Source organism: Miscanthus floridulus, chromosome 10, assembly GCF_019320115.1.
Source record: "Miscanthus floridulus cultivar M001 chromosome 10, ASM1932011v1, whole genome shotgun sequence".
Classification (NCBI taxonomy): domain Eukaryota; kingdom Viridiplantae; phylum Streptophyta; class Magnoliopsida; order Poales; family Poaceae; genus Miscanthus; species Miscanthus floridulus.
The window spans coordinates 78396780-78468868 of record NC_089589.1 but is presented as its reverse complement, the minus strand read 5'-3'; the positions used below and the strand labels follow the sequence as shown (position 1 = coordinate 78468868).

Genomic DNA, 72089 nt, shown 5'->3' with positions numbered 1-72089 from the left:
ACGAAGCGTACACCGTGCTTACTAGAAGGACAAAGATGGAAAGACAGCTTACGGAAGAAGACTTGGTTACGGAAAGGACGCACATGAGATCTTGGCCTAAACTACGTGTTCCATTGGGACGGCAACTTCGGAAGCAAAGAGAAAAAGATCTGCGCCAAATGATATACGTGCTATTAAAGTCCAATTGCCACACGAGCTAAGCGCCGAATTGGCCTCCCTTGTCGATGAAGAAATATTGTTTAATATATTTTGATCAGACCGGGTGTTTCTCGTGTGAATATGGAAAGCAAGAGAAGATACAAATTGGATTTTGTACGTCAAGGGAAAGCCTCCGAGGACCAAGAGATCAAAGATAAGTCAAGCGACTACCAGACCTATTCAGGAGATCAATTAAGAATAAATAAATAATATTTTAAGCAAAGTTTAGTCGGTTTAGAGGTAGACTCCAATTGGTACGCGACAAGGTCTAGCTAGCTTCGTGTATGTGTATATATACGAGTTCACGGCCATTGTAACGGATATACACACATCCAATTAATCAATACCAATTAGTTTTTTTTTTGGCGTTATGCCAACCCTTAGGAGTAGGAGTACTGTAGATCTCGGCGACTTATTCAACAAGCAGGGCTGCATCGGTCAGGCCGACCTCCGACTTGTCTATAAGTACCGTCATGGCTTATACTTTTGTTTGTAAGGCTGCATCGGTCCGGCCGACCTCTTGCGAGCTCTAGCATAAGCTAGTTATCGATCCTTATTTAGTTCAAGTACGGATGCAATGGTTAAGTTCGACCGTCATGGCTCGAATTAGACTAAGGTTAAGTTATCGGCTCTACCTAAGGGTGACATCCTTCAGGTAGATTCATTAAGTTACCAATCTTGCTGATGTTCTTATTATCATTAGTTTCAGCAATATCAACCTGCCCGATCGAGATCGATCTAGATCGGCCTCACACACTTTTAGTCCATCATTTATTTTGTCACATTGCGATGATTCTTACTTTAAATGACGGATTGTGTTTTATCGGTTGTTCTACTTTGATCTTAATCGTTCATAGTACGTGGTTAAAGCATGTCTGATCTTGAGAAGGTTTACTAGATAGTTGAATCTGGTCTATAGCTCGCTATTATGGCTGTAACGATCCGGTCGATCCCCACTGTTAGCACTTTAGATCGGAGTATGCTAGCTGGTAGATTTGCTTTCGACCAGGCATGACCTTGGCTATTTGCTATGCCTGCATCGGCTAAATAATCGATCGCTCATACTTTAACGCTTACGGTGTGTCTTCATGATTCTATTAAATATGAATAGATCTGTTTACTTTAAAGGTTTAATCTGTTATCTTTATTATAGCTACCATCGATCTGGTCGATCCCCACTGTTAAGGATGACGAGTTAGGTCTGATGAGTTTATAGACCTGTCCATATTAAATAGTCGACTGTTCACATGCTGTAATCCTTTTTCTACCTGAATCGGCTATTTCAGTCGATTCGCTTGTGCTTTCACACATATTACATATCTTTCAGAAAACCTCGTATAGATGGTTTTATGGATTCTTCGGCTTTAGTTTGTTATTATCATCATAATTGCATCGATCCGGTGGAACCTCACTGTTGATGGTAACAGATTAGATTCAGAGCGTTTGTAGATCCATTTGTACTAGACAGTCGATTTGTTCACATGTTATATCCTTTCTCGTTAAACTCATTGGCTCAATGCTTTATACTGGTAATATCCACCTAGCTGATGATTTTACTTATATCTAGGTGCATTGTACTTGTTATCATAAAATCAATCGCGACCCACGAACATCGCAGTCCTTAACAACCGATTTCTTCTCGTATCGGCTATTTAGTTGATTTTCCCGTTTGACTGCTCTCGAAGCGGCACACTTGGAACTGTCTGGACAAAACTAGCATGTTCTACCCTAAATTACTGATAAACTTTCTCTCCTTATTAATTGTAGGTCAAATTGACTGGCATGCCTTCGGGAATTCACAGGGTCGACTGGTCCTGTGTTGAAGCAAGCAGATCTCTAGCCTTGCTCCATCAAGCAGATCCTTCCAGCTTGCTGCGTGTCGACACTTTTCGTGCTGACACGCGTTCTGGCACACTCGGTGGGACACAATTGTTTAATTAGAAGTCGGATACTTTCTTTTTGGATATTCTATGGACCGAATTTTTCATCTACTACAAGAGGCCGATATTAGCATTTATTCGGCCATCGATTGAGACGCAACAAGTGATTTTATTAAGGCTGACATACATCAGTACATGCATGTTTCATTTGCCCAGTACTCAGCACGTCAACCAGACTTGGGTTCGTTCAGGCGGCATTAATTTGCTACCGCTAATTTGGCCTTAAGAATAAAGCAGACAATGAAGGTAAGTTATCTACTTCGGCTCTATTCATCCGTGATAGCATAAATCTACACGATGCAGCCGAGATGAGAAGCAAATTCAGAAGTCTCTCGGACAAAGTCAGAACTGTCTGCTCCTCAAGCCAACGAGGTCCTGGCCGCTCAGGAGGAATAAATATATATATATTGTTTACAAGACAGCCGACAGCCGATCAGTAAGGCCAGAGCCAATGGTAGAGATGAACCATGAGAAGAATAGCAGATCTGTTGCAAAATTATTCATGGGGTTCTAAAGCTGATAATGAACTAGAGAAGAAATGATTTCACGTATCGGCTCAGTTTTTTTGCATAACATCAGTTATTACGTAACCTTAGGAAACAAGCAAATTTGTTTTAAAAGGGCTTTGGAATTAAAAGCAGGAGCCGATATTGTAGAAAAATTTGGCCGATGTTGTTATTTTATTGTCAAATAAATAACCGATCGGTCCAACAGGCGGTTTCATCAGCTGGATTACGTGTCATCTGTGTGGTGCTATATACTAGCAACGTGTGCCAGGTTGTTGCTGTGCTGTTGCAAGCTTACAACAACACGTTGACACTCCAAGTGATAAAGATCAAGAAGGTCAAAAGCTGTTGCTGCTGTGCTCCACCGCTCAAAGAATTATTTGGCTAAGGGTACACTTAGGTAGCCGGATAGATAAAAGAAGTATATCATATGGAAGGTTATTGAGGTGCTGCGCATCGGCTATCGACTGTGAGTATTGAAAGGAGCTTAGTATATATTATCTGAGTATAGCTCAAAGCCGATGAATACAACATTGTACATCGGCTTTGAAAAATACAAGACCAGGACGGCTATATAAAGAGAGCCGATATATTGTTTGTTCAGGGAGATTCTGCAACTCTTGGTCCTTGAATAAATTTCTTAGCAAACGGCTTCAAGTTATTTCATCAGCTTGGCCTCCTTCAACTTCAACTATTGCTGTCCAGGACTTGCTTGGCTTGTAGCCGATTGGTCTCTCTCTGCTTGGAAATATCTTTATTGAATGACTTATCGGCTATTCTCTTATGGGTTTCAAGGACTTCAAATTGTTGACCTTCAATATAAAAATGAGTGTCCAGGAGCGGCACGTCATCAGGAAGATCAGATTAATAATAATTATCCTAATATATGGAGATCGGTTATTTTACACTAGCTTGCTATTCATGGATGCATGGGATGATTAATGAAATAATGAAGATAAAGACCAATCACTTCTCTTGAAATAGAATCGGTTATTAGTTCATGACCTTACTCTTCAAGCTAATGAAGTTTGCTGACAATCAGCAATAGCGTAAAGCCAGCGAGATATCGTTTTCTGGTACAGCAGTGGAATTTCAAAAATAATGAGGTGAAATCGATGTAGATCAACAAAGCCTATGACCGTCGCTGGTTCGGCTGGAGCCGATGGGATTGCCGGGGTCAAAATCAGTTTTCCTCCATGGGTTATTATCAGCTGTTCGACCAAGCATATTTTTCAATAAGAAGAAAATGTCATCATGGGAGGTTGCGTCCGAGATACGAAAGAAGTTGGCAACCTGATAGCCGATAAGAGACCATCGGCTATTTTATTATTGGCTCGAAAACCAGAAAGAGATGAGTCATCAACCAGGAAATTGGAATATATGGCATTGATGATCCGTTGATTAAAAAGAATATAAAGTATATTGTGGAAGTTGTTGAGACATCGACCTATGGAACAGCCGATGCAGTCAGCTATGCAAGAAATAAATTACACTGGTGGGAATACAGAAGTGGCCACCTGAAGACGCTCAGAAGAGGAATCGGCTATTGGCTCAGTTTCATCGGTTACTGTTGATAAAACGACCAAACCAGGCCTTAAGGCATCAAGCCGATGGGAAAATCACAAGGATACTCATAGGCTCACAAGGATAATCAAAGTTTCAGGCCGATGGGGCTTTTCATAGTTCTTTGCTTTCACATCCGGCAGAGAGCAGCAAACAGGCCAGACCAGAGTAATAAATATTATAATAATTTTGATTCGTGAAAATCGCCGACATATAGTAGAATCGGCTACTAACTTTGAATTTCAAGGCCTTACATACAAGAATTTTCGACCTGTGACAGCCGATTTCAGGAAGCATGCAAAGAGAAATATCAGACAAAGGAACTGATCATGTTTTTTGTTTCTCGAGGATCTGCCCTCTACTCCGCTATCAGCTATTGATATTGCATCCACTAACCCAAGTACATGTACAATACGTAGTTCTGCATGCAAGGATTTTCATGGGATGGAGAAAAATAAAAAATATGCTTCCATAAATTGTGATTTTTAGAGCTATAATCCTAATTTCAAAACAAAAGCCGATGATAAAGCATATTACATCGGCTAAAGACATCGGATCCTTTGTCACGATATGTCAGATACAAGGCAAGATCAAGGTGAAAGTCCCATACAAGGCGAAAGCAACCACCGCTGATGACTTCTTCTCCAGCATCCTGGCCAAGCCTGACGTCACCAACAACACGATCAGCTTGTCACAGGAATCAACACCAAAAAATCCTAGAGAGATGAACACGCTTGGCATCTCGATCTCCCACATCGACTACGTATCGGGGGGGTCTGAACCCGCCATGCACGCACCCGCGCGCCGCCGAGTTCATCTTCGTCCTCCATGGCACGCTCGGTGTCGGCTTTGTCATCATCACCAATAAGCTCATCTCCAAAATCATCGCACAGGGCGACGTTTTTGCTTTCCCGTAGGGCCTCGTGCAGTTTCAAAAGAACATGGGTTCCGAACCCGCCGCTGTCATCTCTATCTTCAACAGCTAGCTTCCTGGCACACAGTCCATCGCCATGATGTTCTTCGAGGCTACCCGTGAGCTGCCCAACGGCGTGCCCACCAAGGCAGTCCAAATCCCGGACAAGGAAATAGACAAGATCAAGGCCAAGCTCGCGTCCAAGAAGGACCGTTTATAATAAAGGCCACCTGTACAAAGAAAGATGTGAATTGCTGAACCATCGGCAAAGCCTAAACAGCCTGAAAAAATTCACACCAGAAGAAGAGGCAGGTACGTTCACCCCCATCGACTATCCGTTCGCTTCCATCTCCTCAAAGACCAAATATACAGAAATACACCTGGCTGGATGATAATGGTATGCCAGATTGCACAACACCGTATATCCAAGTATGTGGTGTATGACTACTTGTATACGTGCATTATTGGTTGAAAGATGGATTTGGTGACGTACGTCGAGGATACGGTCGAACACAGGGATGGACTTGTGACGACACCTGTCCGATGTCAGTATAAGATTTTAATTAATGAGTTAATACGTCAGGTTATATCTTGGATTCTTTCATCAGCTATTGTTTCTTGGTACGATAAATAGCTGATGGAGGTAATAAACAAAGGATACCCGATGGCCCGTGGAATATTCTAGTCCTCTACTGCCGGGGAAGCAATGCCAATGGCCGATGAAGCTAGCCCTTTATATGGTCATCACACTCTATTAACTGAAGGAAGCAAGATATATGAGGAGATCTTTGAGAAGTAGCTTATTATTTTTCTTAAGCTAGAAGAGCATTATGCACCAGCATCTTGTGAAGAGTGGAATCGGCTGTTAAAAAAGGAATTGGCCCTATATAATATTATATGTTTAAAAGCACGGCAACGGAGAATGAGTTACTGTCATGTATACGTATCAGGCCCGATGTACACACAGGCAGAAGCAGCCGGATTTGATTAGGATTTTTATACCGAATTCCCTTTTATAGAAGAGACCAGGCATCTGGCCTAAAGGCCCATGGTAACTATTTGGTCACTACCAAAAGTCGATTACATTTATTATTTCAAGAAGCTCGACGCCATTGACATTCTGGATAGCTTCCAGAAGGCCGAGTTCTGGTAAGCAGCCGCCGGGACAAGGTTGTTCGGCTCGGTAACTTCATCATTATCGTCGAGGATGCCATCATCGTTCGGGAGGTTGGCTCACCGGAACGAAGATAAATGGTGGCTGTCGGTGCCTTGCGTCCCGGATGACAGCCTTACTGAAAAAGCGCATAAGGACCTTCAGCAGAGGCGCGACTCCGCCAACAAGATCCACAAAGGCCGCTATCGCCCTCAGCAGCGATGTCCATAATGACATAGAGATGCCCGAGTCATTCATAGCCATGCTCCCCAAGAGTGGACAGACAAGCGTGGGAACTCGGTGTATCGCTTCACGCTAACAAGTTCTCGCTGGAATTCCTGCTTGGCATGCTCGACATCTCATCGGAATACGACGTGTCGGCGATGGCCAACCGGGTGGAGGCTGCCATACGCGTGCGGCGACGCAAAGCTAGCAGCAGCCACAACAAGCTGCCGTAGAGCAAGGTCAAGGAGCTCGCGGCCAACGATGACAACAAGAACGTGATGCTAGCAAACAGGGCCGAGAGCCTTTTCCTCTACATCAACTATATTTTCTTGTGGTGGTGGTGAACCCAAAGTAAACAAACGTTGAATTTCTCCATCGGCTCCTGGCTCATCGACTCTCAGTTTTCTTCTCAATGTGGGGTATAGCCGATGGAGAGCCAAGCGTGGACTATGACCGCACCGCCACGACACCCTTGTCGGTCGCAAAGAGCAGTTGGCAGAAGATCTGGAAACCGCCAACGAGATGCATGATCAGTGGCAGAGGACGGATTATATTTGAGTTTACTAGCAGTTAGCCAGAGATTTTCTTGATGTCGTTATGAAGTTGCACACCTTAACGAATAAGCCCAGCCAATTCTTCAGTTGATTTGTTGATGTGCTCAAGAAGCTGGGCGGGTAATGCCTCACTCTCATCAATGGTTTTCTTGATGCTCTGGGCTTGAAGCCGATTCTCGTCCCTTTGATGAATAAGATCTGGTAAGGATCTATCGATTGTCCGCCCATAGGCATCAATGACTTCAAGCTGATGGCCTTCAATGTACGAGGCTAGAATTAGCACAGCCACAAGGTCTGGAGCAAGCCGATCCCTTATCTGCAGAAATATGGATCTAATCGGTTTAACATCTTCTACCACGATTGGACGAAGAGTACAGACTTACTCAGGTAAGAGGAAAGGGAAGGAAAATAAAAGCCGGCGGCCAGAAATTCTAAACATACATAAAGATGAAAAATATTACTTCTGACCGGCTCAGCATGTGGAGAATAATTTGATGGCCCACTGAAGCCGATGATGCAAGAGGCAATGCAATCGGCTAAATAACATTTGGAGGAATCTTCATCCATTGGCTCCTTTGGAGTGATCCATGAAGCCAATGTAAATATAATAAAATGTTATTTGAGCCAGCTCAGAATTTAAAGCATGAAGTTATCAGTCTGCAAGTCTTGGATTGTCGCTCTACATATAATTAATGGCCGATAAGCAAGGAAGGAGCCAATGTCTATAAAATTTCAAGCAGAGGCACACATTGGCTCAGAGTGGAGGAGCATACATGCAGATATGAGGTACATGCATTTCTATGGTTGGCTCCTATATTCTTTATTCCTCGCTTTTCTAACTACTTGTGAACAAACTATCATAGAGAAAGTATGCTATCTAAGTAGTTGATGAATGAGATATGGTATGATGAAAGGAACCTTACTTCTTTTGCAAAGTACTTGAAAAATTTTATTACAAAAATTCAAAATCAATAGCTTGTCTCCTCGATGATGTTGAATTTCCTACCAAGGCTATATGTTATTATTAAAAACCTTCCACATAAGCTGCTTGTTTTGTGTTGAGTTTTGTCAAGACTCGGTGACCCTTGTTGAGAGATTTATCATGCTCCCAAGATCAAGATCACGTACACGCTACATATGTATGCTGCTTCTACACTAGAACTACGCAAAAACATGTTTTCATCCACCTCAAAATATTCTGCTCCTACACTAGGAGAAGACAAAAAAATATGTTTGCTAGGTTTTATCGGAATAAATGTTCCAAGTTCTTGACAATATTTCTCTGAAAAATTGTTGAAAAAAGAGACATGGGTTATGCAAAAATATAAAAGGAAAAGAAAAAGAGATGAGAACAAAGATAACCTATGTTCTCGCAAAAATATTCCACAAGAGAGAAATATATTTCAGAGAGCATAGTAGAATTAGGTTAGCCACTAAATATTCCACACATATGCACATCTTGATCCAAGATAATGACACATCTCTCCTTTGATCCGGGATTTGACTTTACGATACACAAGGTAAGTATGCTTGTCACACCCAATTTTAAGGATAAAATGGGGTGCAAAACCTTATGTGCGCCCAGAGATCATTCACACACATAAGCCGACAAATTATGAAAAGTATCATCACCAATGTTTATTACATCACGAATAAGACAGAGTTATTACATAAGTATAGCGGAAATAATAAAAAAATCTCTCGTGGAAGCTCCATTTCACAGGGACGTCGACTGGTTGACCACAAGTCTAGTAGTCCTCAGAAAAATCATCATACCCAAAGTCATCTGTTACCCATCCGGGATTTTTATCCAAATAAAGAAAATAAACAAGCGTAAGTACATGTCGTACTCAACAAGTGTAACACGGGGTTCATGAGGCTCAAAAAGGCTTGACACAGGTTTAACAGCGTTCGTCTTTTAGTTGTCACACTTTTAGCTTATGAGTAGCAACAAGTTATTTCCAATTCCCGATGCAGAACACATGATCAAATGTAAACATGAATAATGAATAGCTTAAACAGATATTACTTAGTGATCATCTATTCCATAAATGTTCCAAGGCCGCTCGTGACCGTGAGCACGACTGATATACCAGTTTTACACTCTGCAGAGGTTGTACACTTTCACTGTGAGTCGTGATACCCATATGTCCGGGTTAATTACTCCCAAAACACTTTCAAGGTGAGCAGGCCGGGATCACTATGAAGCCTTTCAAAGGTTCGTCTAACAAGTTAGGGCCATTAGATTCACTCGGCAAACAGATATAGAGCTCCCCTTCCCGATGGCACATTGACACGCAGCCTATACTCATAAGGATAGAGGCCGCCCTATACCCGATTCGGCAAGCCATTCTTACACCAATGAAGGTAACCACTAACGAGCTAGAAAAGGTCCTCATACTGAGCTAAATCCAGAGCCATGTAGCCCTCACAGCTGTACTGTAAGTCCCGGATGATCACTTACAGATAAGTCCTTAGAGAGAGGAATCTGAAGCATTTAGAAAGTAGCTAAACACTCCAGCCCCCTGTTTCCATGTTGCTAAAAAGTCATGTTTTAATGTTTATTGCATATACCATTAGTCAAGTTACAAGATCATGGTTTAATTGAGCACTAGCAAAGCTACCCAAATGCATAACCCATAGGTGACAAGGTAATAGTTCAATTCTAGGAAAATCCCTATCAAGATAACACATGCAACATGAATTTAAGGAATTAAAGTGAATAGGAAACAAGGATGATCCCATGCTATACTTGCCTTGAGCAAAGTAATCCTGCTGGTCCTGCTCGTTAAAGTCGTACCCTTGACCTCCCACGAACTGCTCACCGTCTATACTCGATAACCACAACAACATACAAGCATCCAGGAGCAATCATGCAAAGCAAACAAGGCAACAGATTAGAACAGTACACCAACAGCAAAGAGTCCAGATGAAAAGTTTGGAAAACGAATCTACGTCTCGCTATGAACACACAGACGCGAAGATCACGAAAATCGGATCTAAAACGGAAAAGTTATGATTTAAACAAGATTTCCTATAGGCAAATAATAGATTAGATCTAAGCTCAAATTACAAAAGTTGGAAACCTTCTTTATAGAAGCATGAACATGTAGATCACTTATTTATGAACCTAACGCAACTTGAACGGATCAAATCAGAGTTAAAACGGAGAAATTATGGCTAAAACAAGTTGAATGGCAAAACTATAAATAATTGAAAACGTATTTCAGTCCAACCGAACGAAAATACGCTTTCGAAAGAAAGAAACATAAACTGTGAAACGCGCAAAGGACCGCGGGATAACACCGAAGTAATTATAAGGACGTATTTGCAAAATCGGCAGCGAAAGGGTATCTCCGGTTTTGGGCCGTTGGATTAGATCCGAACGGCCTGGATCTGATCTGGCAAAAGAGAAAAAAAAAACACACGTCGGAACAGTGCCGGCGGCGGGCTTCCGACGGCGGCGCCATGGCCGGCCAAACGGAGCTCGCGGTTCTCGCTCCATAGTGCACGATTTGACGAAACAAAAGCTCCGGGCGAGAGAGAAGGGAAAGGGGATCTCACCCGAACCGGAATACGCGAGAGGAAGGCAGCGAAGGCGGCTTGGCGCTCGTTGGACTGCGGTGGTCGGCGGCGGCGCTCGAGCGAGACATGGCTACGGCTGCTTGAGCGAAAAACCGGGCGCCAGATGGGATAGGAGATAGAGGAGGGGTGCGGGCATTATTTATGGGGCCAGAATCCCTTGGGCGTCATGGCACCATGGGTCGTGGTAGCGCCGGACTCAACGACGACGCGGACGGGAGAGTTCGACCCGGCCACGGCGAGAGGAAGAAGGGCCAGACCAGTGGGTCCGGCTGGTCAGCGGCGGGGAAAGGCGCGCGCGGGCGTGGGCGCGTCCAAGCTGGGCCAGCGATTCGCTGGGCCGAGCGATGCAGCGCAGGAGGGAGTGGGCCGACGGCTTGCGGCTGGGCCAACGGCCTGCAAAGGAAGACCGAGCCAGCCTGGCTGGCACTGAGGGGAGCGCTGGGCTTCGGCCCGAGTGGAGGCAACGCAGCCCGCCAAGGGAATAAGTAGGCCAAGGGCGGCAGCAGGCCTACGGGCCGAAAGAGGAAGGAGAAAGAATTTACCCTTTTTTCTAATTTCTTTCCAAAGCAATTTTGAGGACAAAATTCAAATCAAGTTCAAATTTGAGTTCAAATCAAACCATTCCAAATATTTATATGCAGCAGCATGAATGTACATTCATTGTTGTTAACCTATATTAAATTTTAATTTGATAGACTTTATTATTCTTCCTAAATTTAAATGCTCACAAAAATGCTTAGTAAATCAATTTTTCCCTAGTTTCAATTGTTGTAAAAATTAGGGTGTTACAATTCTACCGCCCTTAAAATGAATCTCGTCCTCGAGATTCGGACGATGCTTACTCAAATAACTGTGGGTATGTCTTTCTCAGATCCTCTTCTCTTTCCCAAGTAGCCTCATCTTCTGTGTACCGATTCCACTGAACCTTACACATCTTTATAACTCGGCTCCTTGTAACTCTTTCTGCCATCTCCAAAATCCTTACCGGAAACTCCTCATATGTGAGATCCTCCTTAACTATAAGCTCTTCTAATGGTATCTGCTCCTCGAGTACACGTAAACACTTTTTAAGCTGTGACACATGGAACACATCATGTACACCTGACAAACTCTCAGGCAATTCCAACTGATAAGCTACCTCTCCACGTCTCTCTAAAATCTTGAAAGGTCCAATATACCTTGGGGCTAACTTCCCTTTCATGTTAAACCTTCTCACACTTCTCATAGGTGACACCTTCAAGTACACATAATCACCTACTTCGAAAACCAATTCCCTTCTTCTAGTGTCGGCATAGCTCTTTTGTCGAGACTGAGCCACTCTCAAGTTATCTCTGATCATCCTTACTTGCTCTTCTGCGTCTCTCAAGACATCTAGTCCAAACACTTGAGTTTCCCCTGTTTGGTTCCAAAACAACGGGGTTCTACACTTTTGTTCATACAAAGCTTCGAAAGGTGCCATATTGAGACTTTTTTTATAACTGTTGTTGTACGAGAACTCTGCATAAGGCAAACTCTTGTCCCAACTTGTACCATACTGCAACGCACAAGCTCTCAACATATCCTCTAATATCTGATTAATTCTCTCAGTTTGCCCATCTGTTTGAGGATGATATGCTGTACTAAAATTCAACTTGGTTCCCAATGAACTATGTACTTGCTGCCAAAAATGAGATGTAAATTGAGTACCTCGATCAGACACAATTTTCTTGGGAACTCCATGTAGACAAACTATTCTCTCCATATATAACGCAGCCAATTGGGGGCCAGTATAGGTAGTCTTGACCGGTATAAAGTGAGCAACTTTAGTTAACCGATCCACTATTACCCAGATTGAATCATAACCTCTCTGAGTACGTGGTAACCCAACTATAAAATCCATACCAACTTCTTCCCACTTCCACTCAGGTATCTTCATTAGTTGTAGCAATCCTGTAGGTCTTTGATGTTCAGCTTTGACTCTCTGACATGTATCACATAAAGCCACATATTCAGCAACATCTCTTTTGAGTCCGTACCACCAATACTTCTCTTTTAGATCCAAATACATCTTAGTACTTCTAGGATGAATAGAATAAGCAGACTCATGTGTCTCACGAAGAATTGCCTCACGTATAGCCTTGTTCTCAAGCACACATAGTCTTTTCCCAAACCACAGAGTTCCATTGTCATCCATACGGAAACCTGGTGCCTTACCAATCACTATGTTTTCCGCTATCTCTTTCAACTTCGCATCTTGTATCTGTCCTTTACGTATTTCTTGCTCTAATTTAGGCTCCAACACCAACTCTACTGCATTAGTGACAAAGCCTAAATTTAGTCGCTTAAACTCGGCACACAACTCACTTGACATCGATGTCACTTGCACCTCATTGGCATAACTCTTCCTACTAAGAGCATCAGCAACAACGTTAGCCTTTCCAGGATGATAATGTACCTCCAAATCATAATCTTTGATCAACTCTAGCCATCGACGTTGTCTCATATTCAAATCTGTCTGAGTGAAAATGTACTTCAGACTCTTGTGCTTAGTATAGATGTCACTCTTATGCCCAATAAGATAGTGCCTCCATATCTTCAAAGCATGAACCACTGCTGCTGACTCCAAGTCATGAGTAGGATAATTTAACTCATGCTTTCTCAACTGCCGAGATGCATAAGCCACTACTCTGCCTTCTTGCATAAGAACACATCCAAGTCCTTGACGAGATGCATCACAATAGATCGAAAAGCTCTTGTTCAGATCTGGCAAAACCAATACTGGGGCTGTAGTCAACCTCTTCTTCAACTCTTCGAAGTTAGCCTGGCACTTCTCGGACCACGCAAACTTAGCATTTTTCTCCAACAAGGCTATCATTGGCTTGGCAAGCTTAGAGAAACCTTCAATGAACCTTCTGTAGTATCCAGCTAATCCCAAGAAACTACGAATCTGTCCCACATCTGTTGGTGGCTTCCAATTCAATACATCTTTCACCTTACCTGGATCTACTGCAATTCCACCATTAGAGACAACATGGCCAAGGAAAGAAACTTCCTTCAACCAAAATTCACACTTGCTTCGCTTAGCATACAACTTGTGTTCTCTGAGCTTCTGCAAGACCAACCTCAGATGTTCAGCATGCTCTTCTTCTGTTTTGGAGAATATCAATATATCATCGATGAACACCACCACAAACTTATCCAAAAACTCCATGAACACCTTGTTCATCATGTACATAAAGTAGGCAGGTGCATTGGTCAAACCAAATGACATAACAATGTACTCATACAAACCATACCTCGTAGTAAAAGCTGTCTTGGGTATGTCTATGGCACGAATCCTCAATTGATGGTAGCCAGAACGAAGATCAATCTTAGAGAAAACACAAGCACCTCTCAACTGATCAAACAAGTCATCAATTCTAGGCAACGGATACTTGTTCTTGATAGTAACCTCATTGAGTGACCGATAATCAACACACATCCTCTGAGTACCATCCTTCTTATCAACAAATATAACCGGTGCTCCCCAAGGTGACGAGCTAGGACGAATAAAACCTTTCTCCTATAACTCCTTAATTTGTTTCTTAAGTTCTTCTAATTCTTTAACCCCCATTCTATATGGACGTTTAGCTATAGGTGCAGTTCCAGGTAATAATTCAATAATAAACTCAATATCACGGTTAGGTGGCATACCTGGCAAATCATCGGGGAACACATCTGGAAATTCATCCACCACTGGGTCCTCCTTGTTGTCGCTATCATCAAGCTGGTTCACTGTGGCGGTCGGCTGTGCTTGTATTACAACATTAACACTGATTCTTTCTCCACTGGGTGCGGTCACAACAACTACCTTCTCTTTACACTGGATCACTGCTTGTTGTTGCTTCATCCAGTCCATACCCAAAATCACATCTATACCAGATGCTCTCAACACAATAGGGCTCACTTTAAACTCTACCCCCCTTAAGGATAGACTAGTCGGAAGACAACGATATGAAGCTTGCATACTTCCACTCGGTGAGTTTACTAATATGGGATTTTGCATGGCACATAATGGTACGCTATGGTTTCTAACAAATGCTTGTGATATGAATGAATGCGAAGCTCCAGAATCGAAAAGAACAGTAGCGAGGGTTGAGTTGACATTGAATGTACCGAGCATGACTTCTGGTTCTACAAGCGCCGTCTCTGTAGACACATGGTTCACCTCTCCCGTGTTGGGTGCTGGCTTCTGATAACTGTTCTGCCTTTAAGGGGTTTGCTGATTGGGCTTCTCAGGGCAATTATAAGACAGGTGACCTTCTTTGCCACAATGGAAGCACTTGCTGGGGGTGCTAGGGGCACTAGTCTTCATAGGAGTGTTGTTGGGCGCTCCCTGTCGTGGTGTCTGCTGACCACTCTGTTGCTGAGGACGTTGATTGGTATTCTGCTACTGGTTCTGGTTGCGCTGAGGATACTGACCACGATTCCACTGACTGGGTGGTCCCTGGAACCTCTGCTGAAAGCCTTGCTGAGGGTTGGTACGTGGACGAGTATTACTCCCAGAGGCCGGTCCCTGAAGCCTCCTCTTCTTGGCCTCCATCTCCTTGCGCTTGTTGTCAATAACAATAGCGCGATTCACCAGTGTCTGAAAATTGGGGTAGGTATTGGACATAAGCTGGAGCTGCAGACCATCATACAAACCTTTGAGAAAGCGGCGTTGCTTGTCAGCATCATCAGCCACTTCATTTGGAGCATAACGTGATAACTGAGCAAACTTGTCGCGGTACTCGGCGACGGACATGGATCCCTGCTTCAGAGCTCTGAACTCCTCCTGCTTGAGCTCTATCAGTCCCTCTGGTATGTGATAAGATCTGAAATTCTCCTTGAACTCCTGCTAGGTGACAGGAGGAGCGTTGGCGGGACGTCCATACTCGAATGACTCCCACCAGTCCTGAGCTTCTCCCTGGAGCTATCCTGAAGCGTACAACACTTTCTACTGATTATCACATTGTGCTATGTTGAGCTGCCTCTCCACTGCACGAAGCCAATCATCTACTTCCAGTGGATCAGTGGCACGAGAGAACACCGGGGGACGACCCTTCAAGATTTCACCACGCTTATCACGTGGTGCTCCACCACCCTGTTGGTTCTGCTGATTCTGCACCAACGTTTGCATGAGCTGCGTCTGTACTGCCAAGAGTTGTTCAATAGTCGGTGGTGGTGGTGGTCGATATGGGGGAACACCTCCACGACCTCGGCCTCTTCATCTCCCAGACATCTGTTATCAAATATTCAAAATTTATGAATTTCCAAGTTAGAATACTTTCTGAAAACTTCCTGGACGAATCTCAACATCAGCAGCTCTGTAAAACAGTCATATCTCGAGTTCCAGAATTCCAAATAAGGCATACTTTATATGGTTGGAAAGCTTAAGAAATTATCTACAACTCGTATTAAGACCATATTCCCACATTCTGCCGTTAGGTTACTCAAAAATAGGATACAACCGAAACTGTTTCTAGACTCCAGACTGCGCAGAAACTTTAACTTGAGACAGAGATATCTCGCGAACCAGATCAGCTATGGGGGTGATTCCAGAGGCATTGAAAGATGCTTAAGTCTAGTTGTTCCCATAAAAATTTCATAATCTTTGGTCATGTAAATTTTGATTGGCATTAAGATAAAGGCAGACTGCTCCGAAAAACAGATTCCGAGAGAACAAGACGTAACATCCCCAACTATTCATTAATTGACCCAACCTTTAATATTCTTAACTATGGAACTTGCGGACATGCCCACAAAATTCCAGCACACATTACAAAGATCCAACTCACACATAAACATAATAACAAATCAACTGAACACACCAATGTTCACACCGCACTAATAGACTCGACTAGACTCAACTTACTCGTTCTACTATCGTGTTATTACATAAAGAGGGACTCCAACATCTATGGGCGATACTTATGGGGAAGCTCCTCATACATCTTTGTCAAATTGAGGCACACCCTTTGTTCGTCTATCACCTGCTGGTGCCTCTTGATAGCTTCCTGCTGCGCCTTCAATTGATTCTCCAATCGGCGAATCTTTGACACAGACTCATAACCAAAGTGTACCATCGCTTCGGTGGTTGGATCCGTGCCCTGCGGGTCCATCATCGCCCATCCCAATTCTAGGTGTTGATGAGGAAGGAATCGATATTGATCATCCTTCATGTCCTCGAATCGGCGACAATGGAGGCCTATGCAAGCTTCAGCGGCTGCATCTTCTATGCCGTCCTCCATGATAGCACGGTGACCATGGTGTGCATAGTTTGAATCCAGCTGATACGCGCCTTTCTGCTCATCCTTGATGGTGATGCACACCCTAATCTTCCAGTAGGTGTCTTCAAGAGGGTGCGTATGCTCTTCGCAGGCGTATTCTATAGCTGCATCCCAGTCGCTGTAGTAGGTCTGGAGCAGGCTCATAAGTCGGTGATGTGAAACGGAGGATTCACACCCCAGCTTATACCACACCTTTATTGTCCACCCCAATGGCATGATCGGCTCATCCTCTTCAACAATGTCTTCCTCTTCATTTTCGGACAAGTCGACGACCTCGACTTCTTGAAGTTCCTCCTGAACGGGCTCAGGCATAGATACTGGTGTTGGCGGATCGAATTCCTGTTCCTAGGGTTCTTCCTCCTCAGGCTCCATGGACAAACCTTGAGGCGGGTAGTACCCCCAATGCTGATGCGGGCAGTCTTGTGGGCACGAGGCATCTACAGAATTAGATTTAGTTAGATTAGGTTAGAAGCAATAATTTTCATAATAGAATACGACAAAAGAAGCATGAAACTTTAGCAAATACCAAGGGTGAGATAGAAAGCATGAAATGAGTGAAGCAAAAGAAGCTAAAACGACCATTGCTAGCTAGGATTGCGTCCTAGAGTCAACACGGCTCTGATACCAATCTGTCACATCCAATTTTAAGGATAAAATAGGGTGCAAAACCTTATGTGCGCCTAGAGATCAGTCACACACATAAGCCGACAAATTATGAAAAGTATCATCACCAATGTTTATTACATCACGAATAAGACAGAGTTATTACATAAGTATAGCGGAAATAATACAAAGATCTCTCGCGAAAGCTCCATTTCACAGGGACGTTGACTAGTTGACCACAAGTCTAGTAGTCCTCAGGAAAATCATCATACCCAAAGTCATATGTTACCCATCTGGGATTTTTATCCAAATAAAGAAAATAAACAAGCGTAAGTACATGTCATACTCAACAAGTGTAACACGGGGTTCATGAGGCTCAAAAAGGCTTGACACAGGTTTAACAGCGTTCGTCTTTTAGTTGTCACACTTTTAGCTTATGAGTAGCAACAAGTTATTTCCAATTCCCGATGCAAAACACATGATCAAATGTAAACATGAATAATGAATAGCTTAAACAGATATTACTTAGTGATCATCTATTCCATAAATGTTCCAAGGTCGCTCGTGACCGTGAGCACGGCTGATATACCAGTTTTAAACTCTGCTGAGGTTGTACACTTTCACTGTGAGTCGTGATACCCATATGCCTGGGTTAATTACTCCCAAAACACTTCTAAGGTGAGCAGGCAGGGATCACTATGAAGGCTTTCAAAGGTTCGTCTAACAAGTTAGGGCCATTAGATTCACTCGGCAAACAGATATAGAGCCCCCCTTCCCGATGGCACATTGACACGTAGCCTATACTCATAAGGATAGAGGCCGCCCTATACCCGATTCGGCAAGCCATTCTTACGCCAATGAAGGTAACCACTAACGAGCTAGAAAAGGTCCTCATACTGAGCTAAAGCCAGAGCCATGTGGCCCTCACAGCTGTACTGTAAGTCCCGGATGATCACTTACAGATAAGTCCTTAGGGAGAGGAATCTGAAGCATTTAGAAAGTAGCTAAACACTCCAGCCCCCTGTTTCCATGTTGCTAAAAAGTCATGTTTTAATGTTTATTGCATATACCATTAGTCAAGTTACAAAATCATGGTTTAATTGAGCACTAGCAAAGCTACCCAAATGCATAACCCATAGGTGACAAGGTAATAGTTCAATTCTAGGAAAATCCCTATCAAGATGACACATGCAACATGAATTTAAGGAATTAAAGTGAATAGGAAACAAGGATGATCTCATGCTATACTTGCCTTGAGCAAAGTACTCCTGCTGGTCCTGCTCGTTAAAGTCGTACCCTTGACCTCCCACGAACTGCTCACCGTCTATACTCGATAACCACAACAACATACAAGCATCCAGGAGCAATCATTCAAAGCAAACAAGGCTACAGATTAGAACAGTACACCAACGGCAAAGAGTCGAGATGAAAAGTTTGGAAAACGAATCTACGTCTCGCTACGAACACACAGACGCGAAGATCACGAAAATCGGATCTAAAACGGAAAAGTTATGATTTAAACAAGATTTCCTATAGGCAAATAATAGATTAGATCTAAGCTCGAATTATAAAAGTTGGAAACCTTCTTTATAGAAGCATGAACATGTAGATCACTTATTTATGAACCTAACGCAACTTGAACGGATCAAATCAGAGTTAAAACGGAGAAATTATGGCTAAAACAAGTTGAATGGCAAAACTATAAATAATTGAAAACGTATTTCAGTCCAACCGAACGAAAATACGCTTTCGAAAGAAAGAAACATAAACTGTGAAACGCGCAAAGGACCGCGGGTTAACACCGAAGTAATTATAAGGACGTATTTGCAAAATCGGCAGCGAAAGGGTATCTCCGGTTTTGGGCCGTTGGAGTAGATCCGAACGGCCTGGATCTGATCTGGCAAAAGAGAAAAAAAACACACGTCGGAACAGTGCCGGCGGCAGGCTTTCGACGGCAGCGCCATGGCCGGCCAAACGGAGCTCACGGTTCTCGCTCCATAGCGCACGATTTGACGAAACAAAAGCTCCGGGCAAGAGAGAAGGGAAAGGGGATCTCGCCCGAACCGGAATACGCGAGAGGAAGGCAGCGAAGGCGGCTTGGCGCTCGGTGGACTGCGGTGGTCGGCGGCGGCGCTCGAGCGAGATGCGGCTGCGGCTGCTTGAGCAAAAAAATGGGCGCCAGGTGGGATAGGAGATAGAGGAGGGGTGCGGGTGCTATTTATTGGGCCAGAATCCCTTGGGCGTCACGGCACCACGGGTCGTGGCAGCGCCGGACTCAACGACGACGTGGACGGGAGAGTTCGACCCGGCCACGGCGAGAGGAAGAAGGGCCTGACCAGTGGGTCCGGCTGGTCAGCGGCGGGGAAAGGCGCGCACGGGCGTGGGCGCGTCCAAGCTGGGCCAGCGATTCGCTGGGCCGAGCGATGCAGCGCAGGAGGGACTGGGCCGACGGCTTGCCGCTGGGCCGACGGCCTGCAAAGGAAGACCGAGCCGGCCTAGCTGGCGCTGAGGGGAGCGCTGGGCTTCGGCCCGAGTGGAGGCAACATAGCCCGCCAAGGGAATAAGCAGGCCAAGGGCGGCAGCAGGCCTACGGGCCGAAAGAGGAAGGAGAAAGAATTTACCCTTTTTTCTGATTTCTTTCCAAAGCAATTTTGAAGACAAAATTCAAATCAAGTTCAAATTTGAGTTCAAATCAAACCATTCCAAAAATTAATATGCAGCAGCATGAATGCACATTCATTGTTGTTAACCTATATTAAATTTTAATTTGATAGACTTTATTATTCTTCCTAAATTTAAATGCTCACAAAAATGCTTAGTAAATCAATTTTTCCCTAGTTTCAATTGTTGTAAAATTTAGGGTGTTACAATGCTACATACTTTGTCCCTACCCAAACTCCACATAAGCTTTTTAGAAGTAGAGTAAATAGAGGCGAAACAATATCTTGGTGAGGAACTATGCACATTGAGCGATCTGAGAGAATCATTTGGGGAGCAAAGCTATATTTTAATTTAAAAATCTTTTAAAAACCGAAGTTTTCTGAGCAAGAGAAGTGAGGATGATTGGATTCTAATCTATTCCATTCTTCAACCTCCCAAGATGGCGTGATAGACACTTCAAAGTTCACATGTATAGGTGAGGCTTGGAATAAGGTAATATTGCTACCAGTGAATTCTTCAGCTCCTTACTAGTGATTTGATAGCTGATTATAGTTATAAACTCGGGGACTAACTCTTAATCGGCTAAAGTAGATGAACAGTCAACCCAAGTAAGTCATGAAAGCCACGTATTGCAATCAGATGTCGCTGACTCAAGAAAGGAGATTATTGGATCAAAATAGTTCGAAGCATGAAAATTCATACTCCAAACTAGAGGGCCTGTTGACACCAAAATTTGATAAACTTACCCTGAAAAATAAGAGATCGGCTGATTTCCTAAATAAGGGATATTTCGTGGTCGAAGATAGTTGATCCGTGGCAGAACGCAGCTTTGGCACACGCACAGTATGAATTCGGAAATCAGATGCGATTGCCAATGCCCAAGAAAGAAATAAATTATTATTTTGGTTGGATGTTGTCACGTATGCACAAGGCATAGTTCAGATAATAGTTAATGTATATTTGCATTCATGCAAGGCACAACATCCCTAAGCATGTTGATTTGGACTTTACGAAGCGTACGCCGTGCTTACTAGAAGGACAAAGATGGAAAGACAGCTTACGGAAGAAGACTTGGTTACGGAAATGACGCACATGAGATCTTGGCCTGAACTACATGTTCCATTGGGATGGCAAGTTCGGAAGCAAAGAGAAAAAGATCTGCGCCAAATGATATACGTGCTATTAAAGTCCAATTGCGACACGAGCTAAGCGCCGAATTGGCCTCCCTTGTCGATGAAGAAATATTGTTTAATATATTTGGATCAGACCAGGTGTTTCTCATGTGAATATGGAAAGCAAGAGAAGATGCAAATTGGATTTTGTACGTCAAGGGAAAGCCTCTGAGGACCAAGAGATCAAAGATAAGTCAAGCGACTACCAGACCTATTCGGGTGATCAATTAGGAATAAATAAATAATATTTTAAGCAAAGTTTAGTCGGTTTACAGGTAGACTCCAATTGGTACACGACAAGGTCTAGCTGGCTCATGTATGTGTATATATACGAGTTCACAGCCATTGTAATGGACAAACACACGTCCAATCAATCAATACCAATTACTTTTTTTTGCTTTACGCCATCCCTTATGAAAGGTCCTTATGTGGTTTTGGTAATTGAGTGACAACCTAGGTGGACTAATTATGTTTATGTGAGATACACAGATGATTAGTCCACAGGTACATGTGTTTGAGCAACATATGCCATGAAGGTGAAAATGGCTCGGAGATGTTGCAAAGCTCACATATGTGATGATGAAGGAGCTCATTGCAAATGAGACATGACATTGAGTCATGTGATCAAGGTGGAGAAGATTTTAACATAACTTGGCTTGATGGACCGGTTGCAAGCGTGAAGGGCAAGTTGGAGGCTTTTGAGCGATGGACCACGTGGCGGTGAAGCTTAAGCAAGACTTGGCGTCGATGGACGAAGGCAACGGTGAAAAGTAAGTTTAGTCAAGATCGATGAACCAATATGATCACGTGATGATATGAAGTGGATCATATCATTATTGATCGTGTTGGTGCATGTGTTGCATCAACTTTGGAGAAGAAGGAATGGAATGCGCAAGGCAAAGGTATAACCTAGGGCATTTCATTTCACCGGTCATAGGTGTGTAGAGAAGTTTATGACCGGGTTTAGGATAGATGGCCGTACTATCAAGAGGGGCAAACTTGTTTGCATATCGGTCATCTAGTGCCACTCGAGTGATCTAACTTTGCATCGTCGCTAGGATTGAGTGGCATGGCAAGTTGAGTGGCTAATTGGAAAATAATTGTGAAAATGCTAACACACATACACATGGTGGTGTTGGCACATTTGCAAAGGAGAAGAAGTTGGAGTTGATGTGGATCAACTCGGTGAAGGAACAGAGGCATGGGTTTGAAACTCCACCGGCGCCCTATACAGAAAAGACAGGGTCTCACAGGAGTGGACCGGACGCTGGTCATGTGGTGACCGGACGCTGGGGTCCTGCGTCCGGTCAGTGGCAGCAGAGAGCACGCAGGCATCGGTCTTCGACCGGACGCTGGCGCTGAAAGTGACCGGACGCTAGCAAGGTGCGTTCGATCAGGCTGACGTACGGTGACGTAGGCGATGCAGAGAAGTTAGAGAAGGACCGGACGCTGATGATGTGTCCGATCGTGACCAACCGGACGCGTCCGGTCACGACTGGAACCTTACTGGAAACGATCAGACATAGGGGTCCTGTGTCCGGTCACTTTGAGCAGCTGCGTCCGGTCATCACTTGACCATTGAGATCAAGCGACTAAGGTTGAACGGAGGCGACACATGGTGAGCATCCATTGACCGGACGTTGAGGTCCTACGTCCGGTCAATCTGACCGGTGCGTCCGGTCAACCCAAAAAACGCCTAGTGAAGGGGTAACGGCTAGTTTAGCCCGTGGGGCTATAAATAGAAGGTGGTCACGGCCATGGCTGGTGCTGAGCACCTCGGGGGACTTTGTGTCCACGCTTGAGAGTGCTTGGGAGCCCTCCATCTCACATATGCTTGATAGTGATCATCCGATTGTTTGAGAGAGCGATTCTAGTGCGATTGCATCGTGAGGTTGCATCGAGTGGCACTAGGTGATCGAGTTGCAAGTCGGTGGTGCTTGTTACTCTTGGAGGTTGCCACCTCCTAGATGGCTTGGTGGTGGTCTCCGTCAAAGCCCGCAAGAAGCTTGTGCGGTGCTCCGGAGAAGAGCTTTGTGAGGGGCATTGTGCTTGCCCCGCGGGAGCCGCGAAGAGCAACTCTAGTTGAGCGTGTCATTGAGCTACCCTCACTTTTGGGGTAGGTTCTTGCGGTGCTCGACGTGCGGGCTTGGCGGGTGATGCCAATTAGCCGCCGAACCACCAAGTGAGTGGTCAATACAACAGGGACGTAGCGTGTTGGCAAGCACGTGAACCTCGGGAGAAAATCACCGTGTCAACCTTGTTCTTCCCATTGGTTTGCAATCCCTTTACACAAGCTTGTGATTACTTTTATATACATTGTGCTTGTGTAGTTGCTCTTGTAATTAGTTAGCTTGTGTAGCACACTAGTTACCTTCTTACTTGTGTAGCATAGAAGTAGCTCCCTTGCATGACTAATTTGGTTTGTGTAACCTTGTTAGTCACATTGCTTAGTTTGTGTAGCTAAGTATTTGCGCTCTCTAATTTGGCATTGGTTGTCTTGTTATTGAGCATTGCTAGTGAGCTTAGTTGGCTTTGTGCTTTTGCTTACTAGCATGTGTAGGAGCTCCCCGTTGCTTAAAGTACTAGTGGCATAGGTTTATGTGACCTTGCTTCTAGAATTGATTAGGTGAGCTCTAGCTAGCCCGGCACCTTTGTTGCTTAATTAGGATCTTTGCAAGGTGCTAAAGAACATAGATAGAGGGGTGTAGTCTTGGCTAGACCGATAGTTTTAATTCCGCACTTGTTTAGGTTAGCTGACGCGATTAAGTTTTAGAAACGACTATTCACCCCCCTCTAGTCGCCATCTCGACCTTACACCTTAGGAGTAGGAGTACTGTAGATCTCAATGAGCTCTTCAACAAGCAGGGCTGCATTGGTCCGGCCGACATCCGGATTGTCTGTAAGTACCGTCATGGCTTATACTTCTATTTTTAAGGCTGCATCGGTCCGGCCGACCTCTTGCGAGCTCTAGCATCAGCTAGTTATCGATCCTTATCTAGTTCAGTACGGATACATCGGTTAGGTTAGACCTCCACTACTCGAATTAGACTAAGGTCAAGTTATCAGCTCTACCTAAGGGTGACATCCTTCAGGTAGATTCATTAAGTTACCGATCTTGCGGATGTTCTTATTGTCATTAGTTTCAGCAATATCAACCTGCCCGATCGAGATCAATCTAGATCGGCATCACACCCTTTTAGTCCATCATTTATTCTGTCACATTGCGATGATTCTTATTTTAAATGACGGATTATGTTTTATCGGTTGTTCTATTTCGATCTTAATCGTTCATAGTACGTGGTTAAAGCATGTCTGATCTTGAGAAGGTTTACTAGCTAGTTGAATCTGGTCTATAGCTCGCTATTATGGCTGTAACGATCCGGTCGATCCCCACTGTTAGCACTTTAGATCGGAGTATGCTAGCTGGTAGATTTGCTTTCGACCAGGCATGACCTTGGCTGTTTGCTATGCCTGCATTGGCTAAATAGCCGATCGCTCATACTTTAATGCTTACGGTGTGTCTTCATAATTCTGTTAAATGTGAATAGATTTGTTTACTTTAAAGGTTTAATCTGTTATCTTTATTATGGCTGCCATCGATCCGGTCAAACCCCACTGTTAAGGATGACGGGTTAGATCTGATGAGTTTATAGACCTATCCATGTTAAATAGTCGATTGTTCACATGCTGTAATCCTTTTTATACCTGAATCGGCTATTTCAGCCGATTCGCTTGTGCTTTCACACATATAGCATGTCTTTTAGAAAACCTGTCAACGTATAGATGGTTTTATGGATTCTTCAGCTTTAGTTTGTTATTATCATCATAGCTGCATCGGTCCCATCAAACCTCACTATTGATGGAATAGATTAGATTCAGAGCGTTTGTAGATCCATTTATACTAGACAGTCGATTTGTTCGCATGTTATATCCTTTCTCGTTAAACTCATCGGCTCAATGCTTTACACTAGTAATATCCACCTAGCTGATGATTTTACTTATATCTTGGTGCATTGTATATGTTATTATAAAATCAATCACGACCCATGAACATCGCAGTCCTTAACCGCCGATTTCTTCTCGTATCGGCTATTTAGTCGATTTTCTCGTTTGGCTGCTCCCAAAGCGGCACACTTTGAACTGTCTGGGCAAAATAGCATGTTCCACCTTAAATTACTGATAAACTTTCTCTCCTTGTCAATTGCAGGTCAAATTGACTGGCACACCTTTGGGAATTTGCATGGTCAACTGGTCCTGCGTTGAAGTCAAGTGGATCTCCAGCCTTGCTCCATCAAGCAGATCCTTCTGGCTTGCTTCGTGTTGACATTTTTCATGTTGACAGTAGATTTCGAAGAAGCTGAATGGCAGTTCAAGTACGATGTTGCTCGTGCTTCCAGCTCGCATCGCCACCCACGTCGTGATGATGATCGCCGCAAAGAATGGCGTTATGAAGATCGCGACAGGTGTTACGATGATCATGAACGCCGGCATAATGATTGGTCAGAGGGATCGAGGATTGCACAGCCACGTCGCCACTGACCAGAAAACTTCATCAACAACATAGAGCAGCCACGCGCTAAGCACAATTTTAATGCTACGTACGAAAAGCTCCTTGAAGGTCCATGCCCAATTCACAAGAATGGCAAGCACACCATGCGGCAATGCTATGGCATGGCCAAAGCTTTCCACGATGAATAGCAGAAATGGCAGACGCGCAAGAAAGACGAGTCTAATGGCGGCAAGGAGGAGGAGCATCCTAAGGATGCACGACCAGCTTTCCAAGATGCCAACAAGATGGTCGCCATAGTCTTCGGAGGATGCGCCGCCTCCGAGTGCAAATGGCAGCAGAAGCTCACCGGTCGGCAGGTCATGTCGATCACCAAGTACAACACGGTCACCGATCCCAAATATCTAGACTGGTCAGAGCATCCTATCACATTTAGTAGGGCCGACCAGTGGGTAGATATCCCATACCCTTGGCGTTTTCCACTCATGCAGGATCCAACCATCGGCAACATGTGGTTCAAGAAGGTCCTTATCGATAGTGGGAGTGCCCTCAATATACTCTTCGTTGGAGCCCTAACTGAGTTAGGCCTCACAAAGGATGATCTTGTCCCTGTTGATTCTCCATTTTGGGGTATTGTACCTAGCAGAGCATCCCAACCTTTGGGGCAGGTCACCTTGCTAGTCTAGTTTGGCAGCGTCGACCACTTCCATACTGAGTACGTGAATTTCTTTGTGGCAGACTTTGACACCGCCTACCACGCCATTCTTTGCCAACCAGCTCTCGCCAAGTTCATGGTCGTGCCTCATTATGTCTATCTGGTGTTGAAGATTCCAACAGAGCATGGCGTCCTCACCCTGTGCGCCAACGTTTCCACCGCCTACGAATACGAAAGAGAAGGACTTGCCATCGCCGAAACAATGGACCTCTCGGCTAGAATGGAGGCTTGCATTGCCGATTCTAAGAAGGTCCATAGATATAAAAGCTGTGACCCGACCAGTGTCATATAGGCTCTGTGATCAAGACAGCGTCGACACTCCTAATTCATGGCGCATTGAATGACTTAGGTGTTTCTGTCCTTGAGACATTCTACTAAAGATATGTACCTTTTTATGTATTTCAATAATAATTATATCTGTGATGTTTTCTCCATTTGTTTTCCTTAATTTTTCTCAAATTACTTATTTCTCCATGCTAAACATCTTTAAGATGATGTATACTATCGCCATTCAAATCGGACTGCGCCCTCGCCTCGGTCGAACACGCTCAAGGGCTTTGCCTCCCCGCGCGAATTGACTCCGCTAGGCTCCGATTACGCCCATTTTCCTACGACTCTATGTAGCCGCCATGCTGCCGAGCCGCCATGCCGCCATGCTGCTGAACCACCGTGCGGCCAAGCCGCCATGCTGCCGAGCCGCCATGCCGTCGAGCCGCCAAAGCCGCCCGAGCCACCAAGCGAGCTGCTAAGCGAGCCGCCTCAGTCGTAAGCACTCTCCATGTTCTCTAAATTTCACCATGGTATAGCGCTAAGCACTCTCCATGGTCTCTATATTTCGTCATGGTCTCCATATTTCGCCACGGTCTCCAAATTTCACCATGGTCTCCATATTTCGCCACGGTATCCAAATTTTGCCATGGTCTCTATATTTCACCACGGTCTCCAATGTTCTCCATGTTCTCCAATGTTTGTCATAGTATAGTGCTAAGCACTCTCCAAAATTTACTCCAATGTCCAGTGCTAAGCATGGGGATTTTATTCTTTTTACAAATATGAACAAACTCCAAATAAACATAAACTGATCTATAGGATATAAAACTCACCGATATATCGCTCCTGATAAACTCCGCTCGGATTTCTTCATCACTGCATTCATATATTATGTTATCCGTCCTACTTATTTGTATTGCAGGATTATCGTGTAGATGGTCGCACCACCTGGCCTTCGTATTTCTCCGCCAATCAACTGGTCGGACCGCTAGGTTCATGACCTTCGTCGCCGACCAGTTGGTCGGACTATTTGGCGTTCACATCTACTCGACGTCACTTTGCCGTTGACCAATTGTTTGGGCTGCTCGGCGCTAGATTCTTCGCCAACCAACTGGTTAGATTGTCCGTCCCTTCATCGTCAGTGATGCTAGGGGCCCGCCTGCTAGGCTAGGGACTCTTTGATGTTCGGTTTCTTCATATAAGCATCGCCAGCTAAGTTGGAGACTCCCCGGGCGATCGAATTTTACTACCCAGTGCTAAGCATGGGGACTTCGTCCCTCACACTTAATTCTTTGATCCTGCTACAAGATGTTTCTCTAACTTATAGTAGGCTCAGGGACTAAGTGTGTACACTTCACCCTACGGTGAATGTACTGTTATTCCTTCTTACTGGTTTTTAGCTAAGCTGGGGGCTAGCTGTGTGCTCAGCTACGCTGGGAGTTGATTATCCTGATTTAGTGATTGTTGTAATTCTTTGATCCTGACACCAGATGGTGATCATCTGACTTCGCCAACGAAGCCTAAGTGTGTACACTTCAGCTAAGGTCGATGTCTCCAACAAGCTATGCCGCTGCTTTCTCTGCAGATCAACTGGTCGGACCGCTAGGTTCATGACCTTCATCGCCAACCAGCCGGTCGGACTGTTCGACACTCACTTCTACTTGACGCTCATTTCATCGCCGACCAGTTGGTTGGGTTGATCGGTGTTCGTTTCTTTGCCAACCAACTAGTTGGATTGTTTATCGCTTCATCCCTAGCTAAGCCAGGGATTCCCTTGGTGGCCGGGTCTTGATACACACATATCAGATGACGTCGCAAGCTTTTAGATTTATTTTCTTTGATCCTACTACAAGATTCATTCTTCATCTTACAGCAGGCTCGAGGACTAAGTGGCTACAGTTCACCTAGCGGTGAATGTAGTGCTCTTTTCTTGATTTACCCTCCTTATTTGATTAAGTCATGGATGATTGCTCACAAACGGAGTCTAAGTGGCTACACTTCGCCTAAGGTGGAGAATTTTTAAATTTTTATATTGGGCCCCTTACATCCTTCTGGCAAGCCTTACTTGGCTAAGTCCGAGATTGGATCACCAGTTAAACTGGTCGGCTTCAACTTTTACCACTCAGATCACCGGTTAAACTGATCGGCTTCATGTCAAACTGCTCGGACTTGCTCAAGACAGCGTTGCTCAGTGGATACAAGGCGCTCGGGGACTAGCTATGGGGGTATAACCCTAGATACCCACGACAATGGACATGGGCCGCAGTACCAGGGGTGGTCCAGCCCATAAGAAGAAGGCGTGTGATGCAAGACACTGATCGCCATGCATCACATGGTTTTAGGAAGGAATCTTGAAGATAGAGAATGATTTGTTCGGATATGATAGATATCGTATTCCTTGTAAATAATTACTATATAACCAAAGAGATCTAGACCTAAACCGACTTATAACCCTACCCCCTAAACTATATAAGGCGGGTAGGGACCCCCTCGAATTCATCTCATATTCAATACAATCCAATAAAGACAAAGGATGTAGGGTATTACGTCGATCAGATGGCCCTACCCTGTCTAAATCGCTATCTCTGCTCATTGTGTCACCATCCGGTTCCTATTACGTGTACCTCCACCGATCATCTACTACCGTGGATATACTCCTCGGTAGACGGCCGACAAGATTTTGTCGACACATGGGTGGCGTTCTAGTCTGCGGATTGATAGTCACTAGAGTGTGTGGCTCCCTTTTTTATTTGGCTGTGTGCTTCTGTCAAGTAGAGGCCGGAAGTTTTATTTTCAAGACTTTGCAACTCGATGTAATGCGTTTGAAAATTTAATAAAATCTTCCTTTATAAAAAAAATGACAACCTACGAGTAGTAGTTATTACTCCGAACAGAACTTCTGGTTTCAGGTCGTCCTTCATCAAATTCCACATAGCCAAACTATCAAATAAATACAACACATTACAAGGTTGAGAAAAGCTTGAAGACACGTCTGTGGTAGACCATACTGCACCTGCAAAACAATCTTGCTATTACAAATTAGAGGCCCAACGGAGACACCAGATTAATAATCACCAGACGCGATAGAAAAAAGATAAATCCTACAAACTCTCACAATAATCAGAAATATCTGTCTTTTAATTTACTAAACTCTAATCATTATCACTGATAATAGCTATTGGATCTATTGTAATTTATAGAATAATTACTTATCTTTGCCATTATGAAAATACATAAAGTAACCCCCTAATTTTGCATCCAAATTACCCACCTCTATAGTTATGAAAGATAATTCAAAATAACCCCCAAAATTTATATATAAATTATCCACAGTTGTCATTATGAAAAATAATTCAAACCTTCTAAATTTGCATCTAAGTTACCTACTTTACCTTTATGAAACATAATTCAAAATAACCCCCTCACATTGCATCTAAATTACCCATCTTTGCTATTATGAAAGATTATTTAAAATAACCGTCTAACTTTGTATCTAAATTACCCACATCTTGAATCAAAAAAATAAATTACCCACATTTGTCACTATAAAAGGTAATTTGAAATACACCATAATGATTTTATTGATTACACACCATCGTAATCATGGAAGATAATGCAAAATAACAACCTAAATTTACATTCAATATACCCATATATGTGGTTATGAAAGATATAAAGTATTACCTTTATATTGCATCCACCTCAGCCATTATAAAAAATAAACAAAATTTTTCTCAAATCTAAATACTAATATATGCTATTAAAAAACAAATTGATATCCATAAAGTTAGAGACATATATATTTCTAAATTATAAACATCTACAACCATGAAATTAAATAGCAATAATGCTATGCTTCATCATGTATGCCAAGTAAAGATATATACATTAGGATAAATATTTATTTTAATATCCTATGAAGCATGGAAAAATGTTTAATTGACAAAGCAGATAGCAATAACATAACACTGCCAATTCACTTTAAATTATATTACTACTACAGGATAATTAATTTAATAAGTTGTTATTTTAAATAAGTTTATATATTTTAATAGAAACATTATGTCATATTAGTATTGGTAATTTAATTTTAAGCACTCTAAGAATATAGAACAACATTACACACATATAATCCTGTGATATAACAAATTCAATAATTTTAGTACTAGGATTCAATGGAAGTTTCAACTTAATTAACATGTGGAAAACAATACTACTAGGACCCTAGCTCTTTTTAATAAAAAAGTCAATTTTGAATAAAAGATGAAAAACAGTAGAGTTTCTACTTAACAGGTGAAAAAAAATTACACAACTGGATTAAAAGTCGAAGGCTAAACTATGACTCATAAAGTCACGTAAAGGGATGTAAATAGAGTCCATACATCTTGGTACTAGGTTTCAACTAAATACATATAACGCTAGGAAAAAGATAAGTTCTAGAAATTCTAACTAGAGGTTCCTAATGGAGCCTCCATGTTAATCCTCACAAGATACGATAGGAAAATAAAAGATATATACTAGAAATTCTCACAAAAATCTAAAACATTTAACCATCAATTCGGTATAACATAATCACCATTGATAATAATAACTATTGGAGCTCTTCTATTTTCTAAATAATTACCCTCCATTGCTATTGCGTAAAACAACATAAAGTAATATATGACTCTAAATTTAAACTACCCACATATGCATGAAGAAACATGATCTCAAGTACACCTATATTTGCATTTAGTTACACATGTACTCTTATTGTGATAGATAATTTGCATAACCCAATTTTCATCTTATTATTTGAAAAATTAAATATCCTATCAAATCTGCATCTAAGAATTATCAACATCTTCTATTAAAAACCTCGGATGGAGAAACTATCAAAACAAAAATTGTAGATCTCAAAGAGTTATGCAACTTTGTAGTTGACAACTTTTCATTTGAAATCATCTATCCAAGTGTGGGGGTATGGCCCCCGGTATCCACAAGACAAGACATGGGCTGCACCATCAGAGGTGGCCCAGCCCATAAGATCAAGGCATGCACGGTGCTGCTCGGCGTGCACCGCAAGTTATTGTATAGTGCCGAATAGGATACTTTTCTTGTAACCCTTCCCCTCCAGAGTATATAAGGAGAGGCAGGGGGTCCCCTAGTGGACAGATCGATACATCTCAATGCAATACATCAGAACACATGATGTAGGTATTATGTCATACTGACGGCCGAACCTATCTAAATCTTGTGTCTTGGTGCTTGTATTACCATCTCGCTCCTGATCTCGCTCACCTCTACGACAAATCTACCATCGTGGGATACCCCTCGGTGAACTGCCAAGCATCTTTTGTCAACAATTGGTGCGCCAGGTAGGGGTGTGCGCTTGATCCATGGCGAGCCAGATGGACCTCAAATCAACAGCATGTTCTCGTCATCAATCTTGTGGAGATCCATACCGGTCCACGACGACAATTCATCGCTGGCTACATCAGCCCCCGCGACAACAAATCCGATCTCGGAACCACCTCCGAGGTCGCCTTCACCAACAACTCACCACCCGTCAGGTGCTCGCTGTCAACGCCGACCAGATAATGCCGTACGCGGTCGACCAGACGTTCTGTCTAAAGCTAAGTCACGCTTTAATATTCTTCTAAATATTCTCCAATCTCCGTATAACGCCATAATGATTCTCCGAACTGTTTTATCCATGTTTGCTCTCCAAACGATTTTCTGAACACCCAAACAGTCATGTTGATGCTCGGACGCCTTCAGAGACGGACCTATCTCCGGCTCTTCCCTACTCATGCACGAGCGTCTGCCCTCTGCGTTATGGGTGGTCGACAGCGGTTCCTTGGTGACAACTATTCCTCCTACACGTGCACGGGCTCCGCGCTCGACGTTATGGACTATGGGCTAGCTAGGGCTGAAGACTCAGCTACACACTAACTGGTCGGGCGGTTTATATTAAATACAATTACATCTTCATACCAACTGATCGCCGAGCTACATATGCTATTTCATCGCCATTGCTGATTTTTCTTTGGAGTTCATATATTTTTACATCATGTACTATCCGTTCTACATATTTGTATTGCAGGATCATCGTCTAGGTGATTGGATCACCTGGTGCTCAGAGTTCTCCACTGATTAACAGGTCAAACCGCTTGGTTCATGGACTCTGTCGCTGATCAGTTGATCGGACTGTTCGTCAGTCGCTTCTACTCAATGCTCACTTCGCCGCCGACCAGTTGACCAGACTGTTCGTCGCTTGTGCTTCATCGCCAGCTACATCGGTTACTCCTTGGAGCTCGGATTCATCGTGCTCGAGGACTAAGTGGGCGCACTTCATCGCACGGATATTGTCAGCTACGCCGGGGACTCCTCGGTGCTCGGACATCGCCAGCGACGCTAGGGACTCCTCGATGCTTAGACATCGCTAGCAATGCCGGGGACTCCTCGCTCCTCGGTGCTCGGTCATCGCTAGCGACGCTGGGGACTCCTCGCTCCTTGATGCTCGGACATCTCCAGCGATGCTGAGGACTCCTCGCTCCTCGGTGCTCAGACATCGCCCGCGACATCGGGACTCCTCGCTCCTCGGTGCTCGAACATCGCCAGCGACGCTGAGGACTCCTCGGTCCTCGGTGCTCAGTCATCGCCAGTGATGCCGGGGACTCCTCACTCCTCGGTGCTCGGACATCGCCAGCGACGCCAGTGACTCCTTGCTCCTCGATGCTCAGACATCGCCCGTGACGTCGGGACTCCTCGCTCCTCGGTGCTCGGTCATCGCCAGCGACGCCGGGGATTCCTCGCTCCTGGGTGCTCAGTCATCGCCAGCGATGCCGGGGACTCCTCACTCCTTGCTGCTCGGACATCGCCAGCGACGCCGGGGACTCCTTGCTCCTCGGTGCTCGAACATTGCCAGCGACACCAGGGACTCCTCGCTTTTCGATGCTCGGACATCACCAGCGACGTCAGGGACTCCTCGCTCTTCGACGCTCGGACATCGCTAGCGACGCCGGGACTCCTTGGGGCTCCCTTGGTGGTCGTATCTTGCTACGTCTCATTGGTGTGCTATCAAGCTGCTCCATGTTGTTTGGATCAGGGTGCTGATCTTCGGTAGCACGTCTGGGGTCTTGATGCGCGCATGTCGGATGACGTCGGCAAAGCTTTTAGACTTCTTTTTTTGACCCTGCTACAAGATTCATTCTTCATCTTCCTGCAGACTCGGGGACTAAGTGGGCACATTTCACCTTGCAGTGAATATGCTTGTTCTCATCTCGAGGCTACGCCCGGGGACTGGCTGCCTGCTCGGCTGGCCTTCTACTTTCTGACCCTGGCACCACATGACTATGTCACCTACTGTTAGGCTCAGGGACTAGCTGTGGGGGTATGGACCCTGGTATCCACAAGACAAGACATGGGCAGCACCATCAGAGGTGGCCCAGCCCACAAGATCAAGGCGTGCACGGTGCTGCTCGGCGAGCACCGCAAGTTATTGTATAGTACCAAATATGATACTTTCCTTGTAACCCTGCCCCTCCAGAGTATATAAGGAGAGGCAGGGGTCCCCTAGTGGACAGATCGATACATCTCAATGTAATACATCATAACACATGATGTAGGTATTACGTCATACTGACGGCCGAACCTGTCTAAATCTTGTGACTTGGTGCTTGTATTACCATCTCGCTCCTGATCTCGCTCACCTCTATGACAAATCTACCAACGTGGGATACCCCTCGATGGACTGCCGATCATCTTTTGTCGACACCAAGGAAAATTACTTTTAACTTTCTCACACTTAAAATTCAAATTTTTCAACGACCTCAGATGGAGAAATGATCAAAACTAAAGTTGTAGATCTTGAAAAGTTATACAACTTTGTAGTGCACATCTTTTTCATTTGAATTCGTTTAGGGTCTGAAATACTTATTTCAAAATCGGATAAAGATAAAACGCGAGAAAGGTGGAGCGGATAGGAGAGATAAGCGCAAGCCCCAGCGGCCGTGAATCACTCATTTTTCGCATAAAAATCACTTGACTTGTAACTGCCTGGTGGCGTCTTGTGAAGATATGTAGAGGTGGCTCAAAATATGCCTCTACAATCGGATGATTTCTGGAGGCGGAAGAACAGAGGCATTCCAGCCACCTCTACAAATCCAGTATGTAGTAGAGGTATCCATCATGCTCGGAAGATGGTTACGGCATTTCCTATTAGGAGCGGGTATTATTTGTATAACCATTGGTTTCATACCTAGGCCAGCTTACCCGTGCGAGTTATACTACAAGGACGACTTCCCAAGATTTGGTTGCTGTGGTTTATCTACAATTGACACATATGGTCAAGGAATGTTTTTTCTAGGGATATAGGTGGTGATCTAGTCTACTAATTGATTAATATTAGTGTGCCTGCGTTTATTTAAAATTTGTAGGTTGTGTGCATCATAATATGCAGAGGACGAGAGTGCTTTCAAGATGATTTTATCAAGTCGGTGTAATAAACTTAAAAGATAATAGATACTTTCTTATCGAGAAAAAGGTGCTAAAGCAGAAGGACCATTGTACTATACATATGCAAAATCATATAAGAAGGAATAGCGCCTCCTCTTGCATGAAATATATGGCCGAAAATTTTAAATTTTTTAAAACACTTCATTAGCCGTTTATGCTACTAAACCACTTCTGGAAATCAATTTCCAAAGGCAACTGCTTTACATAAACCGCCTGCGAAAATGCATTTACACTAGCGATTTCTTAAACTAACTGCCTCTAGAAATAAATTTACACTAGTGGTTGGCTTAGGTTAACTACCCGCGTAAATCATTTTACAGTGGCGGTTGGCTTAAGCTACACTGGTAGAGAACCGAGCTTTACTCCCGGTGGGGAACCCCCTCTAGTCCCGGTTCCCCACCCGGGAGCAAGCATCCGGGACTAAAGGGGGGGTCCTTTAGTCCCGGGTCAGGAACCGGGACTAAAGGAGGACCTTTAGTCCCGGTGGGTAACACTAACCGGGACTAAAGGTGCCTCCTGACATGCCACGATGGCCGGCACCTTTAGTCCCGGTTGGTAATACGAACCGGGACTAAAGGTTTTTTTCTTTTTTCTTTTCTTTTCATTTTTTTGTTTTCTTTTCAAAATAGGTTTTCGAAGTCGTATTGTACGCTGCTAATTATACATTTATACGCGCATATAGTATGTTTCGGTTCAAGCACAATGAACGTATTAAATCACACAATTCAAGCATAGAAATATATATATATATATATATATATATATATATATATATATATATATATATATATATATATATATATATATATATATATATATATATATGCATGCATGCATCATATATATATTTACATGCATGCATGCATATGTGTATTTTACATTATATTATTTCATGTGCATATATTACAAAAGATTGCATTATAGTTGTTGTGACATAACAAGTTTCCTCTCATCCTCTAGCTTGGCTTCAATGGCAGTGTTGGGTCGAAGTAGAACTCGCCCTTGGAATCGATGACCTGCTCATTAAAAAATCCGGCTATAGACTCTTGAATTGCTTTGATTTGGTCTTGCCGTATGACCTTTTTCTCCAACCATCGAGTCTACAGGTTTGAATTAAAGGAAAATAAATTAATATATGTACATATATATATATAAAGACATAGTAACACAATCAATAATAATAATTAAATAAATATATAGTGTATTTTTAACGTACTTTGAGTCTCTCTGTAGGAGTTCTTTGGGAGAGCACCTTGATAAACTTGCAAACATAGTAACCACAGTAGTTGTTCCCCTGTTCCTGCCTCAGACACCACTTTACGAGAAAAAGATTTGTCATCCAATCTGGTGATCCGGTGAAAGCTATATGTTTAATTAATAAAGATGATGCGATTCAGGGGACTTACTTTCAAAGGGATTACATTCAGTGGCGCTTTGCATTTTTCCATGTGTTGCTTCTCAATAAAGGTTTTCCAAACACTGCCCAATAAAAAATTTGCCACGTCATCAGATATAGTTAATCATCATGTTTGTGTGTATATATAGTTGCTAGAGATCCCGAAATTACCTCTGGATAATATCTATCATATCTTGGTAGTCTTGTTGTGGTTTTCTCATCGAGTCATAGATTATCAAGTGACTTTTCACCAGATCGATGTCCATCAATATCCAGTGATTGCTGCATGTGTTTATAGGATATAACGCATAACACTCATTAATTAACTAGAATCAACATATGAGCCATTAAGGCTATGATCGACATGATTAACACTCACTTGAAGTTATAGGGAAAGAGTATATCCTTCTTGTGGCGTTGGTTCACTAAGAAGTTCATGAGGTTACTCTCTGACTCAGACTTCCAATTAGTCTTTGGAGTAATTGGGTCTTTGAATACTATATGGGGATCAACAAAACCAATTTCATTGCAGCCTTCCTTTCTGAGCTCTGTCATTGTAAATCTGCATATATATAGTACTTGTTAGGATAATTTATATGCATATACACACATATGATGAGTTTAATAATAGATCGAAAGAATTATTACTTACAGGCAATAGCAGCTAATGATAACTTTGTCCAGAGAGGTCAGGTGGCATAGTTGATGAAATTCTGCAAAGTCAACATACATAACATCATCGCCACGGAACCAATGTTCGTCTCTAATTCTGACACCAACGCAGAAGTCTCCACTGGTAGACGCCTGCATGTACCACTTGTTTAGCAGGTACATTTGCGTCCCCAGATCAGATAAGGCTTGAGGGTTGTATAGACTCTGGCCTAGTACAAATTTTTTCTTCCAAATATCAACCTCCGCCGCACTCTCAATGTTTCCATCACCAAACATCTGGTAAAGGTCGAGACCAGTCTCATCAAGAAATTCACCAAGGTGATCCAAATCGACATCCGGAGGTATGTTTGCCTGATGCATTAATCCTAAATTCGAACCATATTCATTACCAACAACTAGCGGGGGGATTGATTGGTGCGCTTGTTGTCCGAGTTGGGCAACTCCTTTCCCTGCCCGCTTCTTTTTCTGTGCCGCCTCAATTGACTTGGTGAGAGTGCGGTCATAGTCTGATAACGTTGATTTGGACGGCTTACGAGATTCCCGCTGTTGTTGCTGGTAAGAAGTCACCTTTTTTCTTAGAATATCCGGAGCTATGAAGAAGTACGGTTTCTCCGGGTTTCTCCTTGCTTCTTGATTCATTTTAAGTTTGTCATAGAATCTAGACATGTCTTTTTTATATGCATCAGTTCCTTCTTCCTTCTCTTCAGATATTATTTTGGGAATAGCCCTTGGTTTCACGGTGGCTTTCTTTGCAGGCGGGGACTGGTTCTTCGTTTGAGGGGCTGGCCTCTTGCTAGGCTTCTTGGTAGGCGGGGGCGGGGGAGGCGTTGGAGACCTCCTTGGAGGTGTTGGCAGCGGCGTTGGAGACCTCCTTGGAGGTGGCGGCTGTGGCGTTGGAGACCTCCTTGGAGATGGTGTGGATGCAGCCTCGTCTTCCAACACAATGTCATCGTACAGAGCACTATGATGATCTGGCGATTGAACAATTGGATTTAGGTTGGGGGAGGATCTGCTACAAAAAAAGGAATGACATATTATTATGAGCAGATTGTTAATTATTTAAGCCAATACAAATTAATGATGTAGTGTTTTCATCCGCACGTACCTATGGTGAGGTAGTTCAGGAGGAGGTGGAGCCGACATCCCTGGAATGATGATGTAGCGCTTGCGCCATAGAATGAATGTCTTCTCCGCTTCTCCTAGAGTCTTCTCGCCATCACCTCCAGGAATGTCAAGAGGCAAATCACTAAAACCTTTTTCAGCTTTATCTACCGAGATGGTAGCATATCCTTCTTGGATTATATTCCCATGAATCCTTGGTGTCTTGGTTCGGTCGATAGGATTAACAAGACCGATAGCCACCTTGATTGTGGAATTCTCCTTCGGAATGTGTAGCTCACACGTTGTACAAGGTTCAGTGACGTCATCCACAGGGAAGCGCAGTCCTGTGTCCCCTTGATTTGGTATCTCCGTGGAAGCGCAGCTGCTTTTCAACTGAACAGATTGGCTAATGTTGATTCCTGGCTCTGATGCCTGCTTGCTTGCACTCACTGCTATTTGCACTTGCCTTTTGATTTCCTCCTGCATTCTCGCTTCAAGGTTTTTTTCCCGCTCCTGTGCTTCACGCACCGCTTCCTCCAACCTCTGGAGCCGCTGTGCCTCTTCTTCCTTCTTTCTCTGGCGACTTCTGTAGGAAGGTCTGTCCTGAGGGAATCCATGCTCCCATGAGACACTTCCTTTGCCTCTAGTTCGGCCACCATGTTCAATAGTCCCGATGGCGTATGTCAGCTCATCCTTCTCTCTGTTGGGCCTGAACGCACCACTAGCAGTAGCTCTCTGAGCATAAAACAATCTTTCTGCTGCTTCTTGCAGTCTTGCGCCATAAACGCACTTCCCTGTCTCCTGGTCTAGTGTTCCCCCATGACCGAAAAACCAATTCTTTGCACGTTCTCCCCACTCGAGTGATTCTGGTCTGATACCCTTGGCAAGAAGGTCTGCTTCCATTTTGTTCCACTTCTTAATGGCAGTCGGGTAGCCACCTGATCCCAAGGTATGGTGGTATGTCTTCTGTTGGGCATTACGTTGGTTCTTTATCACCCGACTCACACCCTCTTCCGAAGTCTTGTACTGTACAAACTCATCCCAATAGGGCCTCTGCTTTGAGATCGGGCCTGGGACAGTAAAATCTGGTGCTATGTTCTTCTTGACATACGTCGTGTATAGGTGTTTCTTCCAAGTCTGAAACTAGGTGGCCATCTTCTTCATTGCCCAATCCCTAACTCGCTCCTTCAATTCATCACCATCTATTATATCATCATAACCATCTGTTTGGAGCGTGAAATGTACCAAGACATCATTCCAAATTAACGCCTTGTCACGATCGGAGACAAAACTGATATGAGGAGCATTGGTCTTCTTCTTCCATTCAAGGGTACTAATCGGGAGCCGGTCCCGTACAAGGTAACCACAGTGGTGCACAAATTTCATTTTATTCGGCCCCCCCGGTTCTCCTGTATCCACATTGAACTCCGAGATGATGAAGCGACCCTCCAATGGCTTTTTGGGACCTCGAACATTTTTACTCTTCGTTGTAGTTGTTGATGTCGATCCAGAGGGCTACAAAACATAAACATTATTTTTAATGTCATGAGCACACATAAGACATATGATAATATATATAGCTAATAATAAAAAATATATACTTGGCCAATATGTTGTTGCTAATTTTGTTCAAGAGCTAAGTACTGACTCCCGTCATCTGCATCCTCTTGCACGTTATTTTTAGCACCATCATCGCCGGCAACTTGAGTGCCAGTGTTGATCAAATTCATCATCAACTCCTCCTCATCCATATTTCTCGGGTCGGCCATCTAGCTTCAAAAAACAAAACCAATATATAGTACGTCAAATCTTTGCTTATTACATGCGTAAAATCTACAAACAATATGCATTATTAAATCTTGCCCCTCGGTCACGGACGCAATTCGCCACACTAGGACGAACTACGTCGGTACTAGGGTGAATTAGGGCACGAGAAAGGGCGGTGTGACAAGAGTGGCGGTGCTCCACTCCGCCGTATATATGTCTGTACACATGGGTGAACGAGGGCGGCGGTGCTCCGCCATATACGTAGAAACGCATGGACGAAATGCATATGAATACAAATGACGTATATATACGTGTCGGCGCGGTGGCCGGTGTGCTGACGACGATGACGTGAGGCGGGCCGGCGTGCTGACGACGACGACGACGTGAGGCGGGCCGGGGCGGTGTCGGTGCGTGATGTTGTGATCCTATGTACCATGTGAACCATGTAGTCATTCATCATATGAGAAAATTCTATGTTAATAATGTAAGTATAAGTCATTATGAAATGTAAGTATATGTGTCTTATTGCTCATATAACCATTACTATTTCCGAAATGATAAGAATTTATTTTCTTCTTCTACAGGCGATCTCTGATGCTATGATATAAAGTTTGAAGATAGTCTTCCCGGAAAAAAATATGTAATGCTCATATTACTTTAGCAACATTAATATATTATATCTGTATATTCAAAGTTCACAAATGAAGAAACATTGAAGTTTTCCTTCATTTGTCTGTAGCCATGCATGCAAGTCCAACCAAAACTGCTAACATCATCACATGTGATATTTTTGATAAACTAAAAAACGCTTAGTTTACAAACTGGGTATCAAAATTGAGTTCCTATTTGACCATTATATATCCTACAACAAATCCTTCAAAAAAAAAGACCCTACATGAATATATTTGGATAAAATTTCGTTAACAAACATTGATCTATGAAGATAGAAAAAATTCTTCTATTGAAACTGCATCTTGGAATAATGGCATATCATATAGTGATGAATATATGGCGGTTGATGGGCTGGATCATTTTCAGCTTTAGTGACAACGACAATGGTTGCCATCCTGAGGAGTTTGTAACGAAAGTTCATTAGCGGATGGTTCGTAGCGTTGTTTCCAAATAATATATAGCGTGTTTATTATACAAGCCATGGATTTACATCGATCTAATTAATTTCTAAAGTAATTTCATTGGTGGTCCTTAATTATACTTGTCATGAGTTCAGGTCCCAGTGATCTTAAAATGTATTTTTGTACCATAAAATGCAGTTTTTGACACTCTAATTAAACTTGCTAATTTATCCATATAATATCCAAATATTCAAAACTTGCCTTAAGATATGTTTTTATTTAAAATCATTTAGAGTTCCAAATATTCATTTTTAGTTCCTAGATTTTGTGATTCAAAATTTGGAATTTTCAATCGACCTCGAGCGTTGACATGGCTTACACCAAAGTTGTAGTTTTCGACGTGATCTATAACTCGGCAGTGGAGGGCTCGGACGAATGTACAAAGAGATCGACGAATATATCACCTCGATCAAGCTCGGCAGTGTGGAGGGCCTCGGGCGCGGTGGGGCAACGCGCGGTGGAGGGCCTCGGGCGCGGAGGAGGGCGCGGTGGAGGGCCACGGGCGCGCGCGGAGGAGGGGCACGGGCGCGCGCGGTGGAGGCCGCACGAGGAAGAAGACGGCGGCGCCGGTGTCATGGAAGGCGAACGGACGCGGCGCGAGGAAGAAGAGGGCGGCGGTGTTCGACGAGGAAGAAGACGAGCGGATCGATCTGCGCCAGACGCTGGAGGTTATATATCAGAGAGAATTACTCCCGGTGCCAGCCACCAACCGGGAGTAAAAACCCTTTACTCCCGGTGCGTGTTACCAACCGGGAGTAAAGGTATACCTTTACTCCCGGTTGGTAACACGCACCCGGAGTAAAGGGTTTTTTTTGGCGGGCCACGAAACTGCAGCCCACCTTTACTCCCGGGTGGGCTTCCCACCCGGGAGTAAAGGTGGCCTGCAGTTTCGTTTCCCGCCTGTTTTAAGCAATAGTCTTGTTAAATACAATAGAAATGCAATAGTTTTTGTTAAATACATAGTAAATTAAATAAAAGGCATAAAATTATTTTGTTAAAAATATGAATTTTCTTTTTGTTTATTGCACATAGGAAAAATCGATAACCTAACTTTTTTTATTTTTTGTTAGAATTATAAAACATAATGTAACTAATATTTATTATTTCATTAATGCAAAAATGTAGTGTTTAATTAAAATTATTAAAACTATTGGTTTTGGACAGGAAATTTGTTTTCACATCATTTTAACGTTAATATTTTAATTTTTCATCACTCAGTATCCTAATTTACCTTTTTGAGAGAGAAATCCCACCAAATCAAACATTGATTTAATTTGAAACATGACATAATAAACATCTGAATTCACAATTATTACATAATATCTCAAACACACACTATATTAAATCACTATATCATCAAGTGGGCACAGCAGTGAACTTCTTCTTTACGTATGTCCCTTGGTTATGATCGCTTCGTAACCATGGAGTGTCCTCATCATTTACCAAGATGCTAGGGTCTTTGTTCACTTTGAAGGGCGGAATTCGGTCATCCTTTTCATATTCTTCTAACATGTCCGACTTGTCCTCAATTCCCACGATGACTCTTTTCCCTGAAAGAACTATGTGGCGCTTTGGCTCTTTGGTTGAGTCATTATCGTTTTTCCCTCTTTTTGGTTTGGTAGACATATCATTGACATAGAACACCTGATTCACATCCTTGGCAAGGACGAATGGTTCGTCTTTGTACCCAATATTACTAAGGTCTACTGTTGTCATTCCATACTCGTTGTCTACTGTTACCCCGCCTCCGGTCACCTTGACCCATTGGCACTTGAACAATGGGATCTTCAAAGTAGGTGCATATTCTAGTTCCCATATTTCATCTATGCGTCCATAATATGTCTGCTTATTCCCATTCGGGTCTGTGGCATCTATGCAGGACACCACTGTTTTGGTTGGTACTCCTTTTATCTTGGGCTACTGTGTAGAATATGTTCTCATTTATCTCGTACCCTTTGTATGTGACGATATGCCATGATGGTTGCATAGCCAATAAATATAGTTGCTCATGGATGCTCTCATCACCTTGACATTTTTTTCGCAACCAACCGCCGAAAGTTTCCATGTGCTTATGCGTAATCCAAGCTTCAATCTTCCCTGAAAACTCGGATCGTAAGAGATCCTTGTGTGTCTCAATATACGGATCTACCAAAGAGGAGTTCTGTAGAACTGTGTAGTGCGCTTTATTGAAATAATCATCATCCATACCAATATATGTTTTCCTCCCTAGTGTCCCCTTTCCGCTTAGTCTCCCCTCATGTCTCGATTCAGGAACACCAATCGAGTCAAGGTCGGGAATAAAGTCAACACAGAACTCAATGACCTCTTCTGTTCCATAGCCCTTGGCGATGCTTCCTTCTGGGCGAGCACGGTTGTGAACATATTTCTTCAGGACTCCCATGAATCTCTCTAAGGGGAACATGTTGTGTAGGAACACAGGACCGAGAGTGAAAATCTCCTTGACTAGGTGAACTAGGAGGTGTGTCATAATATCAAAGAAGGAAGGAGGGAACACTAACTCAAAGCTGACGAGACATTGAACCACATCATTCTGTAGTTTAGCTAGATCAGTTGGATCAATTGCCTTCTGAGAAATTGCATTGAGGAATGCACATAGCTTCACAGTGGCTAGACGTACATTTGGAGGTAGAATTCCTCTTAATGCAACTGGAAGTAATTGCGTCATGAGAACGTGACAGTCATGGGACTTTAAGTTACAGAATTTCTTCTCTGGCACATTTATAATACCCTTTATATTCGAGGAGAATCCAGATGGTACCTTGATGTTGTTTAAGCATTCAAACATGATTTCCTTCTCCTCTTTGCTTAGAGTGTAGCTAGCAGGACGTAAGTAATGGCGTCCATCATCTGTCTTCTCTGGATGCAGGTTGTCTCTTTCTCTCAAACAACGCAGGTCCTGTCGTGCTTCAAATGTGTCCTTAGGCTTTCCATACACACCCATAAAGCCTAGCAGGTTCACACAAAGATTCTTCGTCAGGTGCATCACGTCGATCGAGCTACGGACCTCCAGGACTTGCCAATAGGGTAGGTCCCAAAATATGGACTTTTTCTTCCACATGGGTGCGTGACCGTTAGCGTCTTTCGGAATAGGTTGGCTTCCATGTCCTTTTCCAAAGACGACTTTCACATCATTGACCATATCAAGTACATCCTCACCGGTTCGGTTGCGAGGCTTGGTCAGGTGGTCTGCCTTCCCTTTAAAATGCTTGCCTTTCTTTCTTACGGGGTGATTTGCAGGAAGAAATCGACGATGGCCAAGGTACACGACCTTTCGACATTTTTTCAAGAATACACCTCTAATATCACCGAAGCAGTGTGTGCATGCATTAATATCCCTTGTTTGACTGTCCTGAAAGATTACTTAGAGCAGGCCAATCATTGATTGTTACGAACAACAATGCTCGCAGATCAAAGTGTTCCTGTTTGTACTCATCCCACACACGTACACCTTCTTTATTCCACAAAATGAGAAGTTCGTCAATAAGTGGTCTCAGGTACACATCGATGTCATTGCCAGGTTGCTTCGGGCCTTGGATGAGCACAGGCATCATAATGAACTTCCGCTTCATGCATAACCAAGGAGGAATGTTGTAGATACTTAGAGTAACAGGCCAAGTGCTATGACTACTGTTCTGCTCTCCAAAAGGATTGATACCATCTGTACTTAAAGCAAACCTTAAGTTTCTTGCGTCATTTGCAAACTCCGGGAATTCTCTGTCGATTGCTCTCCACTGGGACCCATCAGCAGGGTGTCTCAACATATTGTCTACCTTACGGTCTTCTTTGTGCCATCGTAACAATTTTGCATGTTCTTTGTTTCTGAACAGACGTTTCAAGCGTGGTATTATAGGAGCATACCACATAACCTTGGCTGGGATTTTCTTACGCGGACGTTCGCCCTCAACATCACCAGGGTCATCTCGCCTGATCTTATACCGCGACGCATGGCATACCGGGCATGCATCCAATTTCTCGTACTCTTTGCCACGGTATAGGATGCAGTCATTAGGACATGCATGTATCTTCTCTATTTCTAGCCCCATAGGACAGACAACTTGTTTTGCTTCGTAGGTAGTGGCGGGCAATTCATTGTACTTCGGAAGCATCTTCTTTTAGATTTTTAGTAACTCTCCAAATCCCTTGTCAGATACACCATTCTTTGCCTTCCATTGCAGCAATTCTAGTGTGGTTCCCAACTTTTTTTGCCCTGCATCACAAGTTGGGTACAACAATTTCTTGTGATCTTCTAGCATCCGCTCGAATTTGATCTTCTCCTTTTCACTTTCACATTCTCTTTGTGCATCACGAATGACCTGACAAAGATCATCAGCCGGCTCATCTTCTGCGGCTACCTCTTCTTCAGCTTCTCCCATTGCAGTATCATTGAAGCACGCACCATCAGGAATAATATCATTGTCGTCCCATTGTTCTTCTTCACCTTCTTCCATTACAACACCGGTTTCTCCGTGCTTTGTCCAACAAATATAGTTTGGCATGAAACCCGACTTGAATAAGTGTGAATGAAGAGTCCTTGAGCAAGGATATTCCACTGTATTCTTACATATGGCACATGGGCAGCACATGAAACCGTCGCGTTTGTTTGCCTCGGCCGCACGTAACAAAGAATGCACGCCGTCAATGAACTCTTGGGAGCGGCGATCAGCATTATACATCCAATAACGGCTCATCTGCATTACATGACATAAATATCATATTAAAACCTAGATCATAATTAATTATTTATACAACATGCGTGCCACCACAAAAGATACAAATTTATGAAAGCATCGCTACAATGTAGACAATCCCAACTACCACTAAAAGAACTAAAGCTAAAATACATTTCAGGAGCACAAGGATTTCACGACCAATCTCAACTAAAACAGACAGATCCCCCGATTGTGCAACATCTTTGGGCTTCTTCGGCTGGATCACTGCCTCATTAGCCGCCGTATCTGCCTGTTGTGCAAGATATTTTTGCACGAGTTCAACATACTCTTCCTCCCAGTAGAAGCCTGAACATCGTCCACTGCCATCCCACTGAAATTAAAACAAAAAATTAGAACTTTAATCACAACCATCATGAAAATAGGTATAAACTAACCATAATCATTAAATACGATAAAATAACTCACATTGCGATCCGGACACTTGTAGAAGATACGATCCTTGTTGGGACCATCCTTCTTCACTCGGTACTCCATCACAATCTTCGTCTCATCACGACACTTGCCGCATGGAATGAGAGGAAGGCCCGGCCTAAGTCGCTTTGGAAACCCATGAGAGGCCGAGGACCCGGAAGCAGTTGCCATCTACTCTCTATACTCATTTTTTAATACACTATAAATTTCTCCTTTTATAAACAAATAAAATTAACAAACTATAAAATTATCTAGATCTCTAAACAATGATATTTTTAATGGTCATTGTGTTCTCGTCTTTTACTGCGGCAGGTAAGTAATTCATATGATATTTCTGCAAATTAACAGAAGAATGGGAATGTACACACATAACAGACTACTACGTTTAGGTACGGTGATTGACAGACTACAGCGACGATATCGGGACATGTGAATAAATAACCATCCGTACTAGTTGACCTTGCTTACGTGATCAGCTCGGCGAGCATGTCTCCACCGGACGGCACCGTACTTGGTCAAGGAAGAGCTCCGATTCTACGAGGAAGGGAACACGGTCTTCCACGACCGTTGTCGCTCTCCCTCGTAGAATCAAAGCTCCTCCTTGACGTCCGTTACCGCTCAGCAGAGAACATCCTCGCCGACCTGAACACGGTCCGCAAGTTCAACTAGTAAGGATTTGTTATAATTTTCTAACTATTTTCTAACTTTATATTTATATATACTACGTTTAGGTACGGTGATTGACAGACTACTGCGACGATATCGGGACATGTGAATAAATAACCATCCGTACTAGTTGACCTTGCTTACGTGATCAGCTCGGCGAGCATTTCTCCACCGGACGGCACCGTACTTGGTCAAGGAAGAGCTCCGATTCTACGAGGAAGGGAACACGGTCTTCCACGACCGTTGTCGCTCTCCCTCGTAGAATCAAAGCTCCTCCTTGACGTCCGTTACCGCTCGGCAGAGAACATCCTCGCCGACCTGAACACGGTCCGCAAGTTCAACTAGTAAGGATTTGCTATAATTTTCTAACTATTTTCTAACTTTATATTTATATATACTTTAACCTTCTTTCATGTAAATATGCAAGCTTGAAGTGATTTTGAGCTCAAATTGCTTACAAATGAAAAAAACCACAATAAAGAACCATAAATATATATAGTGAACAAAATGGCATAAGAAAATGGTAAAAAATGAGAGTATGAGATTGGTAACCTTTACAACTGAAGAATCGACGGAGGAATCGAAGAAATCGACGGAGGAATCGAAGAATGGATGGAGGAACAATGGAGGGAGGGAGGAAGCAAGAACACTACTGCAGTGAGCTTCAAAATGTGCTGAGCTCGGGCTCGGGGAGGAAGGAGGAGACGGCCGATTTATAAAGGGAGAACATTTAGTCCCGGTTGATGGATCCAACCGGGACTAAAGGTAACTTTCCAACCCCGGGCGCAGCCACGGCCCGGGAGTAGACCTTTACTCCCGGTTGGAGCCACCAACCGGGAGTAAAAGTATACCTTTAGTCCCGGTTGGTGGCTCCAACCGGGACTAAAGGTCCCTGCCACCTCTGTCTGGCGCAGTAGCCGTTGGGCAGGGACCTTTAGTCCCGGTTGGAGCCACCAACCGGGACTAAAGGTATCTCTAGTCCCGGGCGCAAAAAATTCCGGGACTAGAGCCCATTTTGGTCGAGGATCAAAGGTCTGTTCTCTACTAGTGCTAGTAAACCGCCAGTGTAAATAGATTTACACCGGCGGATCTTAAGGAGACCCCTGTGAAATTTGCGACTTTCACTAGCCTTTTACACTGGCGGAAGCCTCAAACGCCAGTAGAAATAGGTCTGAAAGCGCCGGTGCTAATGTTCTACGTACCAGTGAGCATAAATGACAGCCCGATGAAGTAATAAAAACTGAATAAAGAAACATATGGTATTGGGAACAATAAACGTGACGAAACATATGTACAGGTTCTAAATTAACTGGATGGACAAGACACACACACTATATATGTATACTCGTCAAACCGTGACCTTGCGTAGGTAGCTGTAGCTGTAGCTAGCGAAATAGTAGCAGGACGCGAAATAGTAGCAGGACAAAGTGCAGAATACTCAACCAACATGTCCTTCTCGAAGCTACCCGCCGCCGCAACGTATACTGCTGCGATGATGGAGTCCAGCACCAAAATGGCCTTGGCGGCCATAGACGGTGCCGACGTCGAGGTGGCGGAGCAACAGCTTCCACCGTCTCGGATCATCAATGGCGTCAGGCCACAGCCTTCGAACCGGTGCTGGTGCGGCGCCCAAACCTACGAACGGCCCACACGGAAGTGGATGAGCACGTTCCCTGAAAAAGAAACCCTGGCTCGCGGCTACGACGACCTGGCTGCGCTGCGCGCCGCTGCCAACGCGGCATCGCCGACCACAACTACAGGAATAGTTTCTAGGACGCGTGAGGCTTTGTATATGCGGCTCAGTCAGCCGTTTCTATCATACCGTCTCTACAAATCATATATTTGTAGGGGCGGTTCTCAGACCGTCCTTATAAATCGATTTGTAAAAGCGGCTGGTGTTATCAGCCGCCCCTATAAATCGATTTGTAGGGGCGGCCCATAACTCCAGCCGCCTCTACAAAATCGTTTTGTAGGGACGGCTGTAGTACCAGCCGCCCCTATAATACCTGTATGTAGGGGAGTATATTTTTCCATAAAAAAAATTCAAATTTATAATTCAAATTCGACCAGAACACACACACATATATATATATATATATATATATATATATATATATATATATATATATATATATAATTCAAATCTGACCACAAGCACAAGAGCATTATATAAACTACCATTACAAGTCTAAATCACAAGAATATATACAATCCATCATTAAATAAACATAATTCACAAGTCTAATTCGTTCCACAAGTCCAAACCGTCCCACAAGGTAAGACCAATGTCAAATTCCATACACATTGTTATCAATGGCCTAGAGCTAGTCTTTCAGTCTCACGAAGGTAGTGGTATGGAGGATTTCTACCTAAGTTAGAATCTCGGTCATGGTAGGTGCCTTTGACGTGTAAAATCTGATCCAATATGAAGTTGCAAAGGTCGCCGACGAGCTCTAAGAGTTTGTCATCCTTGTATGGGTCTCTTTTCATTTTCTTCTCTTCTTTCCACTACAAGAGAACAAGTTTCGGTTTAGTATTTCATATCATGTGCGAAGTTTTTATACTACGGGTGAAGATGTTCAAACTTATCCTTAAGAGGTGTCTACTATAGGCACCAGTGTTACTCATCATAGAATATACATAGTATCCACAATGTACACTCCTAGGCTTCTGCCTGGGGCACTGTGTGTTTTGCATATGGAAATGTTAAGTAATGTTTTCTACAGCCATGTAATGGAGTACTAAAGTAAGTTACACTTATCGCACATAGTGTTTTTATAGCCGGTCTTTCCTTCCTTACTGGATCATGCCTTCCGTGATGTTCGTTGACATAGAATCTGAATGCCCTGTTCAAATTATTTTAGCAAATCCAACTTGTTAGTATCCAAAAGTGAACGTTACAAGTATGTATACAAACATATAAGCTAATGAGGATTGTCGATATGTATAAGTCTTGAGAATCGATATGAAGTCTTTGTATGTCATCGGGTCCCTATCTATTGAATAAAGACCCATGCCATGCTCCTCCCGACATCGACGCCTTTACAAATCCAGTGTTTGCTGTATGAATTTCATCATAGAACCACATAAGCTGTTTTGCATCGAATAAAATATATCGAACAAAGCTTTAAATATAGAGTTGAACTTACTCGAAGTTGTATAGTAGCCATATAGTAGAGTGTTGTTGGAGATTTTTAAAAGCCAGAGCAATGAATGCCAAAACCTTAAGGGTCTCTTGCCTTAGTTTCTTCACACGGATGTCCTCTTTCTTCCGAAGGGTCTTTCCAGCAGCTAGCTCTTTGGCATTCAGTTTTATAATTGGTCTAGGGTAATTACAATTTGTTTGTGCTATAGCTTGGGGGTATATATATCTAGCTTTCACACTTGGCATTTGTTTTACAATGTGCACTTGCATTCTATAAATCACGGCATGGGTTAGTTACAACAAAATCTAAAGATTACAATCATATCATATCGGGAGGGCAATGACTTATAGGCACCACGTGCGAATTAGATTTATTTCCATTGCTCCGAGGTGAAAACATGTCTGCATGTCATTGAAGTAAAAGATAATTTTCCCGGCTAGGCTTCCAAATGTGCCGGCGGGGAAGCATGCTTGTACGAGGTCTATGCTTGTTAGGAAAACACGCAAGTACCAATCATGGAACCTTCTCATTCCAAGTGGTAGGCGTTGGATGTCCCAATTTGGTAGGAAGGGCTTGCCTCTTTCATATGTTTTTGGGCAATCCTTTGACCATTTGATGGCATCAACATATGGATACTTCTTTGTTGTTTGGTGGACTTTGCTAGTGACGGCCTCCTCAGAAGCCCGTGTTGAAACTTTTTTAACTTGGTTCTCAGGCTTGAACTGGTCATGGGCATACCACTTGTGCACCGACGAGATATCTTTCATCAGAACATAAATTGGCCTTATGGTGATTGGATGCTTTTTTTGAAGTTCCCATTTAGGCACGTCCGCATCTTTTTGTGCATCACCTTCTTCAGGATGCACTCGTTGTTCATGTATCGGCTGGGCTTGTTGAGAAGACTATGGCATCTCATCATGCACTTGCTCGGTACGAGCTGGAGAAGGTTGTAGCTTATCAGGCACATGCTTGCTAGGAGGCCGGGAAGAATGTGGCATCTCAGGAATGTGGTGGTCATGAGATGGTGAAAATATCTCCCCGTCCTCAACAACTCGCTCCAAATTTGAGAGAGGGAGAGGCGACGAAGAAGCAGTCAATATAATGTCCCGTTTGTGTCAGAGGATGAACGGCCCCATTATGTCTCCGAGCAACACCAGCCCCTCGAAAGTTGCGTAGTCTATCCTCCACTGCATGAACTCGGGCTTCATGATATGCACCTCGACCCTAGTGTAGCCCAACATATCTTATTATTGTGATGTAAGCCACCGGGAGGATGTGCCACACCCATTACCACCTCCGTCACAATGTTCTGCCGGTGCCCTTCCTAACCAGCCTACCCTTGTGACGAGAATCGAGTTTACCAATCTCTTTATGTACTTTTAGGTACTCTTGACAGCACTCGACGACTTCTTTAGTACTGTAACCCTCTATCATGGAGCCCTCTGGGTATGCTCAATTATGCACGTATCGGCTTAGAACCGACATGAACCGCTCGTAGAACCACATTTCATGCAAGTAGCAAGGGCCCAGCGCCTGTATCTGATGAACCATGCGAATCATGAGATGTGGCATTATATAAAAAAAGCAGAAGGTAAACACATCTCAAGTTGGTTTTGTGTCTCCACCACAAATTCATGTAGGTCACTCAGCTCTTGCTTGCCAATCGTCTTTTGTGAGATCTTCGAAAAGAAGTAGCACATGCGGGTGATGGCCATTTTTAAAAACTCTGGCTTTATAGCCCTGATTGCAATAGGTAGAAACACTGTCAGCATCACATAACAATCGTGAGCCTTGCAATGTGTTATTAATAAGTCCTTTATCAACACTAGCTTCTTCACATTCGCTGAAAACCCAGTCAGGACTTTGGCCCCCCTTAGAAAAGTGCATATAGCTCTCTTCTCTTCTGGTGTTAGGTTGAAGCACGCCACAGGAAGAGTGTATTTTCCATTAGCCTCAGGTACTGGGTGAAGTTGTGGCATCACGTTTAGCTGCACCATGTCTTTTCGTGATTTCAGACCATCCTTTGACTTGCCTGTGTCTATCAAGGTAGCTATGAGACTCTCAAAGACATTCTTCTGCACGTGCATAGCATCAATGGCATGGGGGACCTCCAAGTCTGGCCAATAAGGCAGATACTAAAAAAGGATCGATTGTTTCTTGAAAGGTATGCCTTCAACAGGAGGTGTGCTTTTATCTCTGTTCGTCCCATCTAGATTCTTCTTTCCATAGACGACACATATGTTTTTCACCATTCTGTACACATGTTCTCCGTGATGACGTCTCTCCAGAGGGGGTTCAATCTCCAAGGTGTTGTCATAAAATCTAAAGAACAATTTACTGTGGTACTTGTGACTTGTCTTTAAGAAGCGTCGGTTCCTTAGGTAAACTATCTTCTTAGATGCATCCAGGAACACCCATGTAGTACAATCCAAGTAAACTAAGCATCTTGTCTTCCCTTTGATCTGTTCAGACAAAACAAATAGCGCGGGGCAATCATTGGTAGTAACAAATACTATTGCTCTACATATGAAGTCTTCCTTTCCGAACACATCGTACATCGGCTCCCCATGCCTCCATAGCCTCTCCATTTCTTGCATCAAAGGCTCAAGGAACACGTCTATATCAATGCCTTCTTGTTTAGGACCAGAAATAAGAATATTGAGGAGAAGGTATTTTCTCTTTTGACACAACCACGTTGGGATGTTGTATATGGTCAAGATCACTGGCCAAGTGCTGGGGTCGCTCATCCTCTCATTGAAGGGATTTATTCCATCGGTGCTCAAGCCAAACAGTAGATTCCTTGGGGTCATCGTTGAATTTTTTATGCTTCTCATCGATCCTTTGCCACTGACTGCAATCAGCAGGGTGTGTAATCTTATCATCATCCACCTTGCGCTCATCATCCCACCATGTCATGAGTGCGGCTTCTTTAGGGTTCAGGAAGATACGTCTCAAGCGGTTGGTCACTGGCAGGTACCATATTACCAAGGCAGGAATTCTTCTCTGCTTTGCATCGTTGCCTAATTGAGTGTCCTCTACGGGCTGAGATTCTTGTACCACCTTTTTTGTAACCTTCTTATTCCTCTTTTTCCCCGTAGAGGCTTCATCCCCACCGTAAAGGTCATTATTCTTGTACCGGCTGGACCTATACCGGGGATATTTATCTAGTGACTTGAACGTTTCGCCACGAAAAAGGATAAATTGGTTGGGGCATGCATGGTTTTTTTTCAACCCCCATTGTTAATGGACTTATGACCTTCTTCGCTTGGTATGTGTTGGCGGGAACTGAGTTTGGTTGTGGTAGCACCCATGACAGGAGACGCAATAGATCATTAAAACTACAGTCTGACCAGCCGTACTTAGCCTTCAGGATGAGTAGGTCAAGTACAAAACGTAGCAATGTCCAATGTGTCGGACAACCCTTTTCAACACAATACACAGTCTCCTTCGATGGTTTTGTCACCCTTTCTAAATTTTCTAGATCTTTTGGGCTCTTTAGTAAAATCTCTAGTCCAAGGACCGAATCATTTCCTCCAAATCATCAAAATCATCTTCATCACCAACACGTGCTCCCCCTTCATTATTGGCACCACCTTCATCATTACCATCCTAACCACTAGCATCACCACATTGTTCATTACCAAACTCAGGATCCATTTGTACATCAAGCTCTTCTGAGTATTGGGACAGGTATTCTAGGGTTTCGGCGTCGTCTTCTTCTTCATCGTCGTCATTATCAACAACCGTTGTTTCACCATGATGAATCCACACTATGTAGTCCTCAATAAATCCTCGCACAATCAAATGTTCTCTGATGGTACTCACATCTGCCTATGCCATAAGTTTCTTGCAATCTTTGTAGGGACAAATAATTGTATCCTTATTCTCTATCAACGTCGATGCATGCTTCTGTGCGGCTTCAATAAATTTGTCCACCTCTTCACGAAACCTGCCTTGAACCTTAACGAACCATACATCCAAGACTTCCTGTACTCCATCTTTTAAAACACAACAATCAAAGAAAATACATTAAAGGACTACTAATTCAGATATATATGTAAATGAATCAAATTAATAATTAATTACTTGACAATAATTCTATATACTTCAGATATATATAAATATAAATATAAAATAAAATTACATGAAGCATATCAAACACACACCATGGTAGACGGTAATTAATTAATGGCCTATTTATCAATAAATAATTAAAAATATATATTATTAATTAAAATAAATAATTTCAAAGACAACAATTTGGAACAATTCATATTTTACCAACTACCTTTCATGCAAACCCTATTCTAATTTTATGAAACATAAATTTACAAAATTAAAATTAAAAAAAAACAAATCCTAGATCTAGATCTAAATATACATGGAACTTGGGTGTAATCTCAGCTAAAATCAAACAAGATCGACTAATAAATGGTAATTTACACTAATAGCTTCAAAACTAGAATCTAATTTGCTTCATACAAACTCAAGCACCGTAGAAGAGAGAAAAACAAAACTCTAATTACGATCACTAATCAACCATTAAAACTTCAAATAAAGGCTTGGAATAATATTTTCTTACCTTGTACAACCTCTACACCAAAGTATTTGAGATCAAAACATCTCCCTTAGTAGAGCAATTTTTAGGAGGAGTCTAAGGCCTCCCAACCTTTTTTTGCTCGGGTTAGATAGAGTGGCCCGAGGTGGAAGAATGTGGCTGCTATATATTCAGCCGCCTCTACAAATAGACACAGCAGGGGCGACTGGTAATAGCCGCCTCTACATACCAGTCGTCCCTACAAATCGACGTATTTGTAGAGGCGGCTCGTATTATCAGCCGTCCTTACTGTGCCATTTGTAGGGGCGGTTGCTGTGCTGGAGCCCGAACACGCCATTGTAGGGGCTGCTCTAACATGAGCTACCCCTAAAAAAATCCGTAGCTTGCGTTCCAGCCGACGAGCTTTCCGTGACCGTTGAGACGACGTTGCAGATGCAGACGTCTTCCGACGAGGTGCGGCCGAGCGTGTGGCAGGCAGCGCGTGCGCAGCCGGCGACGACGTGGGTGCGGGAACATCTTTTCCAGACGGCGCTGACGCCGAGCGACGTCGGCAAGCTCAACCACCTCGTCGTGCCGAAGCACCACGCCGAGAAGCACTTGTTTCTGAACCGCAACCCCATGATGGCCGCCGGTATTGGCATGCTCATCGACTTCGTGGACGGCTCCGGGAAGACGTGGCGGTTCAGGTACCCCGTTCAGCGCGACCAGCCAGATGTACGTCATCACCAAGGGATGGAGACGCTTCGTTCGGGAGAAGGGCCTCCAAGCTGGGGACACAGTGGCATTCTCCCGGTCGACGTTTGGGGCGTACAAGCAGATGCACATAGACTACTGGAAGACGCAGAAGAAGCCAGAAGATGCCATGGCTGATGCTATTGCCGTTGATTGCCATGGCGTCATGCTGTTCGGCGTTGATATTGCTACAGCCTAGACGTACGAGCGCTGGCTAGATGACCAAAGCTAGCTATTAGCACATCATTGTCAACCTTCTTGATCTGAGCTATCTATCTAATCTGATCGTAGAAGCGTAGGGTCTACTCCTATGTATGGTATCCTCTCCACCTTGTGTAGTTTATTGTCCATCCATCTGCATTTTTCTTTGTGAATTACACAAGTACAAACGCAGACGCTCAACACGTATGCACACTCACCTCTATGAATACACGTACGAAAACCCTACCCCTATGAGCACCTCCGAAAGACTGTGCCGTCACATCTCGAAATTGACGAAGTCATCACAGACGCCTCGCTGTCGACGGGAACGTCGACTACCACTGAGAGCACAACGCCGTTAAATCCTAGAATAAATCCAGAAAAATGCGAGCACACATGCCAAGTCAATGACTTGAACCCGGGTGGACAGATTCCACCACAAGGAACCTAACCAACTAAGCTAGGCTCAGTTCACATCCAACTTAACGGCTCAGTGTAAGGTATTAAGATTATTGTTGTTGCAGCATCTTCAATAGTTCCTAAAAGAATTGCTTGATATATCAATGAGTTTTTCATGTCTCTAAAAATAGTAGAAGGCATATTAGTTGGCTTTCTCAATCATTTTTAATATTTCGCTCGTAGAAGCTAGAAGACAATGTTGCATAAAAAAATCCCCAATTCACTGCGCCGCCAGAACACAAAATCACTGTCGGGTCGAAGCCCAATCACTGCCGAAATTACTTTTGGCGCAGAGGATAATCAGCAGTGATAGAGATGGCTTATCACTGCCAGTTTCACGAACTGACACTGATAATACTCTGTCGCCGCCGGTTCTAATCATCAGCCGGCACTGATCTCATGAGTATCATTGTCGGGTGGACGCATCACCCAGTAGTGTTATCATGAGTGTTAGTGTTGGGTTGGAGCATTAACCGGTAGTGACACTTATGACTCTACTAGTGGTTCATGCTTCAACCTGGTGGTGATACTCATGGCACCATTGTTGGATTAGTGCACACTCGACAGTGAATTATTGAGTGCTACTACAACCTCTCGGCAATAATTATTATAATGCACCAGAGAATTTTTATGGCCATTGTATTTCTTACAAGATATAAGATATATGAATACATCATAACTAGAAGACTTAATAGGTAGAGATCAAGTACAAAGTCTCACCAAGTGGAGCACCCCCACTACTAATGGTTATCATGTACCATGACATAATCATGTAGCGAACGTCCCCTATTTCGTATCCGAGCACATCATTTAAGTATGTCAATGCATGAGTTACTGCACTCTCTTTTGCCTCAAAAGAACGATTGCACTGCAAATGGGCTATCTCCTAAAGCAAAATCCAGATGACCCTGCAATCCATGTGAGGTGGGCCTTGAACATGCATAGTACCAGCGGTACCCAAGCTGCTCCATAGCTTGAGTCAGAATAGTGTGGAAGCTACACGCAGCGTACGTCGAATCATGATACATAATCAACAAGTGGTGTCAGTAATTAGAATACATATGACCGCCATGAATGAAAAATAATACACACACATGAGAGCACCATTTTGACTATACCACATCTTTGTCATTGCCCTCAGCAGTCAGCTCACTAACTACTACGACATCTAGATTGTCCTCGTGTAAAGCTTGTAGTCGAATGCATGAGAAGTCAATAAATCTGTATCCATTGGTTGCTGGTTGCTCCATACATAGTCTCACAACATTTTCTCAGCGGTTCTTTGATTCGGTGCACGTCATACCGCAACAGTAATTTCTAGGACATCCTCGGGCCCACCCACTTTCACCAATATTGAAAGTGATATTATAGCGAAATCTCTCACCACCATGGATGTTGGTTGTCAAATGATGATTTAATGAGCTTCGAGAAATCAGAGTGTATCTTGGAGCCATCTAATCAGCCGAATTATCTATGGTAATAAATTATAAAAGTGTGTTAGGATGTAATAAAATCTATGTTATATTGAGTGTAAGATAAGATTACTTACAATGGTTGAAAACGGGAATTGGGCTAGCAGCAAAGTTGGCCTCGATGGCACAGATCCAGGGACAAACTCAGGTGCCTCAGGAGGAGGTTGGGAGATCCTGCATGTCTGATCATGTACGTACAAGTTTCACATGTATTATGTTGTAGGTACATATACGTCATCCACCTCTCATGATAAGCGACTAAGGTCGGAGCTCCCTCTCGTTGAGTGCAGCAAGTGTGGGCGCACGCCACAAGGTGTTGGAGTTCAAGATGAAGAAATAAGACAGTCCACAAGTGTCCGAATCACAAGGTTAGGTTTTGTGTCCGCTTTTGTCTGAGTTTTGTCCACTTTTGTGATTTTCATTAGAAGTTCATGTTTTGGTGTTCTTTCAGTGGATGGTAGTCGAGGCCAATTCTCATATTGGGAGGAAGAATATGTTGATATGCTCAAATGGTGCCTGAAGAGACTGAGACTGCACCTGTGCATGGAGAGGTGCAAGATGGTGATAAAGCACATCACAGGGATGCTAGTGTTTGGAGAAGGCCTTCAAGATTGGGTGCTTTAGATTCCATAATCTTGCTCCCTTTGAGGATCGAGATGCAGATCTGCATCCTCGACCCTCGGAGGTAGAAAGATTATGGAATATAAAGCACCTCACTGAGATGCTGGTGCAAGTTCACTACTATAGGATTTCTTTTAGGTGGCGGTGGGCTTTTTTGATTGGAGGTGGTCACCCTATTTGCCCATCTCTGTTATCCCCAGCTAGGCTAGCCTCCCAAGCGGCCACCTCGGTTAATGTTTAATGGAGGTGGTTGCCTTAAAGGGACCGCCTTGGTTAATCACCCGTTAACCGAGGAGGTTATCTTATAGCAACCGTCTCCATTAATGCATTAACGGAGGTGGTCAACGTTGTGCAATCGCCTCCGTTGCAATGCCCACCTCCATTAACCCATTCTGCCTGCCTCCAATAAGATTTCTGTAGTAGTGGTTTTGCTAGGTGCTCCTTCTAGGCCGTGAGAGGTGCAAGGATGAAGACAGAGTACTTCTTGGTGATAAGAAAAGATATAGTAGCTCATGAGTGTGTGGATTCAAGAGTGTGTGGATTGAGCCCAAGAGGTGCATCCATACCCTGTTTAAATAGGCCAACCTTGAAGATGGAGAAGTGCAAGTAATGGTGATGCAACTGTGTTGTGGATAGTTGGGAAATAACTCACGTTGACTTTTCCGCAGATTGAACAAACAGTCATGGAGGGCTGGCGGTCATAACACATATCCCAGTCGGCTCGGCTTTTCATACGACCGAGAAAATACCATTGCCGTATCTATTGTTAACCCGTCGGTGGTAGAAGTTTCAACTGTCGGTTTCCTTCCTTAGGAGGCCTCAACATTTGAACATCGAGAGAGCGTTTCTGATATAGCCAGAACAAGCACTCCCACTCGACATCGAACTTCTCTTCTTCAGGATATTGGAAAACATGTGGCGAACGGATAATAACCTCAAAACCAAAGTCGTCCGTCTCTGTTGCTTGAGCCATGTAATATTCATGTAACTGGTGCATATATGTTGTCAGATTTTTATACTTATGATCGGGAACCAAAAGATTGCCCCTTTCATACTTCATTGCCGGTGTTCCCGTCCCTTGTACATCATAATAGATGTTCGCGGCCTCTTCCATGGTTAAATCAGGGTTGTCTTCGACTAACTTCATAATGTTCCTTAAATCTTTATTGTGTATTTCTTTGTCTCTTGTTGTAGCATATTTATTCGTCTCTTGTTGTAGCGTATTTATTCTGTGTTTGCCTTTCGAATTCGGACTTCAACAAAAACGGAGGCAGTGAGGCACATAGATTGAAGAAACTAACACAATCTTCCTTCAAGATGTGTGCTGTAAATTTTTCTTTCATCAAGGTGGTAACGCTGCCACTGAATGACCTTTTTCTTTTCTGTTGGTCCACTTTGGGAGCATTAGCAACCGAATCCAAGGACCTTTTCCACGACTGCGATGATGTCCTTGATCTTGTTTTGGGCTGAGGTGGAGGAGGAGGATGACGACGAGAATTCTGTTTTCCCGGCGCTAATGAAGATGGAGGGGGAGGAGGAGGAGGAGTCTCTTTTCTCGGGGCTGATGAAGATGGAGTCGGACGAGGAGGAATAGAAGGAGACCTCTGTCTTCTCGGGGGTGATGGCTCCGGATGAGGAGGGGAGTGATCTCTGTTGGGAGATGGTGAGTGATCATCGCGGGTGCGCGAAGACTCGCAGTCGTCCTCATCATCAGAGGAGAATTGATGGTCAAGCTTAATGAAGCGCTTGCGCCAGGCCACTTGAGAGCCCTTGTTTTGACCAAGTTTCGGCCTGTCTTCCGCTATGGGGTACTCAATGGGTATCTTGTTATACTTCTTATCAAGTATTCTGTCAATGGTGACGCGAGCGTACCCTAGTGGAATTGGGCGGCCATTAATTGTCAATGCTCCTTCACTGCCGGTTTTAGCCCAGCCCCAATTATTTTTTCATTTTCAAGCTCATAACCGGCAGTGAAGGTACATCACTGCCGGTTCTCACAAATTCGGCAGTGATGAGGCCGGCAGTGATGTGCAAATCTGGCGTAGTGTTTGAACAATATCAGGAGTACCAAAAGAATTTTGGTTTCTTATTTACTTCCGACTCATTGCAGTCATTGGATAGTAACAACTTGGAATCTTCTTGTGACAATCTTGAAGCAGTCCTTAAAAGATATAGGAAATCTGATATTGATGCTAATGAACTATATACAGAGTTGAGATTTTTTTAGAATTTCATTCCAAGAGAAAATATGGGTCCACTTGAAATCCTTAAGTTTCTAAAGCAGCATGATTGTTTTCCCAATGCAGCTATTGCATATAGAATTTTATTGACCATTCCTGTGACTGTTGCTTCAGCGGAGCGGAGCTTTTTTAAGTTGAAGCTATTGAAGTCATACTTGGATTCTACAATGACACAAGAAAGACTTAATAGTTTGGCTACGATAGCACTTGAGAGTGGATTGCTCGAGAAGATTAACTATGAGCATATTATTGAAGATTTTATTTCAAAGAACACTAAGAGAATGATGTTATTCAAGTAAAGATTAGTTCAAAAGGTACTATTCTTAAAATATCACATTTGCTCTACAATATATACATTATTTTGGCTATATTTGGAACTTTGATTCAGGCCTCACTTAGAGCTTTGAACAGGGCCTGTAAATCTGACGGCACTGTCTCTCACCACCATGGATGTTGGTTGTCAAATGATGATTTAATGAGCTTCGAGAAATCAGAGTGTATCTTCTTGGAGCCATCTAATCAGCCGAATTATCTATGGTAATAAATTATAAAAGTGTGTTAGGATGTAATAAAATCTATGTTATATTGAGTGTAAGATAAGATTACTTACAATGGTTGAAAACGGGAATTGGGCTAGCAGCAAAGTTGGCCTTGATGGCACAGATCCAGGGAAAAACTCAGGTGCCTCAGGAGGAGGTTGGGAGATCCTGCATGTCTGATCATGTACATACAAGTTTCACATGTATTATGTTGTAGGTACATATACGTCATCCACCTCTCATGATAAGAGACTAAGGTCGGATCTCCCTCTCGTTGAGTCAGCAAGTGTGGGCGCAAGCCACAAGGTGTTGGTGTTCAAGATGAAGAAGTAAGACAGTCCACAAGTGTCCGAATCACAAGGTTAGGTTTTGTGTCTGCTTTTGTCTGAGTTCTGTCCAGTTTTGTGATTTTCATTAGAAGTTCATGTATTGGTGTTCTTTCAGTGGATGGTAGTCGAGGCCAATTCTCATATTGGGAGGAAGAATATGTTGATATGCTAAAATGGTGCCTGAAGAGACTGAGACTGCACCTGTGCATGGAGAGGTGCAAGATGGTGATAAAGCACCTCACAGGGATACTAGTGTTTGGAGAAGGCCTTCAAGATTGGGTGCTTTAGATTCCACAATCTTGCTCCCTTTGAGGATTGAGATGCAGATCTACTTCCTTGACCCTCGGAGGTAGAAAGATTATGGAATATAAAGCACCTCACTGAGATGTTGGTGCAAGTTCACTACCATAGGATTTCTTTGAGGTGGCGGTGGGCTTTTTTGATTGGAGGTGGGCACCCTTTTTGCCTGCCTCCATTATCCCCAGCCAGGCCAGCCTCCCAAGCGGCCACCTGGGTTAATGTTTAACGGAGGTGGTTGCCTTAAAGGGACCGCCTCGGTTAATCACCCATTAACCGAGGGGTTATCTTATAGCAACCGCCTCCATTAATGCATTAACGGAGGCGGTCAACGTTGTGCAATCGCCTCCGTTGCAATGCCCACCTCCATTAACCCATTCTGCCTGCCTCTAATAAGATTTCTGTAGTAGTGGTTTTGCGAGGTGCTCCTTCTAGGCCGTGAGAGGTGCAAGGATGAAGATAGAGTACTTCTTGGTGATAAGAAAAGATATAGTAGCTCATGAGTGTGTGGATTCAAGAGTGTGTGGATTGAGCCCAAGAGGTGCATCCATACCCCGTTTAAATAGGCCAACCTTGAAGATGGAGAAGTGCAAGTAATGGTGATGCAACTGTGTTGTGGATAGTTGGGAAATAACTCACGTTGACTTTTCCGCAGATTGAACAAACAGTCATGGAGGGCTGGCGGTCATAACACATATCCCAGTCGGCTCGGCTTTTCATATGACCGAGAAAATACCATTGCCGTATCTATTGTTAACCCGTCGGTGGTAGAAGTTTCAACTGTCGGTTTCCTTCCTTTGGAGGCCTCGCTATCGGTCCAACTGGCGGTGGAAGTATAACACCGTCGCTTCTATCGCTACGACAATAAAAGTGGCGACAGTGGGTGTGTCAATCTGTAGTAGTGTCTCTTTCATTTATCTTAGTAGTAGTAGTACTGCAGTTGCGAGTTAGAGTGAATGTTGAGCTTAGCCATCCTAGTCTTCGTGGTGAAGCTCTTGTATCCATTACTTTGTAAGTACTTTGAGTCTTTATTTTTATATCTTCTCTAATTTACTTTATTGCCATAGTAGTATTGTTACTGTCTTCTTATAGTAGTATACTAGATGTATTGCTATCCTTAGTACTATACTATTGCGCTGTTATACTGAATAGTAATACCTAAGGTTGTGTGCTATACTTAGTTATATATTCTTGTATGCTTAGTAATAGTAATCACACCCTTGTATTTGGTTCATCGCTTAACTATTTAAGTGCTCTACTTCATCTCGAGGCCTGTGGTAGAGTAGTAACTCATAGGTAGACACGGCGTCTAGACTATAGTTTACCTTTGTCTGCGGCTCTCACCATGGATAGTTGTGGTAGGTAGTAAGTAATGACAGTCTTGTCTATCCTTTGTATTTCACTACGTTTGGATGAGTTCTTAAATCGTAGAGTTCTTTGCAGGAACGGTTTGACACCCTTCTCATCCATGTTCACTGTCTGCCGGGTTTGTCCTCCCATGTTTGGTGTGTGATCACTAGTATCTAGGCGTGCTAAGTTGTATAACTAGTATATACCTGTTTGCTACAGTATAAAGTATTCGTGTCCCACTTATCTCGTTGGCATCCCAACTAAGCTATCTACCAACTTGTATCTTACCCATCAGGTTTGGTAGCTATTGTTAATCAACCATATATGTTTATATGGCATGTACTAGTCTTTGCTTGTACTAGTGTTTACCAAACAAACATGTGCCTTTGTTTTGTTCAAACTTCATACATCGCTCATTAGGTTACGAATAACTACTTGTGCCTTTTTTTTAGAATGCCTCATAGTTTCACCTCCGGTTGCTAGCAGTCCACGAGGAGTCAAGATGAAAATGGGCAGGTTGACAAAGAACAACAGAGGCTTGAACAATAGGGGTAACCTAAGCAAGGTGGCAGTTCATGTGTCAACCCTGCAGTGACACTCTACGTATCACTATCGGTTCATGAGCTAACCGAGCAATGATAGCCGTGGATAGCACTGCCAGCTGATGCTTTGGTCCGACAATGATAGTCTGTTATCATTATTGGGTCGCCAACTTGGCAGTGATAGGCCACTCCTATCATTGCCGATTAACCTCCGCGGCATGAATTCCGACAGTAATGGGGGTTCCAACCCGGCAGTGATTATCAATTTTGGCATATTACGGTGCCTCTACCGGGTGATTAACTTCCCCTGAATTTTCTGGATCCAAGGCTTGCCAACTGGTAGTGATAAGCAAACACTGCCGGCATATACGATGCTCCGGCAGTGATTGCATGTTCTAGCAGCATAGTGTTCGCTCAGAGCTAAACAATGCGCCAATGGCAAAGAGTGGTTGAGTCAAGGGGGATTAAAGACTAGATTACCTCTGAATGTGCTTAGACTATGCTTTAGGCCTTGTTTTGATGCGCATGTATTCGTCTCAATGCACATGTGTTGAAGTTAATAGAAGTGCAATTAAGCTAAATTCTATTTCATTCCACTCCAACACATATGTATTGAGGTGGCCAAACAAGGCCTTAGAGAATATGATTCATGTACTGTAGGGGTACAGACCGTATCCCCTATAAATATGGTGCCCTGTAAATGTCTAAGATGACAACAAATACAATTACTATCCTACTTCCTTTCTCAAAAAAAATACAATTCTCACTTTTTGTGAAGTCAAACAAATTTTTATTTGACCAAATTTATATAAAAAATACTAACATGTATGGTAAACAAATATCACTAGATTAATTGCAAAATATGATTTTATTTTTCATAAACTCAGTTAAACTTAAACAAAATGACGTGTTCTCAACCTAAAATTGTTTTTGTGTGTGTGTGTGGTGGGGTGGGGGGAGGGAGGGAGGGAGTACTAATTATTCGGTGCCGCTTAATCAATTCACACTTGTAGTTCAGGTCGCTGCTGAAGGAAACCGTGTCCAAATAGTGTTTTGAAAGAAGTGAGACACGTGGATTGGACACAGGGTTAAATGTAGAAATTTCTCATTCTAAACGGCTCATCATCTCGCCTTGTTCTTCCGTTGACCTCCTGGGTCGTATGTCCTTGTGCTGGCGCGGCGGGGACATCCGCTGATCCGCTGATACAAATATATATACATAATAACGTGTTCCGGACTGTCGGTTCCACATGAATAATTGGACCAGCTGATATGAATGAACCGGTGGCAGGGAGCATGCATGACATGGTGCCCGGACATTACGTATTACGTATTGGTCCCAACGTCTTCCACCGTAGCCGGCCGGAGAATCAGTTGGTGGAGATCCACTTTAACACGGCGGTACGTCTTCATCGACGCGTTATATATGCCTGCCATGGTTTCGTATAGTACGTTAAATTCGTCTGGTGTAAGCACAGAGCAACTTGGAACCCCCTCGCAGTCCTACGTATTGGAAGATCTATCGTGCAGTGTGAGGATTTTGTTGGTCGCGACTCACGAGCTAGAGTGGTTCACTACTGCGCAAACCATTTGCTGGGGCGGTTTCGGCTATTTTAGGGGTGATATGCCCAGCCGCACCTATTGAACCGTTGCTACAAATCGCTGATTTGTAAGAGTGGTTCGATAGTCGCCCGTACAAATCGGTTTGTAGCCGCCCCTATAAATCTATTTTCGAGAAATCATGAATTCGGACCAAAAAATAGAAAAAAAATTAATCCTAGGAGGCACTACTACATAAACGTTTTGTAGGGGCGGCTGAAAACAATTTGTAGGGGCGGTTTGGCTAGCCGCCCCTACCAAACCGTCTCTACAAATCATGCATTCGTAGGGTCGGTTCCCCTACAAATCGATTTGTAGGGTCGGCTGTAGTACTAGCCGCCCCTATAATATTTGTTTGTAGGGGCGGTTCAGTCTAGAACCGCCCCTACAGTACGTTTTTCCGCAGAAAAAAACTTGAAATTTACAATTCAAATTCGATCAAAACACTGTTTGTTTCCCCGTATTCCATCCACCGTTCGCGTTGTCGAACGCCCCGCGACCAACGTGAGCGAGGAAAGCGAGATAATCTCGCCGAACGCCCCACGACCAACGTTCTGAACCGCGTTCGCTCAAGAGTATTATATAAACTACAAGCACAAGAGTATTATATAAACTACAATTATAAGTTCAATTCACAAGAATATATACAATCTCACGAAGGTAAAACCAATGTCAAATTCCATACACATTGTTATCAACGTCTTAGAGCTAGCCTTTCAGTCTCACGAAGGTGTTGGTACTGAGAATTTCTACCTAAGTCAGACTATCGGTCATGGTAGGTGCCTTTGACGTGTACAATCTGGTCCAATATGAAGTTGCAAAGGTCGCCGACGAGCTCTAAGAGTTGGTCATCCTTATATGAGTCTCTTTTCATTTCTTTCTCTTCTTTCCACTACAAGAGAACAAGTTTTGGTTTAGTATTTCATACCATGTACGAAGTTTTTATACTACGGGTGAAGAGGTTCAAACTTACCCTTAAGGGGTGTCTCCTGTAGGCACCAGTGTTACTCATCATAGAACATACATAGTATCCACAATATACACTCCCAGGCTTCTGCTTGGGGCACTATGTGTTTTGCATATGGAAATGTTAAGTAATGCTTTTGACAGCCATGTAATGAAGTACTCAAGAAGTAAGTTACACTTACCGCACATAGTGTTTTTATAGCTAGCTTTTCCTTCCTTACTGGATCATGCCTTCCGTGATGTTTAGTGACATAGAATCAAAATGCCCTGTTCGAATTATTTTAGCAAATACAACTTGTTAGTATCCAAAAGTGAACGTTACAAGTATGTATACAAACATATAAGCTAATGAGGATTGTCGATATGTATACGTCTTGAGAATTGATATGAAGTCTTTGTATGTCACCGGGTCCCTATCTATTGAATCAAAGACCCATGCCATGTTCCTCCCGACATCGACGCCTATACAAATCCAGTGGTTGCTGCATGGATTTAATCATAGAACTAGATAAGCTCTTTTGCATCGAATAAAATATATCGAACAAAGCTTTAAGTATAGAGTTGAACTTACTCGAAGTTGTATGGTAGCCATATAGTAGAGTGTTGTTGGAGATTTTTAAAAGCCAGCGCAATGTATGCCAAAACCTTAAGGGACTCTTCCCTTAGTTTTGCCGTACGGATGTGCTCTTTCTCCCAAAGAGTCTTTCCAGCAGCTAGCTCTTTGACATCCAGTTTCCACTGTTTAGGGTAATTAAAATTTGTTTGTGCTATAGCTTGAGGGTCTATATATCCAGCCTTTACACTTGGCATTTGTTTGACAATGTGCATTTGCATTCTACAAATCACGACGTGGGTTAGTTATAACAAAATTCAAAGATTACATTCATATCATATCATGTGCACTTGCATTCTACAAATCACGACGTGGGTTAGTTATAACAAAATTCAAAGATTACATTCATATCATATCGGGAGGACAAGGACTTACAGGCACCACTTTTAAGAACAAAAACAGATACGCACCTTATGTGAGCCCAGGAAGTCAAATCTCACATATAGCTACAAATAAGGGTAATATCAATAGACAATGCTTAAATACATAACGTATTAGTATAAAGAATATAACCTCAGAGTATAGATAGCGGAAGCTTAACTCCGATCTTCAGGTGAAGACTCCAAATCCACAGGGACAACTGACTGGTTGATCACAAGCCTAATTCCTCCAAACTCTAGCACTCTGGTACCCATCCGGGATTTTTCCAAATAATTGAAAGGTAAAGCAAGCGTAAGTACATGTCGTACTCAACAAATATAACATGGGGTTCATGAGGCTCAAAAAGCTGACACTGGTTTAACTGCGATTAGCTTTTAATGGTCACAATTTTAGCATAGGAGTAGCAACAAGTTTATCACAAGCCCATAAACACATGATCAGGTAAACATGAATAATGAATAGCATAAACAGTAATCATTAATGAGCATCTTTATCATCAGTATCATCAGTGTTCATCATTTATTTCGTTAGGGTTCCAAGGCTGCTCGTGACCGTGAGCACGGCTGATATACCAGTTTTACACTCTGTAGAGGTTGTACACTTTCACTGTGAGTCGTGATTTACCCTTTCGCCCGAGGTAGCTAATCTCTTGACCCACTTCCAAGGAAGGTCGACAGGGTTCACTATGAAGCCATTCAAAGGTTCGTCTAACAAGTTAGGGCCATTAGATTCACTCGGCAAACAGATGTAGAGCCCCCCTTCCCGATGGCACATTGACACGCAGCCTATACACATGGGGACAGAAGCCGCACTATACTCGATTCATCAAGCCATTCTTATGATAATAAAGGTAACCACTAACAAGCTAGAAAAGGTGCTCATACTGAGCTAAAGCCAGAGCCATATAGCCCTCACAGTTCTACTATAAGTCCCAGATGATCACTTACAAATAAGTCCTTAGGGAGAGGAATCTAGAGCATCATAAATATAGCCCAATGCTCTAGCCCCCTAGTTCCATATTGCTAAAAAACATCTTTTAGTGTTTATTGCATATACCATTAGTCAAGTTACAAGATCATGGCTTTAGTTGAGCACTACCATCATACTACCCAATGCAATACCCCAAAGGTATCAAGGCACATGTACAAAAGTACTAGGAAATCCTTAGTGGCAGTCAAGGTAGACACATGCAGAATGAATTAAATGATTAAAGGTGTATAGGTAACAAGGATGGTCCCATGCTATACTTGCCTTAAAACACTGATCCTTCAGTAAGCTTTAATCTTCAACGCTCTTCTTCTTCTTGATCACCACATATATCTCACCGACTGGACGAAATCATAAAGCACCACACAAGCATCTAGGCAATCATACACGAAGCAAACAATAGATCTAAATTAGAACAGTACACTAGTCATAGAGAAGTAAGAAGAAGAGTTTGAAATATGATTCTATGCATCGCTACGAACACACAGACGCGAAAAGCACACTAATCGGAGCTATGGTTGAAAAGATACAACTACCGAGAGATTTGCTTTATACGTGGAAAAGAAAACAATAGGCTTCATATATCTTAACTATATAGAAGCTTATATAAATTGAATTAAGTCAAATTTAGATTTGAATTATAAAACTAAAGTAAAACAAATCATATTTTATTTACAGAACCCAGTTGCATAATTATTAATCAAGATATGATTTAAACCATGAAATTCTAGAATTAGTGACATGATAAACATCGTTACTAATGCGTAGTTTATGTTGTTATGAATCCAACGCAACTTGAATGGGTCAAAACGGAGTTAAAACATAAAAGATAGGAAATAAACAAGATTTTCTTTAATAAAATAATAGATTAAATCTAACCTCGAATTTTAAAAGTTGAAAACATACTTAACAGTAGTATGAACATGTAGATTATGAAATTACGAACCTAACGCAAGTTGAACGGATCAAATCGGAGTTAAAACGGAGAAGTTATGGCTAAAACAAAATCAGTGGCAAATATGTAAATAGCTGAAAATGTATTTTAGACTTAACCGAAACAAAATACGCCTTTAAAAGAAGAAAACGAAGTCGGGAAAATTGTTTTGGACTGGGGGTTCTAATTGGAAGAAACCGATGGGCTCTTTAATAAAACGGCCACGCGAAGGGGTACTGGTTAATCCTGACTGTTGGATCTACTTTGGACGGCCGAAAACAAAAGCAAGGGAGAGAGAGGGAGCTGGCCGCCGGCGTTAACAGGGACGGCAGCGGCGCCATTGCATGCAAAAGAAGCTAACCGGCGACGTGAGTTAAGGGCCTACGGCGCTCGGTTTTTCGAACGAGAAAGTCTAGGAGAGAGAGGGGGCGACGACGGTCTTACCTAGGGGTACCTCGGAGGCGGAGGAGGAGCAAGAGGGGCATGGGGCTCGATGAGGTGGCGACGACAATCCAAGCTTGCGGCGGCGCTAGGGTTGATGACCTCGGCTCAAGCAGGGGCGGCGCTAGCTATCGGATTGGATAGAGAGGTGGCTCGGGCGGTATTTATGAGGGGCGACGTCTTGGGAGGCACGACAGACATGGCTCGTGATGGAACCGGAGTCAGATGGCGTCCGCATGGTCTCTAGCTTGGTTACGGCGCGTGGAAGAAGATGCCTGACAGGCGGACTAGCACTGTCATAGGGATCGAGCAAGGGAGGGAGAGAGCGAAATGGGCCGGCTGAAGCAACAGGCCGAAGCGGTGTGAAGTGAGGGAAGGAAGAGGGCAGACCAGGGCGGGCCGGTGCTAGGCTGCGGCGGCCTTGGGCCAGAAGAGAGAGGGAGAGTTTTTCCAAATTTTTTCCCATTTTGTTTCCAAATTCAAATCCAAATGCAAACCAAATCAAATTCGAATATGATTTGAAATACACTTTTTAATTCAAATAAAATTGAGAAATTTTGGTAAGTTCTCCAAAAATAAATTTTACACCTTTTTAAATTCTTTTATTTTCAAATTTTCTTTTCTTCTACTTGAAAGCCATTTTTATTTACAAAAGCAATTTTAACTATTTTAAATTTTCAATCAAAACCACTCAACCAAATAAATCAAATGCAATGGCATGTATGCACAAACATGTTGCTACCTTATGATAAATTTTAATTTAATGACAAATTTTATTTTCCTGTATTTCGTGATCACAAAAATATAGAATTAAATCATTTTAAATCTATTTTCAAAAGAGGCAAATTTTGGGGTGTTACAACGTGCGAATTAGATTCATCTCCATTGCTCCGAGGTGGAAGCATGTCTGCATGTCATTAAAGTCAAAGACAATTTTCCCGGCTGGACTTCTAAATGTGCCGGTGGGGAAGCATGCTTGTACGAGGTCTATGCTCGTTGGGAGAACACGCAAGTACCAATCATGGAACCTTCTCATTCCAAGTGGTAGGCGCTGGATGTCCCGGTTTGGTAGGAAGGGCTTACCTCTTTCATATTTTTCAGGCAATCCTTTGACCATTTGATGGCATCAACATTTGGATACTGCTTTGCTGTTTGGTAGAGTTTGCTAGTGACGGCCTCCTCAGAACCCTGTGATGTGACTTTTTTAACTTGGTTCTCAGGCTTGAACTAGTCATGGGAATACCACTTGTGCACCGATGAGACGTCTTTCATCGGAACATAAAATGGTCTAATGGTGATTGGATGCTTCTTTCAAAGTTCCCATTCAGGCATATCCTCATCTTCTTGTGCATCACCTTCTTCAGGAGGCACTCGTTGTTCATGTATCGGTTGTGCTTGTTGAGAAGACTGTGGCATCTCATCATGCACTTGCTCGGTACAAGCTAGAGAAGGTTGTGGTTTATTAGGCACATGCTCACTAGAAGGCGGGGAAGAATGTGGTATCTTAGGAATGTGGTGGTCACGAGACGGTGAAAATATCTCCCCGACCTCAACAACTCACTCCAAATTTGGGAGAGAGGGATGCGGCGAAGAAGCAGTCAATATAATGTCCCGTTTGTGCCAGAGGATGAACTGCCCCATAACATCTCCGAGTAACACCAGCCCCTCGGGAGTTGCGTAGTCTATCCTCCACTGCATGAACTCATGCTTCACGGTATGCACCTCGACCCTAGTGTAGTCCGATGGTATCTTATTATTGTGGTGTAAGCCACCGGGAGGATGTGCCACACCCGTTGCCACCTCCATCATAATGTTTTGCCAGTCGCTGAGAAACACCAAGGTGCAACTAGTTGGTTCCCATATGCGATCGATGGGGGTTGTGGCTGCAGTGGAACCTTATCTACTAGGAACTTTTGGAGGGCTGCCAACTAATGCCAGTTCTCCCAGCAGTGTCATTAATATCCGTGGCTCCATAGACAGTCCTTGCTCCTCCAATGCCTTCTCAACTAGAGCCTTGACTTGGAGCTCAAGATTAGTCTCCTGGTCTCTACCATGGTTCTTGTACATGTGCCTGTCCTCTTCGAATCCTTGCTTCCAAGTCATCCTTTTCCCTAGCCCCCTAGTGCGGCCTATGTGCTCCTTGTTTCCTAAGCCAAGGCTAACCTCGTCCCTCTCTCTGGAAGGATTGAATGAGCCCTTCTCCTTGTCTTCAGCATATTTTAGTATCCTTGATACTGTCTCTTGGGTCTCCGGCTTATCAAACTTAAGATTACCACCGGATGATTCTGTACTGCTCGGTCCTTAGGGAGAGGAATCTAGAGCATCATAAATATAGCCCAATGCTCTAGCCCCCTAGTTCCATATTGCTAAAAAACATCTTTTAGTGTTTATTGCATATACCATTAGTCAAGTTACAAGATCATGGCTTTAGTTG

The 72089-nt window shown here is 43.3% G+C and overlaps 1 protein-coding gene, 1 long non-coding RNA gene and 1 pseudogene across 2 annotated transcripts; 2 read left to right on the top strand and 1 right to left on the bottom strand.

The window, feature by feature from the left end:
- The first annotated feature begins 4727 nt into the window (after positions 1-4727).
- LOC136488916 (germin-like protein 5-1) lies at positions 4728-5340 on the top strand (annotated as a pseudogene).
- Positions 5341-46216: 40876 nt separating this feature from the next.
- Positions 46217-46620, bottom strand: LOC136486281 (uncharacterized). Its single transcript, XR_010766758.1, has 2 exons — positions 46577-46620; positions 46217-46481 (listed from the first exon to the last, which is right to left on the bottom strand). It is a non-coding gene; the product is annotated as an uncharacterized lncRNA (long non-coding RNA).
- Positions 46621-48695: 2075 nt separating this feature from the next.
- Positions 48696-55883, top strand: LOC136488915 (putative AP2/ERF and B3 domain-containing protein Os01g0140700). Its single transcript, XM_066485686.1, has 3 exons — positions 48696-49050; positions 55335-55666; positions 55770-55883. Exons 1-3 carry the CDS (start codon positions 48696-48698, stop codon positions 55881-55883), a joined length of 801 nt encoding a protein of 266 aa, XP_066341783.1.
- The last annotated feature ends 16206 nt before the right edge of the window (positions 55884-72089 follow it).

Bases quoted from the DNA above. Each gene is read 5' to 3' on its own strand.
- LOC136488915 (XM_066485686.1), top strand. From the start codon at position 48,696: ATGTCCTTCTCGAAGCTACCCGCCGCCGCAACGTATACTGCTGCGATG. The intron at 49,051-55,334 runs GTCAGCCGTTTC...AAAAATCCGTAG, and splicing joins GGCTTTGTATATGCGGCTCA to CTTGCGTTCCAGCCGACGAG. The intron at 55,667-55,769 runs GTACGTCATCAC...GCGTACAAGCAG, and splicing joins TTCAGCGCGACCAGCCAGAT to ATGCACATAGACTACTGGAA.